This window comes from Pseudonaja textilis, chromosome 1, assembly GCF_049901715.1.
Source record: "Pseudonaja textilis isolate UNSWEBS1 chromosome 1, rPseTex1.2, whole genome shotgun sequence".
Lineage (NCBI taxonomy): Eukaryota > Metazoa > Chordata > Lepidosauria > Squamata > Elapidae > Pseudonaja > Pseudonaja textilis.
In genome coordinates, this window is record NC_141990.1 from 185,285,268 (window position 1) to 185,341,886 (window position 56,619).

General features: G+C 46.6%; 4 protein-coding genes across 6 annotated transcripts; 1 reads left to right on the forward strand and 3 right to left on the reverse strand.

The window, feature by feature from the left end:
* Positions 1-3,463: 3,463 nt before the first annotated feature.
* Positions 3,464-6,532, reverse strand: HOXD10 (homeobox D10). Of its 2 annotated transcripts, XM_026696728.2 has the most exons (3): positions 5,912-6,532; positions 5,707-5,839; positions 3,464-3,741 (listed from the first exon to the last, which is right to left on the reverse strand). In XM_026696728.2, the coding sequence occupies exons 1-3, from the start codon at positions 6,530-6,532 to the stop codon at positions 3,464-3,466; spliced, it is 1,032 nt and encodes a 343-aa protein (XP_026552513.2). The 2 variants fall into 2 exon arrangements, with proteins under 2 accessions (XP_026552513.2, XP_087778624.1); XM_087922498.1 differs by having other exon boundaries at positions 5,707-6,532.
* Positions 6,533-15,026: 8,494 nt separating this feature from the next.
* HOXD11 (homeobox D11) lies at positions 15,027-16,635 on the reverse strand. The gene is made up of 2 exons (XM_026725133.2): positions 16,017-16,635; positions 15,027-15,262 (listed from the first exon to the last, which is right to left on the reverse strand). Exons 1-2 carry the CDS (start codon positions 16,633-16,635, stop codon positions 15,027-15,029), a joined length of 855 nt encoding a protein of 284 aa, XP_026580918.2.
* A 17,975-nt stretch (positions 16,636-34,610) lies between these two features.
* Positions 34,611-39,016, reverse strand: HOXD13 (homeobox D13). The gene is made up of 3 exons (XM_026697253.2): positions 39,011-39,016; positions 36,732-37,653; positions 34,611-34,861 (listed from the first exon to the last, which is right to left on the reverse strand). The coding sequence occupies exons 1-3, from the start codon at positions 39,014-39,016 to the stop codon at positions 34,611-34,613; spliced, it is 1,179 nt and encodes a 392-aa protein (XP_026553038.2).
* Positions 39,017-43,077: 4,061 nt separating this feature from the next.
* EVX2 (even-skipped homeobox 2) lies at positions 43,078-53,774 on the forward strand. Of its 2 annotated transcripts, XM_087922521.1 has the most exons (4): positions 43,078-43,092; positions 49,138-49,600; positions 50,945-51,195; positions 52,872-53,774. In XM_087922521.1, the coding sequence occupies exons 2-4, from the start codon at positions 49,138-49,140 to the stop codon at positions 53,556-53,558; spliced, it is 1,401 nt and encodes a 466-aa protein (XP_087778647.1). In that variant the 5' UTR covers positions 43,078-43,092; the 3' UTR covers positions 53,559-53,774. The 2 variants fall into 2 exon arrangements, with proteins under 2 accessions (XP_087778647.1, XP_026552514.2); XM_026696729.2 differs by lacking the exon at positions 43,078-43,092 and having other exon boundaries at positions 49,138-49,561.
* Positions 53,775-56,619: the final 2,845 nt, after the last annotated feature.

Genomic DNA, 56,619 nt, shown 5'->3' on the forward strand with positions numbered 1-56,619 from the left:
GTCGATACTTTCTCTCTCTCTCTCTCTCTCTCTCTCTCTCTCTCCCCCCGCGATGATTTTATGCTTTTCAATAAATCTTTTATGAGATGCATTTGATTACAGATTAATGCGCTCGTCGTCTAGTAAAACGGGCTGATGGCACGGAGCCCCCTCCCTCCCTCCCTATCTGTCTCTCTGCCTCCCCTCCCCTCCTTCTCCCCCCCTCCCCTTTCTGCGTTCAGGGCTAACATCAAGCTGAATGCCGGCGCTTCCCAGAGGTCTGAACCGCAAGGGCTTCAAAGAAGCGGCGGTATAACTTGCAGGAGTCCCAAGAGAACACAAATAAATGAGCGCACCTCGTGAATGGAGCGGCTTCGGCCTTGCTACGCCCAGCCCGCTGGAAGACAGCAGTCGAAAAAGGAGGGGTGGGCGGGTGGAGGGGGCGCCCCTGCCCACTTCCAGGAATAAATGCTTTTTTTTTTTTTAAACTAGTCGGGAACCTCCGGCCACCTCTCCCCGCCCCCCCCATTGGAATCGAGGAGTTTCAGCCGCGTTTTACCGCCTTTATTACGGGACTGGTGGAGGCCAAGTTTCCGCCTGTAGGTTTTAGCGCTAAGGCGAACAATGGTCTCGCCGGCCTTCTAGTAATTCAACTCCGCCTCCACTTTTTTTTTTTTTGCAAGCGCTCTCTCTCTCTCTCTCTTTATTTTCCTTTTCTTTTCCCGAAAGGCTAGACCTGGGTTCGCTTTGAACGAGGGGCAAGAATCCAAAATCTTGGCGTCAATGACACAAGCCGGACGCTGGTGTCCGGCACCTTTGCCTCCCGAAAGGCGGAGAAAGACGAGGTGGAGGCGCTTTCCTGGTTGTTTATACCCCTCCTTTCGGAGGTTTGCTAGAAGGCAGCGGTGTTGCGAGTTTACAGCTCTATTCCTTTTCATTTCAAACCAACGCGAAAGCCTTCGGTTTATTACGGCAAACGCACACGTTTATGGGTGTGTGTGTGTGTGTGTGTGTGTGCCCGTGCCTTTGGGTCTATGCACAAGCACGCACAACCAGCCAGCCACGCGCAAGACTGAGAAACATAGCTATCCTAATTGGTATGACAATGTGGAATCGGCTGGCGCAGAATTTATGTTCAAAATAAAGTGGGCTTGGAGACGCTGCCGAAGAAGGCAACGTGTCGGGTGTTTCTTGAAAAGACAGTTTCCCTCTTTCCCTCTTCCAAGTAGGTTACACATCCAAATGCTGTTATGTACAGCAAGGAGGTGTCCGGATACCAAACGGACTGACATTTCAAGCAGTAATGTATAAAGGAAACCGTGCTCGATCCACCAGATCAAAAGGAAACAGGCGAGGGACATCAGCAGATAAACAAAGAAAAACGAACGGTTCACTCATGGGCAAAGTTTTCTTAATACTTCCCTGGGAGTCAGTAATACTCAAAAGACTTTCCTAAGGACGGAGCCCTTCGCCAGCTCGGGGATTCTTCTCAAAAAACTTCCTTCGCGGACTAAAAGCAACCAGAACTCCGGGCTTCCTTTTCCGAGTTACTCAGGTATCACTAGGGAAGCAATACAGTATTTTCGGAAGGGCAGAGATAAGGTCCTGGTTTACAAAGCAAGCTGGGTCAATGGGGGACCTGCTCGTTGAAGGTGAACACAGATCCAAGCATTTGGACGTCCTTCGGTGGAATCCTTGGTTGTTTTGTCAACTTGGTTGTTTTCTTGCAAACAAACATTACTTTGGTAATGAAATGTCTGCAAGAAAACAAGTCAGAGACCACCAAGGACCCCACGGTTCAACCCTGAGTTAGAAATATTATCTTCCATGGTACCATTTGGACTTCATTTGAGAGTCACGTTCATTTGCAAACTCCCACTTAAACGTAGTTTCTGCTTCACTGCTTCTTTGCCCCCAGTTTTTTTTTTCCCCTCTCTCAACCTCCTTTTCCTCCCTTTCTCCCTCCCAGCCTCCTTTTGCAGAAGATAAAATGACTGCTGGTAATATTTATTTTGCAGGAATGTGGGAGGCAAAAAGTCCCAAGCTTCAATATCTTGACATTTGGCACAAGAACAATCAAAACAGCCAAGATTGCAGGGAAATTGAAACAGATTTGCACTGATCCATGCCCACACAAATCCCGTGCACCCGTTGCAACAGGGCAACTTTTGAAAACGGAGTGGAAAGGGCTAGGTAAGATAGACTGGCAAAATTATTTCTCTGATTTTCAGAAGGCGAACACTCATTGCAGTTTCCTCTGCCTAATTAAACACACACTGTCTCTCTCTCTCACACACACGCACACTTAAAATAAAGCATGATGCGTGGGAGGTTTCACTTAAGTTTCCCTTGCCTGCTAGGTTGCCCATGGCCAATATTTACAAAACATCCTGTTTATCCTGCTCCAAATATTGCCTTACTTTGGTTTGAGGTTTCTGCTTTGCTTGTTTTTGAAGCCACCATGTAATTGTGGAAAGGAGGCTTGTGTCCGCTTTATGTCAAAGGTTTTGTCCACTGTGAAAGCTTCCTACAACCAGCGCATTGATTTTGCATTTGATCTTACAGTTAACAGTCCTCAGAAAAGAAGGAGGAAGAGGAAGAGGAAAATGGGAACCAGTCAGAGGCCAGCAACTTCCCTTTCCTGCATGATTGTCTTTTCCCCGGGGCCCCCATGCAGGAAGGGATTCAGCCAACTCTTTGCTGCTCAGATTTTCTGGAAAGACGAATAGAACTCTAATAACTTTACAGGATTTATTGCATTATACATGCAAATAAGACATGCACAAAAAGGAGACATATTGCTTGTAAAGACCACGGGATTCCACATACGCACCACAAGGAGAGAGAGAAAAATATACGTCCATAGCGATGGGCGGAGGAGACCTTGACATGAAGCACAAACCTAACACATGGAAGGATGGAGATTTACATCGTCAAATGTGCTTGTTTGTCCTTTCTTTCGCTTCCCAAATCCAGGAAGCACATTTATTAATTTATTTCATTCAGTTATTGTTGTATATGTGCCAAACGTTATGGCCCATGTAGTAACGCCCACATAAATACCCATTGTTTAGTTAAAAACATAAAAAAGTACATTGTCTGAATAGTCAACAGCTCTAATAAGTTAAGATCGAGTTATAAGGATCAATCAGTTTACCCTGCATTACGATGAAGAAAAACAAATAAACTATACATGTGAACCAGAGAGAGAGAGAGAGAGAGAGAGAGAGAGAGAGAGAGAAAGACAGAGACAGAGAGAGGCAGACAGACAGAGAGAAAGACATATCATAGGAACATACATGGACATTTGCATCACTAAAAATAATAACAAAAGGACACATTATATCAGAAATTTTAAAAATTGAACACAAAGGCATGTACCCTCCACCGCTACCCACACACCCACACACCCACCTGGGCTAGTCTTTCTTAACCATGGGGCGACCAATGGCAACAGCATTATGGCCAGCCCAGGTTGTGCCGTTTAAGAGAAGGTCAGGTTAGCAGTCAGTTCTCGGATTCGGTTCTCCCTACTCATCTTCTTGAGTTTCATTCTGCGGTTTTGGAACCAGATCTTGACCTGCCTGTCAGTAAGGTTTACGCTCTTACTGATCTCTAGGCGGCGCTCTCGGGTGAGGTACATATTGAACAAGAATTCTTTCTCTAATTCCAGTGTTTGGTGTTTAGTGTAAGGACACCTCTTCTTTCTGCCACTCTTTGCTGTTAACCAATTGCTGGTTGGAGTATCAGACTTGGCTTCCTCTAGTGAAATCGAAGGGAGAAGGAAGAGGGGATGTGGGGGAAGACAAGACAAAACAAAACAGAAAAGAAAGGACCTCAGTCTCTTATACTGTAGCCTTGGCCATGAACCCATTTCCATTGTGTCTGACCGAAAGGGTGGCTTGCCTTGTGGGGTATGAAACACTGCCAGCTAGGTGACTACATTAATTCAGGAAGAAGTGTGATTTAAAAAAAACAACACACATTTATATTTTTTCATATTAGCTTTCTTAAAATTCCAGCAACACACAATTTACTATGATAGGGACTGTTCAGTTATATTCTTTGTGGGCAAATAGAATATACACTAGAATATAAAATACTTTCTTTGGGCAAGTGTCATTAGGTACACAAGGAATTTGTCTCAGGTGCTGAAACTCTCAGTGTACATGCAACAAAGTAACCATCATCATCATCAACAACAACAACAACAACATAGCAATAAGAGGGTAGTAAAGAAGATAAGAAGGATAATAATAATAATAATAATAATAATAATAATAATAATAATAATAATAATACATGGGTAAATAGACATAGACAGTATTGTGAGAATTAGGTGTTCAGTAGAATGATGGCATGAGAATATCTAGGCACTCTGGGAACAGACACATTTTGGTTCAACTATAACCTTTTCATGGGGAGGGTTTCAATCCTGCCGCCTTGTCAACAATGTGACCTTAATGGGTGTGACTTTTACAATCAGCCCACATCTTGTAAAACACTGATTCTAATCAAAAGATTGGACAGAAAGCCACAGTTAAAAACCCTCTGATTTCACTCATTGCGAAAGGGCCTCACCTATAACTCTCCTGCCATTGAACATTAAAGCGGGGATATTTTTGAACTCTCGGTTAACCCCAAAGTTTGAACAATGAATATCAAACTGAGAAAATAGATAGATAGAAAGATAGAAAGATAGATAGATAGATAGATAGATAGATAGATAGATAGATAGATAGATAGATAGATATAGATATATAGATATAAATATAGATATAGATATATAGATATAGATATAGATATGAAGATAGATAGATATGAGATATATATATATAAATATAGATATAGATATAGATAGATATAGATAGATAGATATAGATATATATAGAGAGAGATATATTCCTTTTAAGTATTCTCTCCATTCCATCCTCACATTAGATGCAGAATTTATATCTGATTTGTGTGCAATGCCCGTTGTTATCCTTTATTTCAAATATACATAATAAGGTCAAATTCTCACCAGTGGCTGCAAAATTATTTGTGTGTGGGGGGGGTGGGTTTCCTCCCTCCACCCTTCCAGAGATGAAATCTCCTGTAGCTCACCACCCATTCCTATTAAAGAAGATTAAACTCCAAACTATAATCAACCATTGGAGATTTAAACTGAATCCAAATGCTGGATGGACACCCCGTCTAGTAAAAAAGAAGAAGAAGAAGAAGATGAAGCTTGCTTCTAAAGCCTCCCTCTTTCAAACTTTTATCTGGTTCTGCGCCATCTCCTCTAAAAGAACACTCTTATTTTGAAGTGCCTGTACCTCAGTTAGATTCATGAAAGCCCACAGAGGGAAGGTTGAATCTGAGTGCGACTAGGGAAGAGGGCGGTGGGGAGCGGGGTGCTGAACAGACTGTAATTTCACAATTCTTGGGATGTTCTGTTTGGACGCCCAGCCCAACGAAGGGGGCAAAAGCAAGTTCCAGAGCAAGGAAGAGAAGTCGGAACAACAGATTGCAGGGAGCCCTTAGCTGCTCCCGCTTTCCCTGGGCGTCTAACACCTGGAGTACCCAACCGAGGGGAAGAGGGCGAGCGGGCGAGTGAGGACAGGACGGGACGGCGGAAGGGAGGGAGGGAGGGAGGGAAAGAGGAGCGTCTTTTCTGCTGAGCAATGGTGGCAGCGGTTTTTCCTCGCATTTACGGACGTTCCCAACTTGGCAAACCATACCGACCTTTGCTCTCTTTCTCTTGGCTTTCTGGGCTGGAGGCGGCGGCGGCGGCGGCTTCGGCCAGGCAGCTCCGCTCGTCCGGCAGCGCTGACTTAGACTCGGCACTTTCCACTTGGGAGGAGGCTTTGGCGGAGTTCTCCGGCTGGTGGTGCTGATGGCCGCCGCCGCCTCCGCCTCCGCTGCTACCGTTGCCTGGGGCGGCGGCGGCGGCGCTGGGATTTTCATTCATTTTCTTTTCCATCGGAAGTTGCGAGGCGAGCTGCGGCTTGGAAACGCCGCGCGGGTTTAGCTGCAGCAGGAGCGTGGAAGTGGCTTCGGGGCTGTTCTGGTACTCTTGGGCTTTCCCAGCGGCGTAGGTCTGGCTCAGTCTGAAATACCCTGGGACGGGGACCTCGGGGTTCTCCAGGGGACACGAGTCAGAGACTAACCTCTGGTAGGAAGGAACGTCGGAAGAGGAGGCCAACTTGGACCTCTTGTCCGAGTACATGCAGCAATTGGTTTCCTCCTTAATATTGGTCGCGAAGGAACAAGTGGGCACCTGCTGGCTAACAGGTTGCTCTATTCGGCACGGCCTGTTGGGATCGGTCCAATTGTCTACTGGAGGGATGTAGGGATGCGCGTTCATGCCCATATTTTGGTGGTTGGCTTCTCTTTTGGCCAGAGACGGTAGCAGTCCACAGGTTTGCATCCCGTACGTGCCAAGGTCTGTGCTGGGCGGCATGTACATGCTGGCGCTGTTGGAATAAAAGCTACTATCGCTCCTGCAGGCACTGATCAGGGAGTCGACTAGGAAGGTGTTGGCGGCAGGAGAGCTGTTGGGAAAGGACATTTTGGGGTGGAATTGGGAGAAGAGAGAGGGGGTCCTTTGTAGGCTGACATCTCCACGAAAACATTCCCGGCGTGTAATTGTGGATGCCTCCGCACGACCACATGACAGGCGAGCCAATGAGATTCGAAAACGGCCCGGGAGCCGCGACCTCCCCGCCGGTCACGTGCTCCCCGAGACACGCCGCGCTCCGGCCCAAAGGTGGACAACAGCGACACCTAGGATGCCCACCAGGAAATGCAGGCGCTCGGCCGGCCCGCCGCAGCCCCCGGACGCCTTTCTTCTCCTCTTCCTCTCTCTGTGTCTGTACCACCCCACCCCCCGCAACCGCCGTTTCGGGGATGTGTGTATTTGCAAAAGTCAATCCCGCTGCACTCCGCTGATTTAAAAGAAGGACATGCAATAGGCTGTTCTAATTCCTCTCCCCCCACGTTCCTTTTTATTACCACAGAAGCGAGTCAGTTGAGCTTGAATTTAAAGCAGTTTCCGTTGTTTTGTTCCAGAAATGTGGAACACCTACTTCAGTTATAAGACTGGATAAGCTACCCAGAGGGTAAAAAGAGGATGAAAGCATGCAACATATAGAGCATTGGTCATCAGCATCCCAGTCTGTTTCTGTCTCCAACTGCATTAGGGTCCACTTCCATAAACTGGCCTCCACTGGACCCTCAGAAGAACTGGCCTTAGGCCAATTGTTTTCCTCTCTTCAAAATTAAAAGTCTTTTTTGGGGGCGCGGGGGGAGGAATCCCCAACTAGTAACATCTCTCTGACAAAAAGAAAGGCATGGAGGGCGAGTTGGGAAGAGAGAATATCTGCGGGATGTTTGTTTCCCCAGAAATGTCATTGTTTGGGAAGAAGGCAGGGGTGGGAAACGTTTGCCTTTTATGGCTTTTCTAAAAGCATTGGCTTCTGACAAGATCCGAAATGGTAACAGAATTGATTAATACAAATTAAGAGGAATCAGGGCGATCAATACAACCCTCATCTACATGCTCCAAGCCAGTTAGTAATTTTCTTGCTTCTGCAGCTTTTTCAAGGGTTATTCCCTCTGTAGCCACACGCCAGAAAGATACTTTATTAACAAATCAATCTAGGCTTTGTAAAGGATAAGATTAATAGTTAAGATTTAGCATAATAGTGTTCACATTATGAATTATTGAAAATTATACCATTGATTTTTCCTTTTTTCTCCTAACCGAGAAGGTCAACTTTTATTTTAATACAAATTGTCAGATATAAAAGCTGGCCTATTACGATAAGGGCTTACTCTGTTTTTCTGGTTCTCCCCCAAGTTTTCTTAGGTTAAAGAAAGAGTGGGGGATCACAAACTGTGTGTGTGTGTGTGTGTGTGTGTGTGTGTGTATACACACACACACACACACACACCATATATATACATACATATACATATATATATATATATATATATATATACAGTATCGCAGAACAACAGAACAAAAAAAGCTGTTATGCTAAAAGGTACTTTACAATGTTTTTATATAATACTGATGAACTGCTTAAACATCAATGCACGAACTTACCTAAAATAAAAGCAAACAGAACTATAGTTTTCTTGGCCTCACTTTATACATTTCAAAAATGGCAAGGATCTACAAACTGACCAAAAAATAGAACATTACCTCTGCCTGTTGGAAAATGTAGAGGTTTTGTCTTTCAATATACTTTTTTCAATATAGCTTAGGATAAAGTTTTGTCTTCTATGAAATAAGGTTAAAGAATGAATGATTGTGAAATGACTGGATTTTAATTAAAAATTGAGAACATGCTTTTCTCCCTTCTCCAGTCCTCTTCCTTCCTTTCCAAAGTGTATCTGATATGCAGAGTCCTGCATCCCACATTCATCTTCCATTTTTGAAGAATAAATATTGACATATTTGCAGCTATCAGCTTGTCTTTGTTAATTGAACTGGTTCCTTCTCTTTCTCCTCCTTTCTTTCCAAGGAAAACTTCAGTCAAACCTCAAACCCTTTAAAGGTCGATTCATAGCATCCTTGACCATCTATTGTTGCCAAATTGCTCCTTCACCAGCCTACTGTCTTCAAAATCATTTTCTATCCTTGGGATTGCAGAGGACGGTTATCTTCCTCTTCCTCTTTCTCTCTCTCTGTCTCTCTTTCTTTCCCTCCCTCTTTTAAAAATACTTCCTTGGCCTTTTTCTGCACACCTCCCCCAGCTTAAAAAAAAGTATCCCTGTGACAATGAGACAGACCTTTCAGAAGCTGATCGCAGCTGTTCAAATACAACATCAATGCCAGGTTAAAAGCGGCGGCGCCTTTTACAGCTTTTTGTCTGCAGGATCCATTGCGATCCGAGAGCCGAAGACTTTTAAACCTTCCTAACTATATTCCCACCCAACACCATGCAGGTTTGGCCAAACTCTTTCCCATCCTTAGGCGACTTTGGGCCGTGTCCCGCGTGGGTGTGGGGAGGAGAATTCAGACAAGAAGGCCCCAACACTGGAGTCTGAGCGGCCGCCCAGGGTGGCGGCGAGCAGAATTCCTCTCGCTCACCTTCAATTTTGAGATCATTATCAGAGCCATTGCTAAGCGTTTGGCCGGGCTGGGAAGCAGACAAAAGTGGAGGTCACGACGCTCTCTCTTTGGGGGGCTGAGGGTTTTATGGGCTTCCCAGCCATTTTCCTCCCCCACTCCCTTCTCCTCTGAAAACAAGAAGCCAGACGGCCAGCCGAGTTTAAAGCAACCCAATACCTCTTTTCCCCCTTTGCCTTTGACTGCACTTTTTAAGATTTTTGCCGTTAAATCTAATCAGGGATTTTATTCCCATCAAACCGGCTCTTCCGTACTCCGCAGTCGTTTGAAGAAGGACTCTCGCAGTAGACCACCAAGGGCATTGTCCGCAGTTTATTTTTTGTTTTAGTTTACCTATTCTATTTTATTGGCGTTTGTAGCCCAGTTGTAAGGTTAAAACAGTAAGCCAGGACTCGCTCTCCTTTATATCCTAAGAGAATTTAAGGAGTTGACTTGCTTTCGATTTTGCATTTTTTAAATTTAATTTGGCGTGTCGGATATTACTGCCCCAATTATTTGGGTCCAGATAAAGATGAATTGGGGTGGTGCCCTCCTACTCCTAAGGAAACCTGGCCAATGGCTCCTTTAAAAGAAAAAAAATCCCACCTCCTTTCAGCTGAGAAGGCCAACAGAAGAAATGGGTATATAAATCCAAAGGTAACATTTGTGTAACGCTTCCAGAGGGTGAATAAACATCTTTCTAAGAAGCTGATTCTTAAGACTTTGTGTGCTTAATGTCACTCAAGTTTTAAATCATATTAAGCCAGAATTGGAGTAATTAACACGAATAAATAAATCAATATTGTGCCATAAACAAGATATACAATATGCATTACGGCAAAGGGTTTCCTGTTGACTGTTCCATATTTTTTCCTCCAAAAGAGTGAAAGCCTTAGAAGCTCCATTTTTATGTCCATGATTATTTGCAGTAAAATATGTGTTGACACTACTCTTTTCTACCTGAATAAATAATAGAATGTAAAAACTGTGGGGGGGATTGTCGTTGCTTAACATTTTAATTTTAATCCTTCAAATTTATGCCATGCGTTATACCTGGGCAGAGTTTTCCTACTCTCACTCCCATACACCCCGAATTCTTCCTGAGTTTTTTTTCCCGCTCTCCTTTTATTTGCCCTGAGTATTAAAATGGATAAGGGGAGACCCCTATCAATCGAGAAACATTAAACTATAAAAACACAAAGCTGAACTTTTGATCATTAAACATCACGGAAAGACTGAAATTGATCAAAAACAGACAGAACGTGCTAAACCTGTAATAGAGATTAACTTCTTTTCATTTATTTCGGGTTTTTTTTTCCTGTTTGAGGAATTTATAAACAGAAGCATTTGCTTACATTCTCTCTGGTGTGGAACTGGGTGCATTAGAAGATTTCCTTTTAATTAAGACCCATTAATATACTGCCAAACAACACCAAAGTGCCCCACTCGTAATAATATGAAAATTAAATTATTTCATCTTCCAGTTTATTCCACCATATGCAAAAGCCCAAATATTTCTATGCAGCCCAAATATTTTTATGCAGGGAGGGGAAGAGATATTATTATAATATTGTGCAAAGCTAAAATTCAGACAAAAGTCCAGATCATATTTGGACAGCTTCCCCTAATTCTTCATGATTTTTGTTACACAAATTTTTTTTTAATAGGCAGTGCACAGGATCTCCTTAGAGAAATCCATATTTTCCCTTTGTTTCACAGCGGGCGGGGAAGCTCGGAGTTCCATATCAAATGCTATAAGCTTTTTTTCCAGAGTGGGGGGAGCAGGAAGGGGTCTGGCAAGATGGATTGGCTTATAGCTGTTTACATATAGTCTTTCTATTCATCAGAAGCCCTGGAAAAAACAGGACATAAAGCTATTTGAGTGACCGGGTAAGCCTTAGGTTTAAAATCTCAAGCCAGTGTAGTTTGGGTGTGTGTGTGTGTGGAATAGTCATCATAATTTAAAAGCTGATATAGACAGACAACAAAATAGATAACAAAATTTTCACTGACCAATTTGAGAAATCATGAAGAGAAATCATGAAATAATAATCTAGCAAAACAAGCCAGAATCAGGATCGCTCATGTTTTAAAGTCCCCAAAGTGACAAAGCAAATATGATTGTTTATCCAATTTAATAGGCAGAGGATAGACAGGCAGATAATTATATAACCAAAAAAATTATTCAATTAATATTACATTTTAAAAGCATAATAGAAGCAGTAGAAGAAAGGATTCAGGGGAGAAATCTGTTGTCATCTCATGGTTTACAGCACGTGCTTCAATAGAAGAATAAGGAAAGGCAACTAGGCGTTTTGACATTGCCTATTCTCAGAATATTATGCCGTTTTCTTTTTTGATTCAAGCAGGTAACTAATCAGTTCCCAGACTTTTTCATGAGTATTTTTTTAAAAAAATACTATATTTTTTAAAAAAAAAATCCATTGTTTTAGGTAACCAGAATAACCATGGGTATCCTTTTAAATTAAAAAAAAAATTTAAAACCTATTGTTTAAATCATGCATCTATTTCTCAAATATGACTTTATCTTATTTCTTATTTCCTTTTTACCTCTCCCTCATCTTTAGGACTAGAGGGAGAAAGTGGGGGAAATGACATCCTCATCCTTTGCTGTATAATTTTTAAAAAGTGCATCGTTGGAGAATTGTAGGACTGAACAAATCACTGGCCCATCTCAGGGACAGATTTCTCTTTCTCTTGAGGAAAAAACAAATTACATCTTAGATATCTTTTGAAAAACTGTGGTGATTCTTCATCCTGCTATGAATGAAATTTAGATCTGCAGTAATTCATTTAAGAAAAGTTTAACTTTTTTCTGGTAAACAATTCTTTTTTTTTTTAACCAGTGAGGAAGCACTCACAAATGTCAGCCAGCCATTTCTCCATTAATTGGGATTACATATTTTCCAAATTGTTCAATTTACCATCTCATTAAAAGACACCTTTGGACTCATACCGTATTAACCCGTATCGCAAACTGTATGTACACACACACACACACACACACACACACACACACACACAGAGATATAGTTGTGAGTTTGCATTCTATGTGTCATATTGTTAATGACACAAAATCAATTTTAATTCAATATAGTTTGTATCGTATTTGTGAGTTACCTCTTTAATAATTCTTGATTCTGCTGGGTGTTCTCACTTCTAGTTCCTTATACATTTTATTAGTGGCATTATGATTGTGGGGAAATACCAGAGTATCTGGACAAATATATATTCTGGAATATGAGTGCGCCCTCACGTGGAATGTATGTGTATAGCATACAAAGTGTTCTGTTTTCAATCCCTGTATTTTCTTTTTTTCTTTTGACCATTTTGTTCCCATTCTTTGTTAAAAAAGAATATAAGAATCAATATAAATATGTACAATATATTTATAATTGTTCCTTTAAATGTTTACAGTATTTATTTACAAGGGAATGCGAATTCAACTCCCCTTTGTAAAAATGGTTAAACATTGAATAGGGCTGATAACTATTTTTCATCATAGAAAGATAATTTTCCCTCAAGTATCTTAAAGCAACCATTCAGATTACTTGAATTTCCTGTGAAACATAGACTAGCACCTGCATTTCAAGGTATCAATTTTTGAAGTAATCAATGTTCCATAGGAATCCAATAACTCTTTCTCATTTATTTTAAAGGGATGGAGTCAATTTGTTTTTTCTTGATTTACGTAGATAAAGAACAGTAATGCTTTTGCAATTAATACTTTACATACCAAAAACCCTTATGACAATATTTTTAAAATAAAATTGTTATTTAAAGGCAACTGAAGAGGATTTTTGTAATACACACACTGGTGAAATATTCTGAATGTTTCGTTGTAGATAAATATAGAGGAGTGCTAAGGTTAAATTGATGGATCCATTGATCTGAATTGGTATGCAGTCCTTCTTTGTTATGCACCCATGAGGATATGCCAGTGTGAGATAGGAGAAGCAAAGGGGGGAAACAGGAAGTGAGGAATGGGTAGGAAGCCCAGAAGGGTGGGTGGTAGTTGAATATAAGAGGCAAAGCTTTGAGGCTTCTAATTATTCATAAAGGTTAAAGGTGATGACCTTGACATCTTGGAAGTTCAAAGGCATATACTTAATTTTTCTGGTTTAAATTAAAAAAAAATAAATTTTTCTCCCAATCTTCTTACATTCTCTTAATTTAAGGCTTACTTTGTGCATTTCCTGGTATTTCATTCTTCCAATCTGGCCTTTAATGAACACAAAGAGAAGGCAAACTATTCCTTTTCTTTTTCTTTTCCCTTTTCTGTTTCTTTCTTTTAAAAAAAGTCAAATTGTTTTCTCACTTGCCTCTTTTATTGCACTTGTGGAAATCTCTTTCTTTTCCCCACCCAACACAAGGTGTACAATATAGCCTAATTAAGCCGTTACAGACCCTGGGTTTTTATGGTGTTGTCTAGACAGTTCAAGGTTTTGTAAACAGCTTAAACAGGCCACAACAACAAAGTGGAGAGAAGAATCTCTACCAAATTCCTTCAGGAGAGTGGGGGGGGGGGAAGGGTTAGCCATTTAGTAGTAAAACAGATCAATCCTTCTATTAATTTGTCTCTGAATGTCAATAATATGCAAGAATGCCTTTAAAAATTGCTCTCTTGAATGTAGTTCCTCCTCTCCGCTTCCCATGAATAAGTTCAAGTTTTGGAGCTGGAAGTTTCTAAGAGTGGATTGCATCTACCGGTAAGACCACAGCCGAGTTTCTCCAAACCTTACAACATAGTGAAATTTCATCTTATGGCTTCACAGCTGAAGTTCCAATAGGGGTATTTTTATGAGCCATTTAGAGTCCTAGAATAAAATACTTGCAATGTTTAGTGATAACCATGGAATGGATTTTGCACACGTTCGGCTATTCAGCCCTCGGTGTGGAAAACATTTCCCTTTCTGGATTTGCCCCCTTAAAATATAAGGTCGTGGGACCACATGCAGTTTGATACAGTTTCATGTGGGCTCAGAAAGGATACAGAGGTGCTTTTTCAGAAATGGATAATTTAACAGATGATGGAAATGGAAGAGACAGCCTCAGCTTTGCTAGCAAATCACGGAGGTACAAAAAGTACAAGGCAGCCTTCCGTGCCTTGTATAAGACAACAGAGTTCCCAACCTTCTCTAACCAGCACGATGCTATGGATCCAATGCACCAAATTGTCCCCTTTAACCCTGCTATATGGTGCGTGAGGAGGAGGAGAAAAGAGTAACCGAGGATGCTTAAAGCGCCGATTTTAAAACTGTCAGATTCACACAGAGGTCTCATGGTTGCAGCCATGAAAAGCCAGTGAGAAAATAAAATAAATGAATATTGTGGGTGATTTGGGTTTTTTTTCTTCGTTTGTTAAAGAAGACAGGCAACACTACAGCATTAGGATGGAGTATTGGATTTACCCCAGTTGCTTTTAGGGAGGTTTTGCTCTATCAATCCCATGAGATCACCAGGAGACAAAGAATTAGCAAATAATAATAATAATAATAATAATAATAATAATAATAATAATAATAATAATAATAGTAATAATGATGATGATGTACTCGGCACACTGAGTGCTGTGCCTAAAGACCTAGGCAAGCACTTAGAAAGAATTGGCGCTGACAAAATCACCATTGGTTAGCCGCAGAAGGCCACCTTACTGGGAACTGCTTGCTCGCATAAGCATAATCCGCCTGATACATCACAGGCAGTCCTAAACGCTTGGGAAGTGTTCGACTAGTGATTTGTGATACAAAACCCAGCATAATTATCTCATTTGCTGTGTACACTGTTGTTTTTGTGTACAATAATAATAATAGCTTCTTCGGCCCTTGTAGACGTTTTGTAAACCTCTGGATTTTTGTGCTCATAATGTCTGATTGGATAATAAAGGGAGAGCTGTCCTTCCTCCCCATTCTCCCAGCTTCTCCTCTCAAAATAAGGGGTTTCCTGTGAAATATTGCATACGGCCTCGGTTGAGTTTCTTCTCTTTCATCCTTCGATTCTGGAACCAAATTTTGACTTGTCGGTCTGTGAGGTTCAACATTCTGGACAGCTGGAGTCTTTTCTCTTTGTTGATGTACACGTTGAAGAAAAATTCCCGTTCCAGGACTCTAATCTGGTACTTGGTGTAAGGGCATCTCTTTTTCCGTGATCTCTGGGGGAGTGCTGGAAATGGTCAGAAAAAAAGGACAGAGGAGCAATGGCAGTGACAGCAGTGGCCTCATTCCAAGGTCTTCTTCAGGGACAGTTAGAGCGACTGTTATTCCCTGGAAAACTGACTCCTTTCTCTCCCCACCACCACGGTCAGCCTTCCTTCCTCCCTTGGGCTTAGTGGCTTGGAAAGGAAAGAAGGGAAACCAAGGGAAGAAGAAAGATGGCCCTAAGTTCCCGCCCTCATTATGTTGCTTTCTAAGGCTCAGGTCCCACTGAACTCAGTGGGAATTGGTCCCAGGTGAGGAGATTTGGGCTCCTGCTTCTCTGAATGGAAAGCGATTTAAAGGGGGTGAAACAAAGGCCGTTTCTTAACTCTTCAGAAGCACCCTTTCGCCCTATCGGACAGGTCCCCCTTCCCCTTTGAACAGCGAGCAACTTCCTTTGTTGGGTTGAAGTGCTTTTAAGGGACCAGAAATATCTTCTCCTCCCTCCAAAAAGAGGGGGGGGGGGGGAAAGATTCGAAGCCCAAAACAGGTTTTATGACCGGAGAAGATATAAAGAATGCTACTTAAAGCCAACTTTAACATGGCTTATAAAATGGCACCTGGAAAAGTTGAGACTTGAGGAACTGATGGATTGTTGTCTGCCTCTTCTCTCTCTTTCTCTCTCTCTCTCTCTCTCTCTGTCTCTCTCTCTCCATCCACCTTTCTCGATCTGGGATTCCTCCTATTGAGCAAGGAGGAAGCCGAGCCACCCTCCACCTTACCTGAACCCTGGCTTTTGGGAGTGGGGGCCTCCCCCGAGGAGGAACCCGCCTTGCCCTCGTCCCCCGCTTTCTTCTTCGGCCCGGGAAGGTGGGAGCTCGGCTCGGCAGCGTTCCTCCTCGACTGTGGCGGCGGCTGGAGGTCCTGGTTGCTCTCCTTTTCTGCCTCGGTCGGGCAAGGGGCGCAGCCGCGGGCCGCCTCGTAAAACTGGTCGAAGCCCTGCGGGAGAACGCCGTTCCTGCCGACGGCGCTGTGGAAAGGTGCGGTGTGGGTGCCGCCAACCGGGTCGCTTTTGAGGAAGGCGTCGCTGCTCCTGTTGGCAGGCGGTTGGAGGAAATCCCGGCTGTGGAAGACCTCCTCGTAGTAAGCCGGGCTGTAAGCGCTCCGGTAAGCCCACTTGTTGCTTCCCCCACCTCCTCCAGCGTAATCCCGGAAGGCGACGGGCGCCTCGCCCCCCGGGGCCACCTGGCCGGGCAAGGCGGAGGCGTAAGGCAAAGCCATTTGGCAGGCGGGAGGCGGCTGGGACAGAAACGGGCTCTTGGCGGAGAAATCGGAGGGGGAGATGTAGTAGGCCGGGGCCAGGTACACGCCGAGGCTGCCGCAGTTGTCCAAGTTACTCATGGCTGCTGCTTCGTCCCCCTCCGCTTCGCCGCTGGGAGAGTGGAAGCAGGCGGATGCAAGCAGCGGCGGAGCCCAGCTCTTCGGCTCTTCCCAAGCCCCATCTAGGTGCCCGCCAGGCTTTGGCCACCAGACGCCCCGGAGAAAGGCGAAGCAATCCCGCCGCGGGCTGACGGGCAATTCCTCTTGATCGAGTCCAGGGGGTAATTGATGTCACGTGACGCAGGCGATGGAGAAACGTCCTGAGATATATATATATATCTACATCGGCCTCTTCCCTCCACCCCCGGGCCAGCTGCCTGCCTGGGCTGAAACTTCTACACCAAGTCAGTCCGTCCCCCCCCACCCCTGCCTCCGCCTCCCGGGCTCTGCGGAGTCAAACCGCGAGCCGCCTTTCCCTAACGGGACCAGGACTAGCCCCTCGCCCGCTTTCCGTCCCCCTCCCTTCTTCCCCTCTCCTTCCGAAGCAGAAGCGGAAGCGACCTTATTCGATGGGGCTTCGGGTCACCTGGGCTTGCCAGCTATACCCAGAGGCCACAAAAGCCACGCTAAACCGGGGCGTCTCTGCCACCCCCTCCTTTTTCTCCTCTCTTGATGAACACAAGCAGCCCCGGGCAGCCTTTAAGGCCAAAAAAGGTGCCCCAGAGGAATTCTTCCCACCCCTTCCTGCTCCGCGAACCAACCCCTCCCCCCAAATATCAAATTAGGGCATCTTTCGTTCAAAGTGACAGGCTAGCTTGTGGCTAAGCGCTTTCTCTCCCCTCCCATCGTTTTCTGGCTCGCTTGCTCTCGCTCTTCCTCTGACAGCCACGCCGGCAGAGGTTCCGGGAGCAGAGTGGGGCTCTTCGCCCATGATTTCACCACACCTGCCCACCCCCCACCCCACCCCACCCCACCCGCCGCCCCACGACTGTTCCCGCTTTTATTTTTTTAAAAATGGATTCCCCAAATCTCCGTCGGGCAGAAGCACCTTCTTCTCTAGCCTTCTGCTCTATTATTCCCTCACACACACACACACACACACACACAGAGAGAGAGAGAGAGAGAGAGAGAGAGAGAGAGAGAGAGAGAGCGTTCCATACATTTTGGTATAGTGCAAACCAGACCCGAAGGGTGGAGAGTAGAAGAACAAGAAGACGCCTGAATCCCGGCATGAGGTCCTACCTGCCAGGTACTGAGCCTCCCCTCTGAGGGCTCCTGACCTAGCAGATGAGAGGTTCCACATCAGACATTTTAGGGTGAGTGCAAAGGAAGATTCCTTTTGGAGAATCCAGGGGCTGTTCTAACTCTCACTTTCGCTGGTCAAGGTCATTCGAAGGAGAACAACTTTTTCCCCCTTCGGCTCTGCTTTCCAGTGGGGAATACAGGGGCACCTTTTGTTCCCATTTCCTCTCAGTCATGTGCACTTGAAACAGTCCTTGGCTTCCCCACCCTCTGGGTGCTCCTGTTCCCCTTGGGCTGCACATTCGAAGGAAGGAAGGAAGGAAGGAAGGAAGGAAGGAAGGAAGGAAGGAAGGAAGGAAGGAAGGAAGGAAGGAAGGAAGGAAGGAAGAAAGGAAAGACAGAAAGACAGAAAGACAGAAAGAAAGAAAGAAAGAAAGAAAGAAAGAAAGAAAGAAAGAAAGAAAGAAAGAAAGGAAGGAAGGAAGGAAGGAAGGAAGGAAGAAAGAAAGGAAGAAAGAAAGAAACCCCAGCAAGAAGAGATTCCACAAGTCGGAATTCAAATATTTCCATCCATTCCATTTCACTTCTTTTCTTTCCCCATCCAATATAATTAAGCTGCCATAGTCAAGTTTAACTCCAGGAAATCGCTTTGCCTTTCCAATGAAAATAACACCTTTCCAAACAAGCATCTTTTTAAAGACATCAAGCTCAAAAATAATTCCAAATGTATTTCTACATCTTCTCCCCACATTACATCTATTTAAACAAATTTGATCATACAGGAGAAAGCAACTAGATGTTTCCTTCACACCTGGCTTGATTAAACTGCGTAGTCAAGTTTAACTCCAGGGTGTTGTTTTGCCTTTCAAATGAAAGCATATCTTGCTAAAAATACATATTTTTAAATGCATCAAACTGGAAAGTAATTCCAAATCTATTTCTATATCTTTTCTCCAAATTACATCTAATTAACAAGTTATATCAGACTTCAGAAAACAAACTACCTGTGATGATTTTAGCAACAACAATCCAAAATATGCGGGACATTATCCATATTACAACCAAAAATCATTGCAAAAGATGGTTAATTAATGAGGTTTCTTTTGTTTAATATTAGCAGTATGGTGGAGGAAGGAAAGAGGAAAGGGAAGGAAAGGGAAGGACGGGAATTTTGTAAACTGTAATAAGGAAAGACCAAAACCAAATTATCCTGTAGACAACTGTATAAACTTCTATGCCAGAAATTATTCTATTTTTAAACGTTTTATTTAAAAAGTATTTAAGCAGATAAGCATGTGTATATGTATGTGCAATTATATAATATATTTCTATACAAAATTATACAATGCATATTATATAAACCATTCAGTCTCCTCGAACCGCAAGACAGACGGCAAATAAATTTAACTATTACTACTGTTATTATGTTTCCACACACCTACCAACAGATGCCAAAAGAGCTGAGCCAACAAGTGTTTTCGGTATTGTAACATAACGTATCTTAGTAACTACATCAAATTAGTCAGAACACATAAATATCGCAGGCAGACTGGCGATGGCTTTGGTTTGGGGGGTGGGGAGCCCCCACTACGCCTCTTTGCACTCTGCTCTAGAAAAGAAGGCGAGGAGGAGAGGCACAACATGGCTGGCCAAGCACCTTTCATCAGAGCCAAATCCAAGCCCCTTTCCCTCTTTGGAAAAGGAGGGAGGAGGGAGCTATCCTGCTGCCTCAAGGCTCTCCAAGTCTTCCTTCAAGGCTCGCCCTAGACGATCCCAGCCGCCTGCTCCCTTGGAAACGTCCACCTCGGGCGCGCCCTGGATCCAACCAACACCTGAGATTCCACCGTCCCCGGCCCCCTGGCCAACGCCAGCCAAAAGAGTGCAGTCTCCCTTCCGGCTTTTCCAAAGCGCAGAATTTTTGGTTCTGCTTCTGCTGGAAATGGACGCATCCCCCCGCCCACCTCCCAAAACCTGGGCGGCGCAGCTAAAATGGCTCCTTGGAGTCCAAATCGCCAAGAGAGAAGGCAAGGCTGTTCTTTTAGGTGTAACAATCCCTCCGGTCATCTCCGGACTACCTTGCGCTAGCATCCCACCAGGACCTTTTCTCGTGCGACCTTCCGCCTCTCCTCTCCCCCCCCAAAAATAAAAAATAAAAAATCCGGGGCCCCGACAGCCCAGCCCAGCCCCCAACCCGAAGCTGAAAGCCAAACCCCGCTGAGAAGGAAGACTCACGCTTACTGCAGCTGCGGGCGAAGTAGTTGCCACCATTTCAAGTTCAAGGACGCGGCTACCATTTGCTAGCCAGAAGCAGGAAAGAAAAGCAGGGCGGGCGACGGCGGCCATCGGGGTAAGAGGGGCAAAAAATCCTTCCGCCTGCACCCCCCGTCCCATTTCCTTCTCCCTCCCCTCCCCGCATCCCAAAAAGCCGAGGAACCGACCGAGCATCTTCCGGCTGGCTCAGACCTCCGGAACTGGAAGAAGAAGAAGCGGCGCCCCCTCCCTCGCCTCCCCCTCCTCCTCCTCCGTTGCTGCAAAGGAGCGCTCGGGGTAGCATCCTGCGGAGACGTTACCGTTTGCCGTCTTGGAAGCCTGCCGAGGTGAGGCGAGGGACAGCTCCGAAGAGCCTCTGGGGCAAAGAAGCGGGGGACGAGCCGCCCAACTTCTTCAGCAAGGGTGCGCCTCGCCCGCTCCGCGCGGAGGAGAAGCAGCATCAGCCGCATCAGCAGCATCTCGGTGCCACCCAAGATAAGGCACTAACTTGACCTTAACTTTGTTATGGCGCCCCTCGTATCTGGCGAACGTGAAGAGACAGTGTCTGGCACCTCTCGTAAAAGCTCGACTGGAGCAAAGGAGCCTGCGTCATTTTCATTTATGGCCGCTCCAGGTCTGCGCCTCTCCTTCCTGTCAAACTTGGGTTATTTATGCGCCTTTCGGAAGCACAAAAGCGCCCCGCCGCCGCCGCCGCCGCCGCCGCCAAGCGCCCCGACTCAACCTGCCCTCCCTTCTTTTTCTGCCTTATCAGAGTCTCGGGGACCGCGCCAGCCGCCCCCCGGGCTCAGCCTATCAGCTCCGTCGACGCCAGCCAGATGCGGATTTGGGGGAGAAGAAGAAGCGGTTTTGCGCGCGCCTGTGTCGCCGAGGAAGCCTGCCTGGCAATCCAGCTTGGGCGTGTTTTGGCCTCGGGGTGCGCGCGCCCCTTCCCTCCCTCCCTCCTCCCCCGCCGCCGCCCCCCGCCCGCGCATGGGCATACTTATGTGCACACTAGCAACCCCCCAAAAAAACCCAGAACTCCAGCAAGCCACACCACATCCGTGGTGGATCCCTCAGACCCGATGGTTACAAACTCGGTTCGGGTCCAAATTTATTCTTCTGAAAGAACTCGAGAAGATAATTATCCCCTTGCCCGGTTAGGAAAACACCCGCATTTTTTTTTTACACGAAACAGAACACACACAACCCCCCCCCAACCCTCTGGTCTCTGTAAGGGAAGGCTGCCCTTTCTCTCTCTCTCTCTCTCTCTCTCTCTGTGTGTGTGTGTACGGGGAGACCTCTGTGTTTTATAACGGGGCTTTAGTTGGAGTAAACAAGTGCAAGGGCTGCATTTGTGGCAACCGAGGAGAAATGGATTTCATGTTGCAGAAGAACAACAAATCCCCATAGCCGTGAATATCTGCGTTCCTACAGAGAGCTGTTTGTACTTGCACCCGTCAGGATTATGGGAACGATCTGTGGTCGTAATAAAAGAGAAAGAAAAATATGTATTAAAAATACCGAGAAGCTATCAATTTCTCTTACAACCAGCTAACTCGCTATCTCTAAATTAGCCCTAAATAATCTAGGATTATTATCTTTCATAGGCTTGCCATTGCGCAATGAAATATGTATATCAAATGTGCCTGGGTGTAGAGAGAGAAAAAAAGCATTTTATATCCTTGATGAATAAACGTTGTGTGTCTATTTCACTGGCCTAACCAAAATAAATCTATAGACAAATCATCTAACATACATACTAGACAAAGGGTCGTTTCTGCTTCTTCCTTATTTTTAGTTTAAGGATGAATATTGGTAAGGATAAATACTGCAAAAAGTCAATACAGCACAGGAATAATTACACGAAATAAATAAGACATTGCAACAACTGTATTTTGCGCTAGCGATAGCTGTAGAAATGAAAGAAAGAACTCACTGATTTTATGGTGTACAGGCTAATATGAATAAGTGCTTGGTTTTTAATGGCTTTAATGCATTACTAAAACACTGAGATCTATCGCGCCCTTGGTAGCATAGCAGAAAATATATTCTATAAAATTCAGAGGAAACTGGTAGAATCTTATTCTTGGAATTCAACAATTTGCAGATTTTGGGGTCGTTTTTTTGATGTTTTAAAAATCATTAAATATTCAGACTATTATAATGGTAATATGAAATTAAATACCACAATATTTGTGTTTTCCCTTTAGACATTTGCAGTATTTTAAAGCACAGTTTGTAAACAACTATAACAGCTATATAGTCACTTTTTCTGAAATATAATTCTAGGATATCTTTAAAAAAAACAACAACTAAGTGAATCTTGTAAGTAAATTAATCTCGTAATTCCACATTAAATAAAATATAATAGATGCCTTCACACATGGCGTATCAGTTATCATTATAATTGACTAATTTAATTCCAGTCCATCTCAGCACTGATGTGGCCTAGTGTTAAACTGATTCTTCACATTAAATTAAGACTTAATATATCTATAGATAAATAATAAATCTATAGATAAATCATCTACTATTTTCTGCTTTTAGGTAAATGGTAGGGATATTTTTTTTCCCCCTTACAGAAGGCATTGGTAGAATTTTTTTTCACCATGGAAGTTCAAAATCGGCATATTGTCTGAAGGGGAATGGGGAAAGAAAGAAGTGCAATCATATTGCACAAAACACGTTGCTCTCTTTTGCGGGAGAAAGGAAAAAATGCATGCCCGATGCCTAATTTTTAAAATAATCCCGCTTGGATATTGTCGTTTAGAAAACGACGCCACCCGATTTATCGGAGGATCCACCAAAGCACCTCTGCCTCCGAGAGGCACTTGATCCGACTGGAAGCTTAGAAGTGCAGCGACGGGATGAGGGTGGAGGACGGGGAGGGGAGGGGAAGCCGCCCCGGGGAGGCAGAAGGTGGGGTGTTTTTTTTGGTTTTGGCCTGCTGGTTGTCTGTAGCTTCGGGACAAGGCCAAAGTCAAGCTGAACCACGAAGGGACGCCTGCAGGAAGGAAAGGCGACGTGCACCGCCCAAGGGCAGCGGGTGGGGAAGCGAAAGAAAACTTGGGAAAACCGAACAGCAGGGATTCGCCTTGCTAGACAAAGTGGTTCGGCTATGGGCAGCGGTACCCGGGGCGGGGGGAAGGGGGGGAAGAGGCGGCTGAAGGAAGGGCGCATTTGCAAAAGAAGCAAAGGGCGAAATAAGGAAGAGTTTTGGAGCCTCTTCTGAGGTGAAGAAAGAAAGGAACGTGTCCTTGACCATGGGTGGGAATGGGTCCCCTTTCCCCTCGCCCTTGCCAGAGGTGTTTGTGGAGAATGAAGAGAATCTCCCGCCCCCCCCGCCCCCTTTTCTCTCTCTCTCACACACACACACACACACACACACACACATCCATTCCACACAACAGGGCCCCCATGTCTCCCGGCGTTTCTTCTCTTTAATAAAAGGGGCCAGGCTGGGACTGAGAAGGCAAGCTCAGCGGAGGTTGCGAGTCCCCAATAAGTCTACTCTACAGGAAAACTCCGGAACAGACCCAGGGATTTCCGGACCGCCTTCATCTGCCCGCTCTGGCTCCGATTCCGAGACGAACAAAACGTTCTTAGAAATCCGGATTTCGATTCCGATTGCCGGGAAAAGCTTGCGCGGAGGAGCCAGCAAAGGGAGCGCTCGAATGCCAAAGACTTCACTGCCGGTTAGGCTTAGCAGAGGTTTGGCGGCCGGGAGTTTCCCCAGGAAGCACGGGAAGAAAGGCCGTTAGGCTTCTAGCGCCCGCCGCCCTCCTCTGCCAAAAGGAGGGGGGGGAAACAACCCTTTTCTTCTCTTCCTCATCCTCTCTCTCTCTTTCTCTCTCCCCTCCCCTCTCTCTTCCTTCCTTCCTTCCTTCCTTCCTTCCTTCCTTCCTTCCTTCCTTCCTCCCTCCCTTCCTTCCTCTTTCTTTCTTTCTCTCTCTCTCTCTCTCTCTCTCTCTTCCTTCCTTCCTTCCTTCCTTCCTTCCTTCCTTCCTTCCTTCCCTCCTTCCTTCCTGAGAAAGACGAGTCCAGCCGACCCGCGAACTCAAAACAGCTGCTCAGGAGGCAAAACAGTTCATGAAGGAAGATCTTGGTTCCCTTCTAAATCTTCCCCCGCCCCCCACTCCCCGAATGGTACTCCAGAAATAGCGGTTCTGGGGACCGAAGCTCCCCAAGGAAGCGCCAGCGCGCAGAATCCCGGATTGAGAAGGGCTGCGAAAGTCCTAGCCGCGATCGAGCGCCCGCGGTTGACCTGTCGCCTCCGTCGCTTCTACATCCTCTCTTCGGTTCTGGAAGCAAAGCCTTGCTCTTTGGTAGCCGAGAGCGAGTCTCCCCTTTGCTGTCGGCTGTGGAACTCTTGGAGGAGGAACGGGGGCGCCTTCCAGCTTGGCCCTCTGCTGCTTGGGGTAAGGGGGGGGCGCTTCCTTTGCGCCTTTCCTCGACCAACATCCAAGGCAGCCCTGCAACGAACAGGGCCGGGGGGAGGTCGGGGTTGCCCAGAAGGAACCGCCTCGCAGCCTGCCGCCGGTGAGCGTCCGGGACAGCTGCTCAGGAGGCGAAAAAGCCGGTATCTGAGAAACAGGAAGGGAGCCGGGGCCGCAGGCCTCCGGATGGAAGCAGTTGAGGGGTGAGCCGACCGCGCCAATGCACTAAAACCCTTCCCCGGTCCTGAAGGTCATCGGAATTAATAGGCGCGTCCCGATACCGGAGCATGGAGCGAAGATCCCAACCCTTCCCTTAAAGAAGCAACATTTCTTGAAATGGGGCACTCCTAAAGGTTGGCTCGGGACATCCACGGGGGTTTGAAATCCGACCCGCTGAAGTCTGGCAGCGGGGGCGGTGCTGCCGGGCTGGAAGTCAAAGCAAAGTAACGTTAATGGCTTCGGCTGCCTTTGAACGTACCGTCGTGGAGGCAAGGTCGCCGCCGCTCAGTCTTGAGTGGTAGCGCCAGGTTCAAGTTGACGGTTTGTTTGGAGACCTACCCAAGAAGCCCGAAACGCGCAGGGCCGACCTCCCCCAAAGAATCGCCTCGGGCCACCCCTGCGGCTCCCGCGGGGGCATCTCTACCACCCACCGCCATCTCCCCGCCGTGGGCTTCAGCCAAAGCTTCGCAGCTTCCTTGGTCGGTCGTTTTTTTTCTTCTTCGCCGGGTTTAGCGCTCTTCGGTGAACTGGGAAGGCCTTGCTGGGAGACCCGGGCGGTTTCCCTGCCCCCCCACCTCCCCCGCTGCTGCGGGAAGCGGAGGAGCGGTGGGAGTTCAGCCGCTGGGCCGAAGTAAGGCGGACAAGAGCGTGGATAGCGTGGATGGGCCGAACCTGCACAGAGGCCCCGGGCGCCCTTCCAAACCCTGGAATTCTGCGCACCAGACCAGGCGGAGAAGTAGAAGGAGTCGGTATCCGAGGGCAAGATCGAGAGGCAGCCAGATAGCCGAAGCCTCTTGGTCGGATGCTGCAATGGCCCTGCAAGAGAAAGCTGCGATTCCTTAAACTGGAAGAAGGGAGTCTTAATAAGCCCCAACGGCCCCAGCCTTCTTCTCCAACGCCACTTCTGCCACCGCCGCCTGGCTCTTTTGCAGAAGTTCTGCAAAAAGAAAAAAAAATATGGTGAGGGGCCACAGTGCCTTGAGGAGGAGGAGGAGGAGGAGGAGGAGGTTATTGGCACAGGGAGGGAAAGAGAAGGGACATTTCCAGCAAAAGGACAAACGGATGGGGGAATGCCTTGGTGAGGAAGATGGGGCAGTAGACCCTCCTCTTTGCCCCTCCCCGCTGCCCTGGTCTGGTTTCAGGAGTCGTCTTGCACAAAGCGAAGCTGTTTCCTGCCTTTGCCCTCAGTTTAGCCTCGTTCTATTTCGGACTACCTCGTGGCTTCTCCCGGAACTCTCCCAAAGTTAATAACAGCTCTTTTTACACACCAATCCATCTGGATCCTTTTCCTCCAGATTCCTTTCTGCCCCATTGGGCCAATACGTGTGCCACTTGCACACGTGCCCTCCTCCCGGAGCTAGGAAACGGTGTGGCCGTCCGGGTTCTCTTAGAATTTGAACTAGGCGCAAGATCTCTCTGCAAGGGTCTCTTGATATCTGGCTTGCTGCAAAAGGGAAACGGGTTGTGCTTTTGTGAGTGTGCGAAGGACTGCAAAGCGGAAGGCGAGTTTTCTAGCGGTTTGCGGAAGACGGACGGGGTCCAAGATTGACAGATAGCCCGGAGAAATCGAAACGCTATGCAAAACCGAGAAGCTGCTTGTAAACCAACTCACAAAACATCACTCCATCTTTGCATATCGTTGCTGACTATAATTGCAGGTTATTAATACAAATTGTTCCACGATAAGGGAGACAGCTCGCCATGCTTACAGTAAGCCGCCCAGAGATCGCTTGATATAAATTTAATACATAAATAAAAATAAAAAAAAATAGAATCTCGCTTTATACTTACGCTGAAATACCCAGACCAATTTCTCTGGCCCGGAAACGCCACTGAATTCTATTCATTTTATTATGAAACCGAGATCAGCAGGATTAAGCCTTAAGCCTTCCCGACGATTTAGCGTTGCAAATTGTCTTATTTTTCTTCCCAGGATTTCCATTAACACGATAGTGTTGAATATGACTTCTCTCAATGGGTGTATGTATTCTTTCCAATGGGTTGTTTGTATGCGCTTCTTTAAAAATCGCTGGGCATCCTTTAAGAATCTTTCTAAACGATGGTGGAAAATAGCCGTCTTGCTAAGAACCCGGCCGGCCCCAGACTTCCCTAATCGTTTCTCTGGGACACTAAACTTTAGTGCCCAGGCTGTGTTTCTGCCAATCACTACACTAAGAGTCCTGGAACTCTTACCCTGAGCAGAGAGGTTGCAGGAGAGAACGCGGCCTCCTTTCCTTTGGAAAACGATTTAAGCCAAACTATTAATATAGGGAAAATAAGGAAATTCTCCTTCATCCCATTCCCGCCTCTGCCCAAAAATAAGGGCATAAATATTGTGCGGATTTGTTGAGAGGGGAGATTAGAAGGGACTGGGGGGGAATAAAGAAGTGAATCTCCATTTTTTCCTGTTTTTCGCTCCTTTCAGGTTCTCTTCTTTACTCCTAAACAAACTGACCGCAATTCTTGTCTAACCCGCCTTGGAAGGTTTGAAGCAGGCAATCTCCGCCGAAGAAGGAACAGTTCCCACCAGATTTGTATCCCTAAAACCAGGATTTTAAAAATCATACTCGGGAAAGGCGGGCCTAAGCAGACAAAGAACGCGGCCGAAGTATATTTATCGTTGGCGGAAAACGCCTCGAAGGCTTTCTGGGACGTCCACAGCCGCCTTGGGCCTCCTAGGCGATTTCTTTCCAAAGGTGACCAGGTGCTAAATAGAAAGGAACTATCGTTGGCCGAGACCGGCCAGAAAAGGCTCCGCAAATAAGACCGAATCGGGTCAGGCCTTGACGCTTGGTTGCCAAAACCGTAGACAGGAGGCGAGGAAGGACTCGGCGCCACACCGAACCTCCTGCCTCTGTTGCGCCCACTGTCAAAAGCCTCGACCGGCCTTTCCAACGGGTTGGACCCTCGCTCCCATCAACCCCGACCTGTCCCTGCGTCGGGCTGATGGAAGCAGTACCTTTGTCCATCAAGGAAGGCAAAGGTTCGGCTCCCGTTAAATGCTGTACAGCCGATCGTCCGTGTTTTGGCTGGTCGGCCCTTCGGGAGGCCTGGTCTTTTTCTCCGCCGTTTCTTCGGCGCCTTGCAGGAGAGCTCTGCTGCCCTTCGGCTTTCAAAGTCCAGGGGCTCACTGGGATGCCTTTCTTGAGAAATGCAGCAGCTTTCCAGCTGGGTCTTTGAGAAAACCCTACTGCTAAATCGCCGATGCGTCCATCTTCCTTTCGAGCACCAGGAGCTCTCGGCTGTGGCTTTCGTTCCACCCGAGACCTCCGTGAAAACGGAGGCGGCGAAACTACACAGTCTCGGCCTCCAGCTGGCCCGAATCTCCCGGTCGGAGTTAACTCGGAGATTTTTTTTTCTCCCTCGTTATTTTATTTAGGCGATGGCTCACCGGCTCTCGCTTTAAGGCCCCTGTTGAACTGAGGTCTTCCGAGTGAACCTCGCTTTAAAACCCCGCTTTTCTCCTGGGAAATATACAAATACTCGGAAGACAGACGAATCGCGCCTTTTCAATTGGGTTGGCCTTACTTTTCTATCTTCATTTTATTTATAATCCGTCTTTTCTATCAGGCGTTTCAAGGACCTGTGGTTTGAATCTATCATCACCATTACCACGCGCGCTAGACTTAGGGGCTAATCATTCCAAAGACATTTCTTTGAAAGAGCAACGAATTCCTGCTGGGTATTTGGGACGTGAGGTAAAACCCAGCTTATTCGACAAGGCAATAAACAATTCATTCAGTTCCCTTCACGATATTGATTATATTCGGAACCTGGTGGTTGCATTCTCTTGAAGCTCTGCGGTTCAGTTTTTTTCCCGTAAGCTCCCTTTATGAAGAGCTAAAGTTTTGACTTCCTTCTCTTGCGAATTGCAGATCTTTAGTTATTTAGCTACCGTACCGGCTAGTTAGATATCTAAACGGGAAGATTCACACTACCAGGAATGTCCGCGGAGGTCAAAGAAGTCAGGATGGCGGCCACGATGGTGGGATGAACATAGAAAAACAGGCGGAGCTTGTATGGTACCAATCGTGACTGCCACCTTGACCTTTTTTTGAGGATATCCCACGGACCTCTCCCACGGCAGCTTCCTTCTTAGCCGGAGGGAGGAGTGCTGGGTGGAAGCGGTATGAACTTCCCAGCTGAACAAAGAGGGATGTGGGGTCAGAAGGATCAGCCTTTCGGATGACAGCTCTCATAGACATTATTATTTTTTTTGGCAAGGAAAGAAAAAAGCTTCCCGCAGTGAGAGTTTAAATTAGGCGCAGCCCGCCCTGCCCCAGTCTAACAATGACAACTTACAGCCAAGCCACCTCCCGATCTCCCTCCAGGGAAGGGAGCCCCGCAAGGACACGCAGGTCGCCTGGACAGAATCCGGTGGGTACTTCAGTCCACCTGCAGACTTTCGGCATTAAAGGCCAATCAAGACCGACAAATCCTAATTCTTTCTTTTCATCCACATTTATTTCTCTGGGTTGCTACGCTATTGGGGGGGCGGATTGCCAAAAGAAAAGCATTTTTGTACCATTCTCTGTTACACTCACGAGAAATATCAGTGGGCAGGGCTCTCCTTGATCCCCCCAGTTAGGACTTCAAAAATGCTTCAGCAGAAGCTGATCTCTCTGCCTTTGCTTATCCAGAGCCAAAATGTGGCTGACTCTTTTGAAGAGGCCCCGGGTGATTTCTCTCCCTCCGGCACCCCTAATTCCCGAAAAGCTGCCGAGGAGCCCGAAAAAAAAACAATGAAAAATAAACTGTATGGCGAAAACCCCTACGATTGCCACAAAGCAACTTAACGGCCTAAACCCAGCCAGGGACTCTACCTTTTGCCAATGAGAAGCTCCGAGCAGGTCTGTAAAGAGGCCAACATATTCAGATCCTTTCCTCCAGCAACAAGGAATAGGAAACCCCACGAGGTCACAATTTTCACTGACGTTCTTCTCCTCATCGCCCCCAACATAAAGTAGTAGAGGGCCTGTAGGAGAAAGAGAGATAACCAGGTAAATAAATAAGGGCCCTGCGTCCTAACCGCTTTAAAAGAAAACTTGTCGAGGAAACGGGATCCTCCTGTATCTGCCAATCGCAGAAGTTCCGTAAGGGAGCAATTTCATTTCAGCAGCGGCGACAGCAGCTCCGTACTTCAAATCGTTTATCAAGTAAATTTCACGGCCATTGTTTTTGAAGATCAGAAGGCCGGGAATCTCAGCGCGTGGGAATGTGGCCAGGGCGATTTCCTCAGAGGAAGGTTCCTCCAGCTTTCTGATAGCAGAGAGAGAGAGAGAGAGAGACAGAGAGAGGGAGAGAGACAGAGGGAGGGGGGAGGGAGGGAGAGATGCAAAACAGAAACCGTCTTTGTGAGTCTTTTCGGAGGGTAGGGGACTCCGGCAGCCAAAAAGCCTTCGTTAGTCTGGGAGGGAATGGAGGGAGGGGAGAATTTTTTGTTGTTGAGAATGCGACTTGCTTTGTAAATAAGTCGAGTGGAAAAGACTGTATTTTTCTTTTGCGTGTGCTTGTGTGTAAATTAAGAAAAAAGGGGGGAGGGCCTTGGAGTTATTTCCCCCCCTTTCCTCCCAGTTGCATATGCGTGTAAGCACGTGCTTTTTAGGTGCGATAAACGTGTACGTGCTCATTTGTTCTGTTCTCCTCTGCAGGTGCCCACAAACTCGCTGTCCCTTCTTTCCTCTTTCTGACACGCACGTAAAACGACCGCCGCCAGCTTTCACCGACGCCTTCACGCTTCTGAAACACACACACACACACACACACACACCCCGTGCGCTGCTGCTGTTCCTCTTTTCAGGAAAACTCTGGTGGCTGGTCGCTACGTCTTCATCTCAACTGTGGTCCTATCTGCTCCGAACAAAGTCTCAAGGAATTCAATGGCGCCTGTCACATACCCCAAAAGTCATACAGGTGAATAGAAGAATTTTATACTACAGGGCTCGGCCACCTCGGTTGGCTTGATTTCCAGGAGAGGTTTGGTACTGGGCGGCTCTTTTATTTCCAGTGATTCCCCCCCAGGCCTGCCAAGGAAGGCAAATTTCAACTTTCCAGATAAGGAAGACCTTCCCAGCTTCTTGTTTCCTGTCACTGGGTTGGCCGATTCTTTCCATTAGAACAGAAATTAGAAATGAACATTAGTCCATTGAGAGTCTCTTTCTGGAGGCGGGGGAGGGGGGGGGATTTCTCCTCGTTTCCAAGTGAGCTATACCGCGGTTTGTCCAGCAGATGGCACTAGGATTCCATTCATTGCTCTCCCACAGACCCTGGTCCTCTAATCACGACGCGGCCTTTGTCTTACTGAATCTCGGGGACTGTCCACACTCACTCATTGCCGGAAATACGCGGCTTCGCAAGCGAACGGCTATTTTTAGGGTGGTGGCGGTGGCGGGGGAGAGGGCCGTGAGATGCTGCACAAAACGCGGGACTTCTCGAGATAATTTCGACCTCGACTGGTTGTTTTGAAGAATCAAACAATGGGAGGAAAGGGGTGTGTGTGTGTGTGTGTGTGCGTATGATGTGCCCGTAGCTGTGCCATTTGCTCTTCCGGCTGACGTCCCCGTTGGATTTTATACCAGGAATTGTCGGGGGGAATAAGGCAGCCAAGGCAACTAGCGGAGCGGCCTTTCCTTTCTTCCCGCAGCTTCAGCCGCCTTGCTCCTCTGGCTCTTCCCGCTTTCGTCCCTTTTCTCCGGAAAGAGAAGGGAGGCTGCGGGAGAGGCTGGGCTGCCGTTTGAAGCGCCCTCAGTTTCTTGGGAACCTTTGCAAGGATGTCTGTCCTAGCCTCCTGGAAAGGACTTGCAATTCACCGTTTCAGTGAGTCTTTGGGGCGTCCCTCCCTCCTCTACAGGAGGAAAACAAATTCTGCAAAGTGAAAGTAAGACCCAGCCATGCTTCGTTCTACATAATCGTGGTCAGAGCTAACCAAAGTGGAAGAAAGAGAGAGAGAGAGAGAAGGTAAAATCGGGTGTGATTGCCATTGTGTTTAGGTGTGTGAGACACACAAACACACAAAGAGAGAGAGAGGGGGGGAGGGAGGGAGGGGGAGATAGAGTGAGAGTTCTGTGTTTAGAAGAAAAATTAGAAAGCTGCTGTGAAAAGTCACAGTTTTGGGCTGTATAAAAAGGACCATATTATAATATATTTCAGAAGGCCGTGAAGCCTGGGTAGCGCGGAGAAACGAAACCATAATTGTACAGCTACTTACTTTCCCCAATATTTATCCACACATTAATTCTTACTGCTGGTATGGAGTTGATCCAACCAAAATAAGACTTGAAAGAAAGCTCCTAATGAATCTCAGCTGAATCCCTGAAATACATTATTTTATTTTCTGTGATCATAATATTTATTATACGCCTTAATAGGAATAGAAGAGAGGGATAATAAAATGTGCTCTATTATAATCATCCTTTATTCATTCTTCCCTCCTCCTCTTGTTATGTTTTAAATGCTCTATTAAATTCACCTCTCTCTGACTTTATTTGTACAACTACAAACAATAACTAGCAATTTTTGTTTTTATTCTTCCCTGTGGCCCCCAAAGGCTGTTCAGGAACCTAACTTTTTAACGGCTGTGTTTTTAAACTGAAGGAGAAATATTTTAATCTAGGGAAGAGCAGAGCTGAAGAAAGGGTGAAAAGCGAATCCATGATCTATTAGGACAGATCGCTCCTCCACTTTCTAAAGATGAAGATTGGGAAGACCACAGGAGAAAACATTGGGCGGATTCTCACATTGACAACCTCCAACAACATTGTAAACCCACCATGCTAAGAACAAGGAGTTGAAACCCAATGGCTGGACTCAGCTCAATGTTTATTTAAAGGAGAGGTGAAAACATAATCTCTTTAGCGCTCACTTCTTCCAACTGGCTTTAAATTTAAAGTGCTGGAGGAGTTGCCATCTCCCAGCTTTACCCAGGTTTGAGTTTTGAGCATTTGAGCAGAGATCATTTTTATTTATTTTTATCTTGCTTTTATTATTTTTATAGATAACTCAAGGTGACTAACGTACCTAATACCCCTTCCTCTTTCACCCACAGTAACAGCCCTGCAAAGAGGGTTGGACTGAGAAAAAGAGACAATGTTTTGTTGTATTTATTATTAAATTTATATGCCGGCCATCTTGTCGAGAATGACTAATACCATCTTCTCAGAAGGAAGGAAGCGCCTTTGAATATAATTTGTCCTTACTCTGAGCAAACTGCGTGAAGGATTGAAAGAGGGAACAACTTCTGTAAGCAGGGCGGGAGGGGGGAGCGTTTTCAGTTACCATCCTAACTTTGTACGTTGCTTTCCCGCTAAGCTTTGATGTCTGAGGGAAAGCTTGTTAAGAAGTTACTATGTTGTAAGAGGGATGAAAAGAAAAGGAAGGAAAACAGCAATTAAATCAGTTTTTATGTGTCAAATAGTGCCGCAATATTGGTATGAGGAGAAATTAGGAGAAAGGCAAAAAAAAAAATGGGGGGGGGACTAGTAGAGTCCATACTTGCGCACTTGTGCCCCTGTTTTGGTAGGTTAGGGCCAGAGGGAACCCAAAGGGTCCGGTTTTGGCTGCCCCGAATGTTTTCTTCTCGAGCAGGATCAGTGGGCTCATCTTCAGGGCATCCCGAATCTTGCAATCTCACTGGCATAGCAGCCACAAGATTTTCAGCTTGGCATCTGTCAACATGTCAAAGCCCTCCACTGAACTTTGCTAGCGAGATGGGGGTGTTGTGTCAATTAAACAAACCAACAAACATAGAATGAGCTTTCCCATTCCTTCCAGGAAAATGGATTGCCACTGCCAGGGCCGAGAGCATGCTATATGCACCTCCATTAAGGAAGCTCCAAGATGGCACCCTTTTAGTTAAGGGCCTTGTGAGCACGGAACTGCAGTGCAAGACGCTGTCCTATTTTTTTGTGTCATTGAAGAAGGTTTGAATCCAGGCAAAGAATTTCCATTTCCACCTGGAACAGGAACTTTCGCCGGAGCACGTTCTGAGAAGGTAGGCAAGTGAAATAAAACACCAACTCTTAAGACCAGTTGATCAAGTCTCTTGTCGCTGTTTAGCATTTATTGCTTCTTTCACTAACACCCGTTTCACTTAGTAATAAAAGCTATCAGTGGCGTTCAACCTTTTGGACAATATTTTTTTTTCTTCCCCAGGGCCCAGAAGGGTGAATGAAGGCGACTGTGATTGTGATGAAGAGTAACAGGGCATACAATATTTTATATTAAAATACACATTGATTTATACACACCTTTATATAGCTAAACGTATAGGCACAATTGGCTTTAAACCTTTGAAACTCAGGGGTGGGGGGGGTGGGGGTGGGGTTAGAATGAATCTCAGCAGGACCAGGGTTGGACAAAGTTGCTGTCAGGGCCAAGATCCCCTTGAAGTACACTCCATTATAAGTATGAGATGGGTCGCAAATGGGAGTAGGGGGCTTCATAGATTTAAGCCACGGCATCTCAGAGAAGCAGGACCGGAGTTGTTCTACCCTGACCATTATTAAATTGGGGTGGTTGACCAGAGGGAAGAATACAGGCAAGGTCTCACCCACCTCTCTCACACAATCCTAACAGCTCATTTTAGCACCTGAATGTTCTTAGCCATTGAAAAGTGTGTGACTGTAGACTCACGACCTACACTGCCTTTTAGTATGTGGGGGAAAGAGGCAAGAAAAAAAAAACAGAAGAAGAAACCCTAACAAAGTACAGCAATGGAGAAAGACTAAGGAATTAAAACCAGACCATTAAAACTTGCAGCATCCCATTACAATCCAAGAAGTTGCAAACATGATCAAAAGCGCTTCCCCAAAATCTGCCCCTCAGGACAAGGAGACATTAAATATATTTCAAGTCTTTCCAAGAGTCCTTTTGAACAGGAGGGTGCTCCCAACCTCCCTCTTTAGCCTGGGATCAAGTAACCGTGTCCTTCATTTTGGAGACGATTTTCTTGTCTTTGACTCTGCGGTTCTGGAACCAGATGGTGACCTGCCTTTCGGAGAGATTGGTGGCTGCCGATATGCGCCTCCGCTTATCCTTGTTAATGAATTTATTCAGGGCGTATTCGCTCTCCAGCTCCTTCAGCTGCAGCTTGGTGTAAGGCACTCGCTTCTTCCGCCCACGCCGGTATACGCACAGGTCTGGCTGGTTTAGTGCAACTTCCCCTGCCGGAGAAGAAGGGCAACAAGTGAGTAGGAAAGGGGACATTTTCCTCCCGGGTCAGAGCCAAGAACCCAGCGTGCCCCAAAAGGAAGAGTAAGAGAGAATTTTGGCTGTCTTCTCCTCTTCCTCTTGGAGGTCTCAGAAAAGGCGTCCCCCATAGGTGTCTGGCGTGCTCTGGGCCAACAATTTCTGTGCAGCAGCCCCAACCCACCGCATAAAACCACATAAAACCGCAGATTCCCGAAGGCCATCACCAACCTTTTCTAGTTTTAAGAATCACTGATTTCCCCTCCTTCCCTGTTTCTTCCTCCACACGTTCACAACTGATTTGATTGGGAAAGAACAGCTGCAGAGACTGGGGGCATCCTCGCTCCGCCCCCCCCACCACTTCCCCACCCCAGGAATAAATATGGGGAATAAGTTTAAGGTAATCCAAAAGTGCTTTTTCAAAAGGCAACTGGACTTGGTTTTGGTTTTCCTTGAAGATGTTTGGCTATTCATCCAGGTTTGGCTTCTCTTGGATGAGAAGTGAAAAGACTTGAAGAAAATAACAACCAAGTCCAGTTGCCTTTTGAAAAAGCACTTTTTCCAAGTGCTTTGGAAATGACCTGGATGACTGAGAATCTCCATAGAAGGTGAAGGTAACTTCAGAGGACGTCTGTGCAGGATCGGTCCACAGCACTCTAGTCCTGCTCCAGACCTAAGTTTAAATAACTACCCGAACTGCAGTGGATCTAGCTCTGGAAGGAGGAATAACTCAGTCCCTTCTTAGTTAATTTATCCCCTCAGTTGCGCTCTGACACCACAATCGTTCACAGGAACAGACTATACGGGACCAGGCTGGAGTCTCTGCTTTGGGCAGCTCGAGGGAACACAGAGTCTTTGCAGATTTCGGGCAGGCAGCCATTGCTTCTTGGGCCTTCTGCGCTGAACTCGATGGGGAATAAGGTAGCGCCTGGCTTTAAAGTTCTACATGGGAACTGAATAGTAAAAGCAACCTCACTGGCAGCTGGACTAGGCAGGCAGCCGATACACACAACCAACCTTCCTTCCTTCCTTCCCTCCCTCCCTCCTTTCCTCTTTCTTTCTTTCTTTCTTTCTTTCTTTCTTTCTTTCTTTCTTTCTTTCTTTCTTTTTCTTTCTCTCTTTCCTTCCCTCCCTCCTTCCTTTCCTCTTTCTTTCTTTCCTTTCCTCCCTCCTTCCCTCCCTCCTTCCTTCCCTCCCTCCTTCCCTCCTTCCTTTCCTCTTTCTTTCTCTCTCTCTCTCTCTCTTTTTTCTTTCTTTCTTTCCTTCCTTCCTTCCTTCCTTCCTTCCTTCCTTCCTTCCCTCCGTTCTTCCCTCCCTCCCTTCCTTCCTCCTTCCTTCCCTCCTTCCTTCCTTTCCTCTTTCTTTCTCTCTCTCTCTCTCTTCTCTCTCTCTTTCTTTCTTTCTTTCTTTCTTTCTTTCTTTCTTCCTCCTTCCTTCCTTCCTTCCTTCCTTCCTCCTTCCTCCGTTCTTCCTCCCCTTCCTTCCTTCCTCCTTCCTTCCCTTTCCTCCTTCTTCCTTCCTTCCTTCCTTCCTTCTTCCTTCTTTCTTTCTTTCTTTCTTTCTTTCTTTCCTTCCTTCCTTCCTTCCTTCCTTCCTTCCTTCCTTCTTCCCTTCCCTCCTTCTTCCTCCCTCCTTCCTTCCTTCCTCCTTCCTTCCCTCCTTCCCTCCCTCCCTCCCTTCCTTCCTGCCTAAACACAAGACAGCCTTTTCTCACCCGAAGCCCTTCAGACCTCTGACTACCATCCCACAGTATCAGGAAGCTACCAGATACCAAGCAAAGGCCTGCGCTTCTCAAATCGGCGGCCAAGCCCCAAAACTTCTTCCCGGCTGCCTGGGCGCGCCTACCTGGGAAGGAAGACTTCCAGAAGTGGGAGCCCGGGGCCTGGTCCTTGGAGCAGTATACCTGTCCGTTCCAGCTGTTAGCCAAAGTCCAGGACTGATAGCCCTCCATGGAGATGTAGGTCTCGTGCCGGGGTTCCCCCGAAGGGGCCGCCGGTCCAAAACTAGAGACCACGTCCAGGTAGCCCGGGGCCACGTGCTGGTAAGGGCCGGTGGCCGCATAGCTCTGGTAGAAGGAGACCTCCTTGGCTCGCGAGGAAGCGTCGCTGCCGACGCCCGAGGTCGGGGTGGCGGCCCCGAGGCCGGCCACGTCCATGTACTTCTCCACCGGGAAGGCGGTGTGCGGGGCCGCTTTCAGCGCGGCGTTCTGCTGGAGCCCCACGCCGTGCCCCAGGCGGCAGCTGTAGTAGCCGTGGCCAAAGGGAGGGTAACCTGGAGGATAGCCCAGGGCAGCGGCGGCCGTCGTGGCCGAGGGAGGTGCCGCCGCCGCCGGCCCGGCCGCCATAGGCAGTCCGGCGGTGCAGTCCTTAGACGAGGACGGCGTCTCAGAGGAAGAGGGTGGCGTGGAGCGCGCCAAGCTCCCCGGGCCCGAGCGCTCGTAGGCGAAGCCCGATCTCGTCGAACCCGGCGGCGACGACCCGAAGATGGGAGGGGAGAGGAAGGTGCGGCTCTGCGAGCAGCCCCCGCCGCCTGCCCCGGGCTCTCCGCGCAGCGCTTCCATCTCCCGGGCGGCCGCGGCTCGGCTCAGGCTTCCCGCGCCAAGCACCCGCGCTCCAGCTGCCTCCGTCTCCGCCGCCTCCGCCGCCGCTGCTGTTGCTGCTGCTGGTCCTTTTCCTCCGCGGCTTGGCCCTCGGGGAAAGAAGGCCTGCAGGCGCTCATGGCGTGCGAGTCGGGACGGGATGCGGAGCGGCAGAGCGGCGGCCTCCCTCTCCCAAGCGCCCGGGATGGTTTATAAAAACCCAAGGCCACACTGGGAGGGGGGCAGCAGCGCAGCCGGCCGTCCAAGGAGCTCGCCCGGGGCCTCATTGGCCAGGCGGTGCACGTGTCTCGGTCTGCTGGGCGGGCGGGGGTGGGGGTGGGGTGGGAGCTGGGCCGGGGTTCCCTGCTCTCCCCTCCCCTCCCCTCCCCTCCCTCTTCCAACTTCGTTTGGGACTTCGCTTGAGTTCTCTCAAGGCAAGGAAAGTAGGGAAGGAGAGGAAAGGAGGAGGGGAGGAAAGGAAAGGAAAGGAGGAAAGGAAAGGAAAGGAAAGGAAAGGAAAGGAAATGTACATGTTTTCTCTCTCATTTACATTTATGTACGCTCTCCCTCTCCCTCCCCCCCCCACCTCTCTCTCTCTCTCTCACACGGATCCTGCCTGTTCACGCTTTTTCACCAAGATTTGGGAGCGACGTAGATTTCCAGTAGTTCGCCAAGAGAAAGGGATGGACCCAGAATCAACAGGCCTCCGTCTTTAGGCCCGTGCTCTCGAGCGGCTGCTCCTTCGCCCTCCACGCCTCCCCTTCGCTGGCATTAACCTTTAGCCTTGGGCGGGAGCAGGAGCAGGAGGTCTCCAGAATTGGCCTGAAAGGAGCAGAATGTTTTAGCTGATTCGTGTGACCCCCGTTAGTTTAAAACAAAAAACAAAAAAAACACCCAAGTCTGTTAAGAAACGGGGCGTAGCAGGGCAGGAGGGGGAAATGTTCTTGGCCATTGCATTACACTTTCGCTCCCGGGAATTGTTCGGTTTACTCTCGGAGCCTTCTGATCTCTGCTCTCCGAACCCAAACCAGTCCTTGGGCAACCTGCAGAATTCTTCTTATTTTCCAAGTACGGCGGCTGCGGCAATCCTTTTGAGTTGGCCTTTCTCCGTGCCCGGCTCACTCTCGAAGTACTTCGTTTAGTTTTTGAACTGTTTCCTCCACCCCCGTGTCGGATCGGTTTCCCTGGTTCCTTGCGAGAGGAGGAAAAAAGGTGATCTGTGTGTGCCTGTAATAATATCACCGGTGCACGCGCTGACTGAATCGGGGCGCCCAGAATAGACACCCCCGAACTCCTCCATCCGTTTCTATACGCCGAAAGAGCTGAGGGATACATGCCACTTTCTCCCCACCCACCCCCACTCCAGTAAAGTAAAGTAAAATTCCGAAGAGCCTGGTCGTCTTCCTTTGGGGCATAAACATGGAAATTGAAGGAGACACCAAAAGTCAACGAAGGCCGTTTACGTGAAAACGAAGCAAAAATTCCTCCAACTAAAGAGAACTCCTGTTGAACGCGATTTTTCATGGAAAGGACTTTCCCAACTAACTCGCATCTTCTGGGTTCTTCTGGCCACGCGAATGACTTCGAACAGCCAAGAGTTGATCTGCCCACTGAACTCCAGATTTTTCCACTCCCCGCAAGTCTTTCTGGCTTGCCCGGGACCTTTGGAAGGGTACTTTTCACGAAGCTGCCAGAACAGATCTCACAGCAGCCTTTGGCTAGCTGGTCTCCTCAGGCGCAACTAATTAAAATGTCATCAAATTTGGGATTGCTAGGAATCGTAGTCCATTGCATGCTGGAAGGCTCTAGCTTGCGGTGGACTTTGGGCCTGAAGAATACTATAAAGCTGGGGCAAGGATGTTTGCCTTATATGACAGTGCACTGAATTGTTCTTATGTTGGGTAGAGAAGAAAAGGAGGAAGGGTCAACAATGCCCGTGAAGCTAGGTTTTCTTAAAACATACTATCGGCTAAAGTGCCTTTTAAATGCCTTAGCATCTCTGCAATGGGAAAGACTATTTTTCCTCCTCTTGATGGAAGTACTACTCTAATAAAGCAGGCAAATTAAATCTGTGATAAGGCGGGATAAAGTTAGCCAACAAATGAATCTTTGGTTTGCTCCGAAATCCAAGAGCCCAAGAGCGGTGCTGCTGAACAAAGCAACCTGTTCCAAGAGCCCCAGAGTAGTCAGAAAAGCAGTAAACACCTTTCTGTTGGATAAAACTCATCTTTGGGCTTCCATGCGTAGCCTTCCTAGTGACTTTGGGTGGTTTTACAGAAGTACAGCACAGCACAGCAGCCAGAGGCTGGCAACATACACAACCACACACAGAAATCCACCATTGTTAGTCCGGAGTGTTTATTTTAACTTTCTATAATTTGCTCCTAATTCACCCTTGAAGCCAATATAGCAAAACCAACTAAGACCCTACTTACTTGTAGTTTATGTTAAATTTATCACATCATTACCCCACTTTTATCCTTTGCACCTATTGTATATTCAGTGACTTTTACATTTTTATGTCCGGGTTTTCTGGCCTGGTGGCTTGTAATAAAGTTATTCGATTTGATCAAGATCTTTGCTTTCCCTCCTCTTTAAATCTAGCTCAGATTTATTTGTGGGCTTGTGGGACAGAAAGTAATTAGGAAGGGTGTTCAATCTTTGTGTGTGTGTGTGTGTGTGTGTGTGTTTCAACTCAGCTGTATCCCACCTTTTCCGTTGCCCTTTATTATACAGATTTTAGCTATATTCCTCATTTGGAAATAGTTTTGACATAAAGTAAATCTCAGAATGGAAAGTAAGTTCCCAGCTTTGGGACAGTCAAGTTGAATTGCATTTGTGTCTACGGGTAAAAGGATTCCCAAAGCATTTCCTTCTCTGATGGCAAAAGGTCAGTGGGAAGGGTGAACTAAGCTAAGAGCTTCAGTCAAAGCCCCACTTATTTCTGGCAGTCTTCCCATGCAGTTCCTAATCAGGGAATAATCAATTTATTCCCAAATCCAAAGGTTGCACCCAATATGCTCAGAAACAATTCATTATGCAGGGAGTATCTCCTTTGTACTGAATTATATGACCTTCCAAAGTCATATAAACAGAAAACGGCTGCATGCTCTCAGCACTGGAGAATCAAAATCACGTGCTAGCGAGGCCAGAGAGTCACTCTAAGCCACTTTCTCCATTCGTGGCTCTGATTTTGTTCCAGATGAGCCATGTTTTCTGGACAACATCACAAGCTGCCGTTATGGAATAGGGGAGTTCACCCTGCCCTATGAATTTCAACAAACCAAGGGGAGGAGAGAGGGACATAAAACAAGGATCTGCCAAGCCCAACCTGCCCAACCTGATTGCCCACTTTGGAAAAGCACCTTTTTTGCTCCCAACTCCGCCCTGGTGGAACTTTTTCTTTCTCCTTGGCACTTAAGACAAATAGACAAGTGTCAATATGTTAACTTAATAGCCTGAAAACCCCATGTCCAAAATCAAAAGCTGTTTTAGTTTTTAAACCTTTCCCAAGCCTCTAAATCTCTTTTAATCTTAAGATGCAAAGACTAAGGTTCAAAGTGTTGCCTTTATGCCAAGGTGTTTTCAAATAGTTGCCAGTGGTACAAGAAAACTCTGGCCAGATTATCACTTCAATTGCCTAACTGGCATCGCTGACTTTTCTTTGGGAAAGTCAAAAAAACTTCTTCATTTATTTTCAGTGGTTGGTCCTCAATGTCGTATTGAATGAGATTGCTTGAAGATACTGAAGGTTTTTAAAATATTAGCAATAGCTGCACAAATAGGTAATCCTACTTATTTTGCTAATCCACATATTCTTTGATCACCCTCCTCTTCCTCCCCCTCCCCTCCCCCTTTCTCCGTCTTCTTTCCTCCTCCTCCTCCTCCTCCTCCTCCTCCTATTCTTTTAGTATTTATTTGATTTGTCAATCGCTTACAAGATACAGGCATAAGAATAAATATAGTTTTGAATACATGAGATAGATACTTATAAGAAAAAAAACAACCAATCCTCCCCCTCTTCTTTTGTCCCCCCTCTTTCTCTGGTTCATTTTCTTCTTCCTCTTCTTTCTCATTTTTTAAAGTTCAGAGTTTGTGCTTCCTCACAGGGAATTCTCCAGGATCCCACTGTGATTTAAGGTTGTAGATCTGCTTCACTTCTGGCTTCTTGTGCCGTTAATGGGTCGCTGTGTCTGTTGATTGTGTGGCAAAGTAGTAACATTTGCAGAATGAGATACAGTGTATAATCCATTTGAAGTCATTCCACGGAGTTAAATCAGAGAGAATGCCATGAGACGTCATGCCAGTAGACTGAGGTCAGGAGTTGTCAGATCCAGAATGAAACCGGACCAGGCAGAGCAGTCAAAGTTCTTCACAAAAGATTTTACTCCCTTTCAAGATTCCCTCCGCTTATACATGACAATTAATTGACTTGGTGACTTCGGTTGAATTCAGCAGAGGACAAGAAACGCTTAACTTAAACATTGCTGGAGCGGCTTAAATATGAAGACTTCAGTGTCTATCCCTGGAAAGGCATTTTAGCCACACAGTATTTTATTAAATAATGTAAAATAATATTTTATTTTATTTGAGAATTGGTCTTGTGCTTATCCATCCAAATGAGGTATCCAAATATTATTTGTTTCAGCCTCTTTTACTGTGCTGGATTTTGATTCAGGTGGATCCTATGCAATTCCCCCCTGAAATAGAAAAAAATCTGAGGAAACAGCAGAGATACCTATTTTGGAGCAGGTTACATCCAAAGAGGTCTACTATTATAACCTTATCAGGACACCTCAAACACCATCATGCTAACAATGTTTACTGATTTAAGCCATGTAGCAAAGCTTATTTAGCAAACTGGTATTTTAGATTTCGTGTTAGATGACTCCAAACCCCTTCTGCCTCTGAATTTCCCATTGACCCGAATGTTTTCTGATTGTACATTTTTAGTGGGACAAAATATTAAGAATCTGGAAGATTTTTAATTGACTTTCCCAACTGCCACTGTGCTTAAGCTTTTGTGAGGTGCCTAAACCAATGTAGGATTTAAACTGGGATGGCAGGAAGGTAGGTGGGGGATGAAGGGGTGGGGAAATTAGAATCCATCCCCTGACTGCAAGGGTGTTAGATGAAATGGTACCTGGCTGCTATGGGTTTTTATTTCTTGTTTTATATTTTGTTTTTTTGTGTGTGTGTTTGTTTTATTTTAAGTCACATACATATATAGGTGAGATAGGCAGCTTTATAAAACAAATAAATACATAGAAAATAAAAGTTAGGTTGGTTATACAGATGCAAGTTACATGTGAGTTTTCAAGTACCTTATTAAGTTAAGAATGGCAATAAGTTAAAAACCCACTGTATTCTTTGAGGCTTGAGACAGCTCAACATTATGAATGAGGTGTATGTGAGTTAGTGGGGATTTCCAAATTTTAAACTACCGATTTTGCGGGTGTGGCTTGGTGGACGTGGCAGGGGAAGGATACTGTAAAATCCCCATTCCCTCCCCACCCCACTGACCTGCTTTCCAGCTCCGTTCTCCTGTGTAGGGCAACAAAGGAAGACCCAGCCGACCAGAGAATATTCTCGGCAGAGAATAGATGGGGTTGGCGGGGCCAGTCAGAGGTGGCATTTGCCAGTTCTCTGAACTACTCAAAATTTTCGCTACCGGTTCTCCAGCACTGGTCAGAACCTGCTGAATACCCGCCTCTGCTGTGAGTTCAACCATTTCTCCCTCGCTGGTGGGAAAGCCACCCATGGCTGCTCTAGGACTGGGGAATGAATGTCTCTTTGAAGGGGGATGCCTTCTATTGAGTCTAATCAATGTCCAGGCCTTACCACTAGGTGGCCCTACAGGTTTTCCCGTGGAAATCCAGGAGGCTGATATATGCTAGGTTCATTTTTGTTAAAAAAGAAAATAGGCAGCTATAGAAATCAAATAAATAGATTCTGCCAGACTCTGGCCTGGGATGGCAGTGAGAGACCTGAAGCCTTCGAATATCTAAATTAAAATTATTCTAATTCAGGGAGGGGGGAAGGGGATGGAAGGGAATGGGGAGGGGGGGTGGGAGAGGGGGAGAGTTCTCAGTGGGTCAATAAAACCACAGTGTCCCTGCTCTTCTTTAGGAAAAAGCAGGAACAGAAAAGGTAAACAAGCCAGCAACCTTAACATGGTGTGAATCCCTAAAGAAAGAAGCCAAGCACCAAAGGAAACAAGATCCCCTTGAATTTCATCTCAAAATCTGTGCAATTGTCTGGGGAATTTACTTAAAAGTGGCCTGTTAGAAGAAACAGGATTGTTTTATGTTGGATTGTTTGGACTTAGAAAGTACAGCTTCCCCCCCCAAATACATGAAGTGGGTGGGGAGAAAGAGAGAGGCGGGAGGGAGGGAGGGAGGGAGAGAGAGAGAGAGAGAGAGAGAAAGAGAGAGAGAACAGGATAAAATAATATGCTTATGAGGATGGCCCTTGTTGATGATGATTGATTAAAATAATACAACGTATGTGTATGAATGCATGTATGTATACACAGCATTGTTTTCTCTAAACAACTACAAAGTTAGATGGCCTTATCTGTTTACGGCTATTAAAGAATTACATCAACACAAGTCCATCAAATGATTAAACTAAACTTTGTTAGAAGTTCAAATAACTCTTGTCACCAACTTTCTGGAATTATTGTTTGCTTGCTTGCTTGGTTCTCTCTTTGAATACACTGCTTATAAAAAACAGCAACCAACCAAACAATAAATCTAATGGATGTTGTTATGGAAAAGGGACGAAATATTTCCAGAAAGATGGAATTTAATATTATCGCGTTCTGGATACCGCTCATCAAGGCAAAAGGAGAGTGGATTTCCCCCCTTGCGTGTGTGTGTGTGTGTGTGTGTGTGTGTGTGAGAGAGAGAGAGAGAGAGAGAGAGAGAGGAGAGAGGGAGGGAGGGAGGGAGGGAGGGAGTGCTCCCCAGGCCTCCTCCCAACCCAGAGAGAGCAACAGGAGCGAGTTGACCCTTCTTTTGACCCTTCTTGTTCTGCCTGACACCCTCGGTGAAACCAAGTTCATCCCAATGTAACGTCTGGCACTCGAGGGGTCTAGACAGATGTAAACACTGCCAGGACGTTAGGACGAGCTTCTTCAGGGAGCTCAGGAGAGGAGGACGCCATTGTTTATTACCTGTCTTAGCAGAAGTGCTCCGCAGTTCACCTCAAAGAACCCCCGCTGTAAAGCTGGGAAGCAAATATTTGCTCAACCTTCTGCCTAGGAGCCCTTTGAGTTTCAAAGAGCTGGTGAGAGATTTAGATCCGCTGGAAACACGCCTTCCATTTCAGTGGAGGTGCGTAAGGCGGTGGCCAAGAAAAGGACAAACAGGGCAGGCGCTTCAGTGGTGTCAGAGGGGATGGTCCCCTGGAAACCCCCCCAACTCCGCGGTGGGAGGGGAAGCACCAATCCTTGAAGGGACGGGGGAATAGAAACTTCAACCACCTAGGTGCAATTCCTTTCAACAAGACGGAGAAGAAAACAACAAGAAGAAAAGTATCATGTCTATATTTGGTCCACTAAGATTTCCTCTTGCGAATGTGCTCCCCAATGGCCAAGTAATAAATAGTGTCTTTGTGTGTGAGTCACTTTTTACAATGCAGTAAGAACTGTTTCTGAAATGAACTTATTTTCTTATTTGTTTAGGGGATCAGGGACTCCCCCAAACTTGGCAAGTTGAAGACTTGTGGACTTCAATTCCCAGAATTCCTTAGGAGTTGAGGAATTCTGGGAGTTGAAGTCCACAAGTTTTAAAGTTGCCAAGTTTGGAGACTTCTGGACTAGACATATAAGGTTTTAAATAAGAAGCTTCGAAGGATTTTTTTTTTAAATATTTGGGGAAGGAGGAGATAACTAATCAGAGGGCATTGTGACACTACCCAGCATCCACTTACAATGCGACCCTATACCCGTTTACTGAGAAATAAACCCTATTAAATTCTAATTCGTGGAATGAAGGAAAAGGAGAAACGCCAGAGCACCTAATACCCCACCCCCCATTCTTCTGTTGCGAAGTTTTTCTAAAAAGAAAGCCGTCGGCAACGGGGTCTTCTGAATGCTGATCTGGGAGCAAAAGGCGCTTTCTAAACGCACGTCTCTAGCTGCAAATGTTCAGAAGATGAGGTCAGGGAAAGGCCGTAAACTGGGATTAGAAAAGAAAAAAAAAGAAGACAGAAACTCCTGCCCGGTTCAAAGCCTTCCAGAAAACAGAAGGGGGCGCCAAAGGCCACCCCAAAAAAAGGAAAAGCGCCCGCTGATATATCCCTTCCTATTTTGAGGAGAGGTTGCCCAAGGTGCAGTCTGCGCCGAAACTCGCCCAGGTGCTCTCGGGCCCCGGAACGGCTTCCTATATGTTATTCCCTTCTATCGGCCTTTTACTTCGATCGTTTGTATCGGGATGGAGTGGGATGCGGGTTAATAGTTGGTTCTTGCAGGAATTCCCCCCACCTTACTCTGCGTGGGCTTTGCGGGTGTCACGAGGCCTCGTGGGGGATTCAGGAGTTTAAACAAACAAACAAAAAACAAACACCCGCTCCGTTTCGCCGAATTGCCACGGATTCAACCAGCATCGACTTGGACAGAGAACATGAGACAGCCGGGAAGTGCAGGGTTCAAATTTTCGAGCTGTCCTGCCAGGAAATGCAAAAGCAAAATGGAAAAAGCAGCTGAGGTTGCTTTTTTCCATCCCCCTTAATCAAGGCTCGGAAAGAGGACTTTGTCCCCTAGCTGGTTCATTCTCCGTGGCTGTGTGTGTATATGCATTTTCCTGGATATATTCTGTGTTGGGGTGTATTAATCGTTTCCCAGAGGAAGGGTAGGGAAGCAAAAGGATAGGGGCGCAATTTTAACCCAAGCAACGATCCGCAATACAGTATTAGGGAAGCCCGTTTGTTCAATGGCGTTTCAGACAACCGGAGTGGCTTCTGTTTCCAGCTTGTTGCCCTTTCCCAGACCTTCCGGTTTCAACCGAGTCCAGCCTTCGGCTGCTATTGCTACGAAGTTCAACTCAGGACGCCCCTTAATGAAAGGAGGAATCGGATTTTAGGCCTATTCGCCCTCTGGAAACCTTAAAGGTGAAACCCAAAAACCCCTTTCCTTAGGGGGGAGAAAAAAATAATAATCCGCAGGCTCGCTTGGATTCTTCCGAGCTACTTAACAGTACGCAGCAATGCGTCTGTTCTTATTAGTCTGCGGAAGTATTTAGGTTGCGAGGCGTTAACTAACTCAGCTGTTTTTATTTGTATTTTTGGCATGGAGAGGAACGAATTCTTCCAAAGAATTCAGGGGCTTTGGGGGTTTCTTTCCAGTTCAATGAAGTTCGGCTCAGAACTCAGATGCCACCTTTCCTCCAAAACCAAGATGGTCTATGCCCAGATTCACCGGGTAGCATCCCACCTAAGTCACACGGGCCGATTTTTTTTTTTGACCCACTCCCTGGAAAGGAAAAGAAAGGAAAGGAAAGAAGGCCGAAGTGCGCATTGGCGTCCGAAGCAGCGGCACTCGCACCCTACTAGTTTTAAGCCACACGCCGATCAACTCTCTCCAGGAGAAATCTTTCTGGTGGATGGACAAAAAAAAAAAAAGGCTCGCTTTAAGCCCGGGATCTGCCAGCTGTATATACTCGTTCTGAAATCGGCAACGGGGCTTAATCTCTTTGGAAGTAAAACGCAGGGGAAAGGGGTTGGGGGTGTTAGAAGAGTCGCGCGATCAATCCGGGGCGCTCAGCAGCCAGGAGAAAGTACAGAACAGGCCACCCTGGGTTGGCCCGGCGGGCCATGTCCGTGTGGCCCCCTAAGAAGCGCTCCAGGGTTATTAATGACAATATTAGTGGCGCTTAAACTCTCTCTCTCCCCCCCCTCCCCCCCTTCTCCGTCCCCTTTCGGCGCTGCTTCTTCGGCGGAATTTGAAAGAGGAGAGAGAGCACGTGAGAACCGGGAAAGGGAAACAGATGAGCAAACTGAGGTTCAGGTAACTTGCCGTTTGGCTGAGGGAGGAGGGGGGCGGGCTGAAAGAGAGGAGGAGATCCCTGGGCGAGTCTCCTTCTTTGCCTGCCCCGTTGAGACTTGGGAATCGAGGCCTTCACCAAAGACAAGAAATTGATGTTTTAAGCAAGTAAATACCGTTTTCGATTGAAAAGGGCGGAGAGAGATTGAAGCGAGATCCAGGCAGGGGAGAAAGGAGTGAATGAATGAAAGCTTCCTTCCTTGCTTCACCTACATTCAAACAAGCCCACGCACTTCTCCGCCGATTTAAATCGTGTTTTGAAGGCTCGTTGCCCCCTCCCCTTCCTTCAGTGAAAGGATGTTGTGCCCAAGGCGAAGGAAACACTTTAAGCAGACTTCCGTCGTTAAAGGATAGACCCATCCTCTGTCAGGAAAAAAGAAACTTTGGAAGGGGGGCTAAAAGGGGGTCTAAGGAAATGTAGGGAACCCGCTGAGATGACGCTGAACGGAGCCGTTCCCCGGCTGGGGGTTGCGCCTGATGCGCCCGGCCTGATAGGTAAGCATTTGCCGAGAACGTCTGGAAGGCTGAAGAAGGGGCGGTTTCGCGGCCGGCGGCCAGGGCGAGCGCGTTTCTTCCAGGAAAACCCGTTTTTTGGTTTTTAAGGACACCAGCGAAGCAGGTCAAAAGCTAGCAGGGAGATGGGTGGGGTGTGTGTGTGTCAAACGGTCTCCGCCTCCCTCTTCCCTCGGGCAGGTTTTACTTCTCCCTGGCTGTCCCCCAAACCCCTTTCTCAGGAATCACACAATCTGTTTCCGCCGTTTATCCGGCGTTGCTGTTGGACGGAGAGAGGGGAAAAAAAAAACGAACGAAAAAGAAGCGGCGCCTTTAGGAGCTAAAAAAAAGAAAAGAAAAAGAAAGCGGGGCACACACTCACGAGGGCGCGTTCACACGCACGCAAGCTCTCGAGCTCCTCTCTCTCTCTCTCGTGCACAAAAGCAAATGGGGTGGGGGCGAAAAGGGGGGGGGCTGGAATCAGGGCATAATGATTCACCTAAATGAAGGGGGAAATGTTGCTCAGTTCGTTTATTAATCAGGCTGCCAATTTCACCCCAGAGGCCAAATCTCAGCATCCCGTGCAGGATCTGATCGAGCGCCGGACGAGGACTCCTCTCTGCCGCCGCCGCCGCCGCCCCCTCCTCCTCCGCCTCCTCCTCCTCCTCCTCCTCTCCAGTCCTGGTCTTTCCGCCTCCCTTGCTGGATCTATTTGTCTGCTCTGAAGCCGCCTTCATTATCCGCTGACAGGATCTTGTATTTATTTGCTTATAAACCTGTTACAATAAATGATTATTCGACCAGCGTCATTCGTACCTTAATGACGAGCCCTCCTTTCCTGTGATGAATGACATTTCGGGGCTAGAAAGGATGTATAGGTCATTTTGACCAGTCATTCCCTTAGCGTTTACATCTCGCTCCCCTTTCTCTTCTTCTTCTTCGTTTTGTGCCTCCTTAAAAAAATAGAGATATTTTCCTGACCTGAAAGCGAATAGGCCCTTGTTGCCGTGAGCTGATTATTAGAAGGACCAACCATATATTTATATACATCACACCTACAACCACGGACATTCGGGCACGCACGCCTGCATACGTTCTCTCATCCAATTTTTTTTTCCAGTGTGGGGGGAGCTGAGATGATGGAAAGAATAAGAAAAGAGATGATTTTGATGGAAAGGGGGCTGCACAGCCCCACGGCTGGGAAAAGGCTGGCGAACCTGACCGAGGCGGCTGGGAACGCGGTCCTGGAGGCCCTGGAAAACTCGCCCCACGGCGGCCGGCTCAGCCCGAGACTAACTTCCGCTTCTGTGCACAGCTCCATCGGGGATCTCCCCGCCGCCAAAGGCAAATTCGAGATCGACGCTTTATTCAGCCTTCAGCACCAGAACAGCGAAAGCGCCGGAGCTGCAGACCTGCCTCCCACCGAAAGCCGGAAGAAAATGAGCCATTACTCAGAAGTGGCAGCAGAGGTAGACATGAACAGCGACGTGGAGGTAGGCTGCTCCGCGCTCCGCTCGCCCACCAGCCTGGCCTCCTCCCTGAAGGAAAGCAATAACAAAGGTAACTCTCCTCTCTCGCTCTCCCCATCCCACCCCCGAAGCCGGATTTTAGCGGGGCAAGGATTGAGGGGGTGGGGGGGTGGGGGGTGGAGGGTGAAATCCAAGCCCAGCAGGATCGAACCCTTATCCTATGTTCTTCTTTTACTTATTTCCTTTCCCCAGTTGGAGAAGAAATCCCGTAAAATACGAGGGTATTAATTTGGAGACCAACTGAAGGTGCTAGGAACACACAAGAGTGCCTCCCAAGCACTCTTAAGGAATCTGAAGCAAAAGGTTATGGAGTTCTGTGGTTGCACCCACTGTCCGCACTAAGCGACTCTCGAGTGGCATTTATACTCTGGATTCTCTGTGTCAGTGCTGTGCACGGACAGGAGTGAAAATGCATTTGTACCTATTACACAGCAGATCCCCACATCCGAGGAGATCGGCTACGGGATTTACACGGCTGGCCTAGAAATCCGAGAGTCACTTATTTGTCGGCTATGTTTAACCCTCTTCCCCGATTTCGCAGTTGTAAACAAATGCTTTTTGCTGGATTTTGATGAAGTGTGTTTAGAAAGGAGTGTGTATACTGATCAACTCCAAGATCGCAATTAGATCCTGTAGGTATAAGGGATGTAGCTCCGTTTATTTAGAGCGTAGCTAGCGGGATCCTCTAAGTAAATTATCTCCACATATGCCTGATTTTCTATTCTGGGCTTTAATTGAATTTAATTTTAATTGCTCTTTTCTATACCTACTTTTTGCCTTCTCCCTCCCTCCTGTGCGACCTACTTAGCACTTTGACTAGGAATAATGCATCATAATGCCACAAACTCATCCAAAAACTTATTTTTAAAGCGGGGAAGAACACATTCAATCGGACTCAAGTCGCGCAATTAGGATCATCAGAGGCTGTGGGACTGTGGGAACTTTTAGGAAACACATTTTTAATAGGGCGTTCGTTTGCAATCCGAATTGGGCAAGCCTTTCCATTTATCTTTCTTTTGTATATCTCTGAAAAAAAAAGTGAACGAAAAAGTAAGGGGGAAAAAAAATCCCCAGCGATGGGCCGCAGAAAAGATTTAGCTCTAGGCACCTTACAAAAGACACCTCTAACTTTCCCCATCGAAAATATTATCTTAGGCAGCGTGGAATCTTTTTATCAATAGATTGTTTTTGTTTTTAAAGGATGCTTAACTTTCTTGATGCCTTCTCATTTAACTGCAAACAACAGATAAAAGGAGAAGCTTTCTATTGATTCTATTCACGCCGTCAATTTGTTTTCCCCGACATTAATTATTGGGGGGAGTGTGGATTGCAAGGGCTGAAATCGTCCAGGCAGCGCGACTCCGGGACAATAAAGCAACGTCTTTCTTTTGTCACTTTCTTTTTTTCCTGGAAGGCTATTCGGAGAGCAGTTCGACTCCCAGCACCACCAACTCTTCCTCAGGATCCACACTGGGCAACTTGCACAGCGGAAGCAGCCTGAGCACTTCCAGCTCCGGGGCCGATCAAGTGAGGAGATACCGCACCGCTTTCACCCGGGAGCAAATCGCCCGGTTGGAAAAGGAATTCTACCGCGAGAACTATGTTTCCCGGCCTAGACGGTGTGAGCTGGCCGCGGCGCTCAATCTCCCTGAGACCACCATAAAGGTATTTGCCGAGAAAGAGGGACTCAGGAGAGGCAGGCCGGGCCGGGCGGGGAGGGTGGCTGGCTGGCGGCTCAGGAGTCGATTTGAGGGTTTGGGTTGTCACTTCCGTGTGTGTGTGTGTGTAGCTCCCTAGGCTGTAATCCTGTTTTAGCGGGGCTGCCCTGAGACTGAAAAATGTCCCCTCCAGCGCTGGCTTCCTCAGAAAGGAGGAAAGAATTCTGATCAATGTAAAAAGGAAACAGATAAATAAAAGGAAAGCTGATTGCTTTGCTATTTTAAGAACTTCCTCTTTCCATGGGATATATTTTCGTATTTTATTTTCTTCGCTTTACTTTATTCCTTTTCATATTTGTAGCTGCATATACACACACAGAAAGAAAGAAAATAAAGAGATAAAAGCAAAGACGGAGTGAATGAAATATCAATAATAAAAATAAAAGAAGCGGGAAAGGGATCGGATAATTAACCAAGTCACTCTAGAACTGAATAAACACATTTTATTTTTTCCCATTGGTGTATTTTTGTTATTTTTCTCTATAGGAATTTTCTCTTCCCTTTAAGAGAAAGAGGATGCTAAGCCATGAGGCCTCCTGTAACTTTTTCAAAAAATGTAGATTGGCACTACAAATAAAAACATTTAAAAAGAGAGCAGCATTAATAGTCTTGTATTAAACGTGTCTTTTGTGCTTTTTAACTTGAAGACCCGGAATTGTGCCTTCAGCCTAACTCTTCAAGAAGGCATTATGTGAATCATTTCCTAAATAATAATTGCAAAGGGGACTGAGGTAAAATGACAGTGAAAAATATATTAGAAAGAATTCCCCACTAGAATCCCCTTTATTATGATAGTTATTTTATAAATTCAGCGGAAACTTAGTCTTATAGCAGTTTTCACCTTCTGAAAATTTGGCACTGGGTGATAATTTCAGTTTTGTATATGCTTATTTATCATGGACAGAAACTAAGCTGAATTAATAGTAATTGATTGGATTAGAAGTTGAACGGCCAATTCAGAATAAAACAAAACTAGAATTTCTGATAAACTTTTAAGGTGGATTTTTGAGAATACTGGCAGTGATTGTTCAAATAAAATACAAAATGCTTTTTCGCAAAGAGACACTAGCCTGAATTAAAATCAAAGAAGCCAGAATCTTAGAGAAGGATTTCGAGTTGATTTATCCAGGATTAAAACGCAGGCAGCTTCTGTTCGATCTTGGGTAAGCGTTAGCTGACGAAAAACGGCCTCTCCGCGAAACGATTTTAAGCAGAACCGGAATTCCGCCTGCGAATCGGTGGCAGAGTTCTTCTTGGCCAACTAGGAAACGGCCGTAGTGGTTAATTAAGATAGGGACCTAGAAACTAGGAGGCTGTGAGTTCTAGTCCCGGCTTAGACACAAAAGTCCAGGTCTGGGTAACCTTGGGCCAGTCCCTCTTCTCTCAGCCCAGCCCACCTCACAGGGTTGTTGTCGTGGGGAAAAGAGGAGGAGGAGGAGAAGGAGGAGGAGAAAAGGCTGTTTCGTGTGTTCGGGCTTTGGGTTACTTATAAACTGAGAACGGTGAAATCTAATCCCTGTTCAAAAGAGAAAAGCGAGGACGGGAGGAAGCCGAGGCGGCCGTTGCTCGGGCTCTCTCCCGCCTTTCTGACTCACTCCCCGCCTCCCCTTTCCTCCTCCCCAGGTGTGGTTCCAGAACCGGCGCATGAAGGACAAGCGGCAGAGGCTGGCCATGTCCTGGCCCCACCCGGCGGACCCCAGCTTCTACACCTACATGATGACCCACGCGGCAGCCACGGGGAGCCTGCCTTACCCTTTTCATTCCCACGTGCCCCTCCACTACTACCCGCACGTCGGGGTGACGGCGGCGGCAGCGGCGGCGGCGGCGGCCTCCGGAGCGGCCGCTTCGCCCTTCGCCACCTCCATCCGCCCGCTGGACACTTTCCGAGCCCTCTCGCACCCGTATTCCCGGCCGGAGCTGCTGTGCAGCTTCAGGCACCCGGGCCTCTACCAGTCGCCCGCAGCCGCCGCCGCCGCGGGGCTCAACAGCAGCGCGGCGGCATCCGCGGCGGCGGCGGCTGCAGCGGCGGCGGCGGCGGCGGCCGCCTCCTCGGCTCCTCCCACCGGCTCCGCCCCTTGCTCCTGCCTCAGTTGCCACAGCAGCCAATCAGCGGCGGCGGCGGCGGCGGCGGCCGCTCTGGGCTCGCGTTCCTCCAGCTCGGATTTCCCCTGCAACGCGGCTGGAGCAGCAGCGGCGGCGGCCGCTTCGCAGCGCTCGGAGAGCAGCTTCCTGCCTTACTCGGCGGCCGTGCTCAGCAAGACCGCCGTCCCTTCCCCGGACCAGCGGGAGGAAACTCCCTTGACCAGATAACCAGCCACCACCACCACCCCCGGCGGCCTCCCAAGGGCGCAGATGGAGCCGGGGTAGCCCGGGGCTGGAGCGAACCGTTTGGGGGACAAGGTGGGAAGGGAAGCGAAGCCCATATGGCCGGAGCTCTAAACACAGAAAAGCGGTTTATTTTCTAGTGCTGTGCTTAACGATGCTGGCTTAGGACGGCTCCGGTTTAATACGGAATCCCCCCTCCCCCCCCCCAAAAAAGGAGAGGAACTGTTGTGGCTGCTGCTGTTGCAAAAGTTTTAATGGATGGATTTGGGCCCCGGTAGACCAAAAACTATAAGCCTTCCTCCTCCTCCTCCTCCCTCTCCCTCCTCTCTCTCAGTTGGAAGGGCCGTCTGTGTGTAGAAAAGGGGGAGAGAGAGAGAAAAAATTTTTTTTAAAAGGGAGGGGGGAAGCGAAGCCTTCCAGATATTTACGGTACTTTCTTTTGAGTCTTTGGGGAGCCTTGGCTCTGCTCCCCCTGCTGATGGCAATGGGAACTGTTTGGCCTTTTTCTCGGCGTTGAGCTGCCTTTTGTTTTTTTGGTTTTGTTTACCTGATTTGTTTCCTCCTCCAAAACCTGGTTTTTGGAGAGCTTCATATTTATAGCCTGGTTCCTTCGTCTCCTCCCCCGCCCCTTTCTTTCTTTCTTTTTTTCTTTCTTTTGTCCCGAAGCAAACTACCAGCAGTATCAATTTATAGGGATTTGGTGGAGGATGTGAAGCTAACAAATGCCTGAGGTTCAAGGAGTTTTAGGGGAAAGGAAAAGTCGGTGTTTAGTGCCCTTTCTGATTTTTTCCCCCCTTGAAGACGGCTGTTGTAGTCTTGAGCGGGCCTCCAAAAAAACCCGCTTCCCTGAATTAAATCAAAGGCGGGGTGTGTGTGTGTGTGGGGGGCTTGAATGGGTTGGTTAAAAGAAAGGCAGGGTAGTTTAGAAAAACAGGAACTGCAGCATGTTGCCTCCCAGTCTCCTACTCTGCATTATCTGGAAAATACTTGAAACTTTCTTGGCATGTATCCTATCCTAAAACGGATCTTCTACATAATTTTTTTTTTTAAAAAAAAGTTAAATTCTTTCCCTGTTCCCCCCACCTGTCCCGGAGGAAAATAATATGCTTGTTTTATTTAAATCCCCCACTCCTCTCCCTCCCCACCAGCACTCTGGCTAACTCCCAGCAACTTTCCGTGAACTTGAGAGACGCTTCAAAAACCACCGGTGTTACTGCGGTGTCAATTTTGATGCTAATAATGTGCAGATTATGACGAAAATTGCCAATCATGTTCTCTGATGGACCCTCCTTTGAATGCAGAGTGGTGGGGGGAGTTTCCCCACACGGAGACCTGCTGTCAAGTACTAACAACCCGCTAAGGGAAGTCATTAGACGAGACGGATAAGAGACTTGGTACATAAAACATTGTTCCTGGTGCAAAGGCGGTAGGTTATTTAACATTAGATCTGTTACCTTGGAAGTGGTTTTTCTTTTTTCTTTTTTTCTTTTTTGCACAAGAAAGCTACAGTTCTGATCATCTCAATTGCCAATTTTCATTTTGGGAACTTGGACGCCCTCCCCCCCCCCCCAGGGTAGACTTTTTCCGTTGCTATTCCACCAATGTGAAAGAGCCTCATTAAATCAAACTTGGATATTTCCATAATGCTCCTGGCAGAGTCACTTTACTCTTCACATAATGAGAATTTTTTTCGGAAGAGTTGAAGCTCTCACATAACTAGCTATTGCTTATTTAGGCCCCATGTGTAAGGCGTGAGCACAGCCCATTCATTCCCCCCCTTATTTATATATATTTCAAATAAGTATCCTGAAATTTGCCGATTTCTAAGACACTGGATTTATTGGGGTTTTTTCTTCTTCTTTCTTTTTCCAGCCCCATATTTTGATAATGGACATTCAGGAAATTATTTTCCAGTCTGTACTGTTTTGTTCAGTGAACAAAAACTGCATTTTATTTTTATTATTTTTATTGTGGCGGGGGAGTCAAAATATAGCAAGAGATTGCTGGTATGAAGATAGGAGAGGAAAGATTAAAAACAACAGAGGTGGCAAGAAAAGAAGTGTCGATTATGTTAACGAGATATATAGAGAACATTGAATTAAGGAACTAATCCTCAAACAGTAAATATTTTTTGTAATGAAACAAGGTTGAACTACTTATGCATCAAAAGAAAAATACCAGCTATTGTCCACTGACTTTATATTTAACTTTTAAATTAATATATAATTTAATGCTAACTAATTTTAAAAAAATGTGGCATTCTTTTATCAACATTTACTTTTTTCCCAATTCTCTAAATAGTTTGGTAATGATGCCCCTTATTGGATATAGAGAGAACAATTTTGGCAATAATGTTTACATTTTCCAAAATAGAAATAGATGAATTAAATCTATATATCTTGGAAGTGGTTGATAGGTTTGCTGGTAAATAAGATTAAAAAAGAAACAAAATAATTTTATGTTAGGTCCAATGGATCTAGTTATAACGAAAAAATTGTGAATAAGTCCTGTGCTTCAGATATTCACTGGCTGTATGAATTCACTGTAAAATATTTTACAAATGTGCAATAACAACAAAGCTTTGTATATTATGTTATTTATTGTGTTTGGTCATGTAAAATAAATGTTATTTAAATCAAAAGCCACCTGATTTATTTAAGATTTTGGGGAGGGAGGGGAAATTCTTCTTGATATTTGGTTTGTTTGCTGTTTAATACAAATATATATTTTTAAATGTTATTCAGCCTTATGACAGCTTCTTAAAATAACCCTTTTGCTGCTTTTTCATACACGTATCAGATGGATTAATTCATACTAATTGGTTTTTTACTGCAAATGCAGCACATTACTCATGTTTATAGCAGACATGCAGAGAGTCCAAACATTGGTTTAAATAATTGCCTGGCCCTACAGATGTGTGTTTACAAACACTATGTGCATTTTCTGTAGGAAAAGTAGTCAACAGATATTAAATTTACCTCACCGCTCATGTGTTTTAATGTTTTCCTGATAATTTAAGTAAATATGGGTTACATCTTTTAGGACA

What these genes read in the sequence shown, in the direction of transcription:
- EVX2 (XM_087922521.1), top strand. Translation starts at nt 49,138, where the DNA reads ATGATGGAAAGAATAAGAAAAGAGATGATTTTGATGGAAAGGGGGCTG. An exon ending in CTCCCCATCCCACCCCCGAA is followed by an intron (nt 49,601 to 50,944) that starts GCCGGATTTTAG and finishes TTTTCCTGGAAG; the next exon opens with GCTATTCGGAGAGCAGTTCG. An exon ending in TCCCTGAGACCACCATAAAG is followed by an intron (nt 51,196 to 52,871) that starts GTATTTGCCGAG and finishes CCTCCTCCCCAG; the next exon opens with GTGTGGTTCCAGAACCGGCG.
- HOXD10 (XM_087922498.1), bottom strand. Translation starts at nt 6,532, where the DNA reads ATGTCCTTTCCCAACAGCTCTCCTGCCGCCAACACCTTCCTAGTCGAC. An exon ending in CCAAGAGAAAGAGAGCAAAG is followed by an intron (nt 3,742 to 5,706) that starts GTCGGTATGGTT and finishes CGATTTCACTAG; the next exon opens with AGGAAGCCAAGTCTGATACT.
- HOXD11 (XM_026725133.2), bottom strand. Translation starts at nt 16,635, where the DNA reads ATGAGTAACTTGGACAACTGCGGCAGCCTCGGCGTGTACCTGGCCCCG. An exon ending in TCCCAAAAGCCAGGGTTCAG is followed by an intron (nt 15,263 to 16,016) that starts GTAAGGTGGAGG and finishes GACCATTTCCAG; the next exon opens with CACTCCCCCAGAGATCACGG.
- HOXD13 (XM_026697253.2), bottom strand. An exon ending in CTGGAAGTCTTCCTTCCCAG is followed by an intron (nt 34,862 to 36,731) that starts GTAGGCGCGCCC and finishes CTTCTCCGGCAG; the next exon opens with GGGAAGTTGCACTAAACCAG.